Source organism: Aulostomus chinensis, chromosome 10, assembly GCF_037954235.1.
Source record: "Aulostomus chinensis isolate RoL2024-O1b breed Wild chromosome 10, RoL_Achi_v1.0, whole genome shotgun sequence".
Classification (NCBI taxonomy): Eukaryota; Metazoa; Chordata; class Actinopteri; order Syngnathiformes; family Aulostomidae; genus Aulostomus; species Aulostomus chinensis.
In genome coordinates, this window is record NC_141329.1 from 10,101,613 (window position 1) to 10,173,701 (window position 72,089).

The 72,089-nt window shown below is 43.4% G+C and overlaps 1 protein-coding gene across 3 annotated transcripts; it reads right to left on the bottom strand.

The window, feature by feature from the left end:
- Positions 1-4,248: 4,248 nt before the first annotated feature.
- On the bottom strand, positions 4,249-57,319 carry epha4l (eph receptor A4, like). Of its 3 annotated transcripts, none has more exons than XM_086215980.1 (18): positions 57,060-57,317; positions 55,421-55,488; positions 52,280-52,943; positions 34,579-34,734; positions 28,036-28,371; positions 22,312-22,436; positions 22,063-22,222; positions 20,520-20,631; positions 17,971-18,026; positions 17,470-17,583; positions 16,692-16,877; positions 13,543-13,604; positions 12,474-12,683; positions 12,201-12,350; positions 11,654-11,850; positions 9,638-9,796; positions 7,642-8,837; positions 4,369-6,203 (listed from the first exon to the last, which is right to left on the bottom strand). In XM_086215980.1, the coding sequence occupies exons 1-17, from the start codon at positions 57,154-57,156 to the stop codon at positions 8,723-8,725; spliced, it is 2,967 nt and encodes a 988-aa protein (XP_086072106.1). In that variant the 5' UTR covers positions 57,157-57,317; the 3' UTR covers positions 4,369-6,203; positions 7,642-8,722. The 3 variants fall into 3 exon arrangements, with proteins under 3 accessions (XP_086072104.1, XP_086072106.1, XP_086072105.1); XM_086215979.1 differs by having other exon boundaries at positions 4,374-6,203; positions 17,971-18,029; positions 57,060-57,316; XM_086215978.1 differs by having other exon boundaries at positions 4,249-6,203; positions 12,201-12,683; positions 17,971-18,029; positions 57,060-57,319.
- Between the last annotated feature and the right edge of the window lie 14,770 nt (positions 57,320-72,089).

Here is a 72,089-nt window from a genome sequence, read left to right on the forward strand (position 1 = left end):
GAGACTTGAAGACCAGCAAGAGTGGTTTGCTCTGCAGCTTAGCATGTTTGTGTGTGTATTCGTATGTATGTGTGTGTGTGTGTGTGGGAAGGTCAAAGGTCAGCCTATCAGGTGGGGCCAGCAATGTGCCCAGTAGATCTGGATAAGGCGCAATTGAGTGGTCAAGTAGGTGACCTCCCTTCGCCTTCGTTTGGGAACAGGCCACCCGCCGGCTCCCTTTGACCTGGAGGTGAGATTAGTCTGGTGGGGCTGATAAAGCTCCGCGCTCTCCCAACAGACCAACAATCACCAAGGATTATTCTCCTGGAGAGAGAGCTGCTTTCCCACACAAAAGCAGGTGGAGAGACGTGCAAAGACCACTTACTCTAAGGCTCCTCTCGTTGGCGGTTTGGTGTTTGTAGCCTCTAGCAAAAATATACCAATATAGGTTTTTTTTTAGCAGCCTTGACTGACAAACAATAGGTTTCCACTGAGAAGCAGCTGGGATGGTCGTTGAGTGGTCGTCTTATTCAGCTAGACACGTAGTTTGGCTTTACAGAGAATGTGTCTTTCAGTTTTGTCCTCCTAACCTTTAGACAGATGTTCCGGGCCATGAAATATTTGGAAACAGCCATGTTTTATGAGGTGCTGAGAAGAGAGTTCATAAACAGAGGAAGAATGTCCGCCTCTTCAGCCAGATCTTCCCCCTACATCCCTTTACCACCTCTCCATGGCCCTCAGCACTAACGTCTATGTAGAAGTGCTCTGGTTCGGGGATGTGCTCTTGAGTGCAGACACAGGTACATATATATTTCAGTCATTAACCAGATCACCATTCTAGGATCTGCTGCCATTTGCATGAAAAATTCGCCAAAGACGACGTCTGTTCCGCCTGTGGAAGTTGTCATCCACTAATCTCTGACAGAATTTTTTTTTTTCTATTGCTCATTTTCATTACTCAAAGGACAAAAAAAGAGAATGCTTTTTTGGGTTGCAACCATGAGAGGAAGTTTGTGCTGGTTGTTGCGATTGTGTCTTCCTCTGATTTAAACTGCATTTGACAACTAAACTGCGAACTGAGAGATCCCCCCCCCCCAAAAAAAGCTAAATGAAGACACATTCTTCCTTCTTTGTTTAGAAAAAAAAACAGGGTGTTCTGTCCTTCCTGCCTAACACTATGCTGTCCATCAAAAAGTCATCAGAAGAAAAACCTGGCAGACCAGATTCAAGGTCAACATGCTAAATAGCACACCAGCTATTTCCCCACTAAAGTTTGCAGCTCATCCTGTTTTCCTCCTCAGACTTTCTCTTCTCTGTCAGATATTTCTACACGCATCATAACAACACCCTGTTATCGTACATCACCTCAACAAGAACAACACCAACCGTCACCTGGAGAGTAAAGAAAACTCTGGACTCAACCTTTGTTGAAGCATCTGCAGATTAACTTTGAAACGTTTGGATTATAGATCATTAAACTGTGTGGATTTAAGGACGCACTTAAGAACAACAACACAAAGGACAAGAATAATCAGTGTCAGTGTAAGGGGTGGCGCCCCCATTGTCACTGGCTTAAAGGACGGGACGGGTTTAAGCTTTCAGGAAATTGAATTATGAAACAAAGTGAGTGAATGAAAAGGGCTGGAGTGACTGTTTGGATCATATAAAACCAGTCTGAAGGTTGCTGAAGGGCTGGCACTTCACCTAAAGGTTCACTAATTAGATTGGTTGACAAAAGTATTGAGGCCTGTGTGTGTGTGTGTGTGTGTGTGTGTGTGTGTGTGTGTGTGTGTGTGTGTGTGTGTGTGTGTGTGTGTGTGTGTGTGTGTGTGTGTGTGTTTGTTTGTTTGTTTGTGAGGGAAGGAGGGTGGGGGGTTGCGGGGCTGACTTCCACTTTACAAATTGCATCAGTAATTTAGAAGAAAAGCTAAGGTTTAGGAAATTAGCTGTTACTCCAAAAGTGAAGTCAATTTGTGTGTGTGTGTGTGTGTGTGTGTGTGTGTGTGTGTGTGTGTGTGTGTGTGTGTGTGTGTTGAAACTCTGATGTACTCAGTGCGTTGATGAGATCCATCTCACATGCGGTCAAAAACCCCATCATCATAAGACACACCTCTGTCAGATGATGTTGCGTCTCTTGAAACCCTGAAGAAGACAGGTATGTTCAAACACCAGTAAAGGACCTGAACAATTTTTAATTTTTTAAATTTTTGAACAATAAAGTCCAATTAGATGCGGGTGGATGGGGCTGCGAGGGTGTGTTAGCTCAGATTCTACAGGTCCGCCACATTCAGTGATTATTCAGGTTTGAGTCTCCCTCAGGAGAAGCGTGAAGGCGTAAGGCTGCTCTTCGTCCTGCTGCTCTTCAGCCTTCCTCTTGAAAAAAAAAAAATCTCTGAGCAAAGCGTTAAAGCACTACAATACTTGAGGAAAAACTGCCCTTTATAGTGAGTCAACCTGGATACTGTTCTACTAATGTTCATCCAGCATATTCAAGTATTCACTTGGGATATAAGCAGTCACACGTCTTCTACCAAATTGAGGGAATATGATCACAGTCATCATGTCATTTTGGTTTGTCAGTTGTAGACCTCTGTCACTGATCACAAGTCCGTTGAAAAGTACTTTTGGTCTGATTTAAGAAATCTTGCTTTGAGTTAGAGGCTTGTCAAACAAAAGTGAGTGAGATGGAGTGAGCATAGATACACAGACAGAAACCATGATTAGATGAGGGAATGCATTTATGGTGGTAATATGTTTAAAGTACTTGGATTATGCTGTCAGTATTTTCGCATATTCAGACACTAATTTAACTGTCTCCTCTGTTACTCTTCAACCTGAGTCTCAATATGTCAGTCTCCTGTGCAGAAGTAAGTGTGTGTAAGTACTTCCCTTCCCATTTGGGTCAGTTGTCACATTTTCTAAATTATATTTTAGGTTGCTAAAGCACTACAGAAGACAAATTAAAATAAAGGATTTGCATTGGGCATGGGGAATTAGATGATCCTTGGAGTTCAAAGTCTTGTCTTAGTTGTATATTCATTCAGCTTGGAATTGTGCTCAGAGAAAGTGCAAAAATGAAATAAAACAAATATAGCCGTTGTCATTTAATAGCTCAGTTGAATCTACCATTGTTGGAATTGGAATTAAACAAAGAAATACACCCAATACCAAGTAGCATTTTGTTAGTGTACTTGCAACTTAACAAGCACATCAGTATAGACACTCACCTAACACTGCTGGAGGCTGAAAGAAAATGCGTATAAATCCTTGACTGAACACTTCTCCGTAGTGCATAACAGGCTCATTCATTTTAGTGGTGACCCTGAATGTCTCCTCTGGAAGTAAGACATGGGTTGCGCACTACTTCAACATGAATATAACGATGCACTGCAGTACCAGGCTTGTGTAAGTCACACTAGAAATATTTCTTTGTTGACGAATAATACCGACGAGTTGGTCTTTTTTCTCCACTACCTGATGGACTTCCTCTGTGAATGATCATAGGAGAGAATGAAGATGGTTTTCTTGTCTGCAGCTGAAGCACAGAGTGGCTTTACTGACTGAGGTGTTGGATTTGGTTCCTCCCAGGCAGCCTTCCAGACAAATGATGGCCACTTTCTGACTTGGCTTCCTCTTGTTAGCTAAGTCTGTAAGACCGACAGCACCAACTGTCCCCGTCTGGGTTTTTTGGTCTGACTTTCCCATCTTCTGTTGCTTGAATTCTGAACGGCCGTTCCTCATGTCTTTATGTCCTCACGTGTCTCCCGTGAAACCGTTTTCACTGTCAGCAGTTGTGATCCATGGTTAAAGCAATAAAGCTCTTGTGATTTCAGGTGTGCTATGTGCTCAAGTATGATTTTATTTTTCTTATTAGTTGTCAAAAATAAAATAAAAACCAAACATGATTGTTGAAAACCAAGTTCAGCCTTGCTAATCTTCCACCTCCTTCCTCTCCAAGTTTGCCAAAAATCTTTGAAGAAGGAACACTTTCCCTTTGAGAGCGATAAACATCTCCCATGGATGACTTCAGAGCTTTAAAGCGTGCCTGTCTTGTGTTCTCAGCAAACGTGTAAAACACCATTTGGCTTGACGTCCGTCTGGTTTCTAAAACTGTCCTCCACCCCCGCCTGTGTCCTTATCAAAGACTCTGCACAATCAGTGGTTTATCGCTGCTGGAAATGAGTGCAGGAAGCAGATGTTATTCTGATTAAACGCACAGAGAGGCACACACACCCACACAAACACACCGCCATGTGAGCGGTGCAGCTCCAAGGCCTTAGAGGAGTTGAGGGCCAAGTCCTCCAGTCCGGATTCATAATACCTGCTGAACATGTGCTGCAGAGGGGACACACTGCCAACACACTGGCCATTTTTCATTCTTCTGGCTTGTGTTTAGGTTAAAGCGAGTGACAGTGAAAAATATGGAGCGCAAATCGGGTCAAGAATCTTCTGCTTTGGCCTGTTTCCGCTTTTACACAACCCCTCAATTATATGATGCATGATAGCACGGCAATCAGCTCTCCTCAACTCATGTAATTGCTACAATAGCTGATGAAAATGCAGTGTGTGTGTGTTTGTGAGAATGAGAGGCAGGAAGAACATCATTTGGTTTCTACTTTGATAAGAATGCACTTTGGCACCCCTTTATTTTCTTCACTTTAGGCTATTATTTTACAAACTAGATATAAAAGGACATAAATAAATGACATAAGTTACATGTACCTATAGCTCCTTGACAAAAAAAAAACAAATAAACAAACAAAACAAAACAAAATAAAAAGAGCCCCCTTCAAACAAAAAGTAATGAACATTTCAAACAAAAAAAACAAAAAAAGATTGAGAGAATGTTAGACCTACATGGCTAGATCATATGGCATTGGAAGGCATACAATGACAAACAATTTAACTCGTGTTAACTTTTTTTGTTTGTTTTTGTCTTTTTCAAATTGTCCCAACATTTAAGTAAAGGAAAAAAGTATTTTACAGTACATTCTGGTTTCCTTCCTCGACATGTCTTGCATATTTCCAAACAGGTCCTTTTTTTTTTTTTTTTTTTTTTTAAACGGTTGATAAAACCCAAAAGTAACAACGCTGCCAAAAGGAACGAGCAGTCGAGCTGTATTAAGGACGGAGGTGTTTCTGTGAAGTGTCACTTAGAAGTTTCAAACATTCACGTAAAGAGATAAAGGAAAGAATCTTGTCCAAACTTGTAGCTGTAGGATGTGCTGTGAGATCAAAATAACAAATAATCCAACTGTTTTCCCTTGTTAAGCCTCACTCTGAGCCTTTGTTTTGTACAGGTGCGTCATTTTACACTGCCCCCCCCCCCCCCCCCTTACGTATCCAGAGAAACAGTTCCCATATCTTCTCCTTGACTTGTCGTAAACTCGGAGAGTCCAAACTCCAGTTTCTCTGTAAATCTACAGGTGAGAGACTTTCAGTCACGCTCCTTGTGTGTCCGTTTGCAAACCAACGTCACTGCTGAAGCAGAAGTGGGTTGCAACTCCATGAAAACTGCAAAGTAAATGATGTTGCAGAGTAGAGTTCACGCAACAGGACACACCTCACGTAGTTTTTCGATGACACCAAAGAAAAAAGAACTAAAAAACGAAAACAGAACTCCAGGGTTTTTCTCTTTTATATTTATAAAAAAAAACAAAACAAAAAAACAATACAACTCTATAATCTCCTCTTCCACAGTGGCATGAAAATGGACAAAATTACTGATAGTACTTCAAAGACATCGCACACACACTCTCACACGCTTGTGCACTCACGCTCTCATTCATCCGCTTGTTACTTTACATGCAAACAACAACAACAACAACAAAAAAAACACAAAATAAAAATGAAACATCCAACAAAAAGAAACAAAACAAAAAAAAAAGAAAACCCATTATCCACTGGAGCAGGGCTTCTCGATTATATTACATTCTTCTTATTGTCTCTTTTTTATGCTGTTAATCATTCATAGTTTTTTTTTCCCAGCACGTCGCTGGAGGGCCACAAGCACATGGTGGCTACTTTGTCAAGTTGACATGTTGTGACGGTGGATGTCTTGGATGCTTGGGGATGGATTTGTCATCTCAGTGTCAGGGGAGACTCTCGACTAGAGGAGGGGGAGCAGGAGGAGGAAGACGAGGAGGAGGAGGAGGAGGAGGAGGAGAAGGAGTCCTGGAGGTAGCGAATGAGGCCAGGATCCTGTTTATGATGGACGGCAGCAGCTGGAGACAAAGAGAGAGAGAGAGAGAAAAGAGGCTGCATCAGTCACGGTGGTTTTCAATATAAATAATCTCTGCTCGGCCCCCGGTGCTGACCAGCAATATTCTTCTGCAGCTCTGTGGAACATTCGACTCATTCAACGCCAAAACCAGAGTATCCAGGGACGGCGGGCCGCCCTGTAGCCAGAAAGTATGGATTTTGTGGCATCTATGTATTTACTTGTGTGCACCACATGCTGTTGCGTGTACACAATATAAACAGAACTTACAATAGATGTTTCATCAACATTTGTATTCTAGCCATTGAGTTACACTGAAATTCAACAGCTGAAATGTGCATAAAATGTGAATTCTACACTTAATAGCTCTTGTTTCAAGCAGCTTTGATTTTGTTATTTTTATTGCTTCTAATATTCAGTCTACCCACGTTGATATAGAAGATCCAACAAATGATGAAATACAACGTTAAAGTAGAGCTGGGCCAACAACAATAGTTTCACCATTTCCTAATATCTGTATTTGACGCTATACTATTTTTGGTTTCTGGAATGTTCTCGTTATAGAGCAGTTTTATTTATCTCTTGACTAATTTCAAAGTTTTTAAACATTTATATGATAAATCAGTGAAGAAAATAATAATTGGTTCCAACTCAACAACATAACCAACTAACCCCACACACACACACACACACACACAAAAAACCTCCATGCAAAGCTCCATTGAAAATTACACTTTTAGTGTCACGGAGGCTGAATTAGACTGCAGTGGTTCCGGCTGGTTGACACTAATACACTGGCAACAGGGACTTATAAAATAAATCCAATAAATCATTGCTGTCACGTAAATTTAATTAATTACGTCAGTGAACAGCAGCGGTACGAACTTGCCTAGTAAGATAAATCCAAGCCTGCAATCAACTTGCGGTTGTGTGTTCATTTTTTGTGTATAAATTACAGCCTAAAAAAAAAAAAAAAGGAAATCTTGGCACAAAACACGAGGCTGAATTTGTAGCATTTGATATAACAACAACAACAACAACAACAACAACAACAAAAACAGCAACAAAAACAAAACGGCCTTCCAGGGACCATGATGACATGCTGCGCGTTCCCAGTTCCTGGGCGTTTTGTTCGACTGGGATCAGCAGCTGATTAATTCTTCTCAAGCCTTCCAGACTGATCACGAACCAATAGCTATTGATCGGCTCTGGCTGCCTGAGAAAGCGCAACCTGCTTGTTAATTAACACCGTTTCTGGGACTTAAGGGTCAGGGCTGGAATCGCTTTTGGCGGGTAGACCTTCTGGGTATTAGAAGCACAGTGCAATTACAAGGGGACTTAGAATTTAATGCTTTTATTTGTCTTGTTTTTAAAGTGCCTTTTCTTTTCTTTTTTTTTGCTGTGAGAAACCTGGAAAGAAAACAGATGCCATCAGTTCTCACCTCAGTGTGTGTTTTGAGTCCATCCTCTGTGTATCTTCTTATTTGTTTTGGGGGATGGTGTTGATTTATTCCCCATCCATATTGCCGTTGTTGCATACATTTCTCCAAATAAATCCAACCCAAAAAAAAGTCTTTCGAATTGCTTTACAGAATTTATAGCGCCAATTTAACGGGGTCCAAATAGCTGTCCATCAAAACTGGTGAGGAGGAGTTGGGAGGTCCTGCTGTGGGAGGGGGTACCCGACTTCCACTCTGATGGGGTTATGAATAGAAGAATCCAAAGTGTGTGTTTTTCAGAGGTGTTGGAGGGCATTTTGGGGAAGACGGGGGAGTTGGAAGGCTCCTCTGGAAGATCAAAAACATTCTCAGCAACATCCTGAGGGCGACACAATACAGCATTCTAGGAGAGAAACGAGGCCAGAGCAGAGCAAAAGAACAACTAGAAGCCCTCCCTGCGCCGCCGTCTCCCCACCGAGTCCAACGCCCAACCTCTGACGGTCGAGATCCTCCATGTTATCTGTGAGACAGCAAACAGGTCCAGCTGAGAGAGAACAAGTGAGGCCAGGGAAGCCTGCAAGTCCCACACAAACAATTCATGTACAATAAACACTGTCACAGGAAATCAAAAAAAGATCTGCTCTGCGGATTATTCCAGAAGTTCCAGAAGCAAACACTCTGCCCAGAGGAGGAAGAAAGGTACGTTTCCCCCTTGACTCGCTATTTCCTCCAAACCATTAAAGGCACTCCAGATTGGCCTCTCGGAAGCACTTTTCCAGCCGTTCCATCATCTATCCATAAATGCTGCAGACAGGAGTGTCCTCTCCAAAAACAATGAAAAAGGGCAAGATAAAGGTCTGAATTTTAAAAAGTGCCATGTCCACCACTTTTTTCTTCATCATCTTCTTTTCTTTTAAATCCAATTTAAAGTGCATGGATGAGGTAAACTATTTCTTCATAGTTTATGTGTCTCTTTTTTTGTAATATTTCATCTTTTTTTTTTAAATGTATTATTACGTTTTTATGTTTTTCGTAAGAAATGAAGTTGCTTTGCTCCTTTTTTCCTTCTTCTTTGTTGTAAATTTCAGACGGGAACCATTCTGCCTTGCAACTGTTGCATTTGGGAGAGCATTCCCTGGACACTGGTCAGGATCTTGTTCTGGTGCGCTGCAGAGGAGATGCCTATGCGAGCCATGTCCCTTAAAAAAAAAAAACAAAGAATCAGACATTTACATTTAAACATGACCGTTTCTTCACCAATCGATTCAAGGAATAGTTTGACATTTTGGGTAATTTTTAAATGCATAATCCTCCAGAGAATTAGTTGAGGATGTGAAAACTATTAGGACAGCTAACTTAACATGAGCAGCTTAGCTTGGTTAGCTTTGTCTTGTAGTCTGCTGAAAATCTCCCACAACCTGTTAACTCTACTTTTTTGTTTTTTGTTTGTTTGTTTGTTTGTTTTCTGTTCAAGATTAAATATACGAAGTATTTTGTGTTAATTAATATATTTATTTTGGCAAGCTATGACCTGCTGTCTTTAATATTTATCTTACGCTAATACCATCATAAGCTCTAAATCTAGAGTATATTTAAAAATGAAATTGGTATCCAACCTAAGTTCCATTAAAATTGTTAAGCTATTGTGCATCGTACCTTCATTTGAATTAACTTATTACAATTCATGTATCACATATTATCATATTATTCTACATGACACTTTATGAGAAGTGAAATTGTGTATGCAGTTTGTCAAAACTGGAAAAAAAGAGCTTAACTTTTAATATTTCAGTTAAATATTTTACTGAATTATTTATTTATTTCCAGGAATCATTTTCTGTACCATACTTTATTTTATTCTATCTACAGTACAATGACTTGTCTGTCTGCTTTCACTGACATTTACATAAATGAAAAGAAGAAAAAGTTTCTGCTGTGTTGGCTAGCTTGCATCTTGTCCTCTCTCCTCTCTCACACGCTTGTTCTCCTTCAAACTCACTCTTGTGTCATGTGGACCACAGCCTCTGGAGTGGTGTAGCCGGCAGCTGTGAAGTTGTCGCCGTATCTCTCCATGCCTATGGCCTGCAGCCAGTCCTCCACTGTGCCCACGGCTGAGGACGCCTCAGGGCTACCTGGCTCCAGTAGGGTGGTGTTGGGCCTGGTGGGTGGAGGACAGATTTGAATAAGAGGAATTTGGGTTTTTGTCAGCTACAGACTTTTTCAACTATCAGTTAGGTTTGTTGACGTTTGAGGCTCCAGCATGCAAGCTTTAACCAAACCATGATGTGTGCAACTGTCTTTGCAAATTGAAAATAAAAGTTACTGCGTGATAAAGTGCTTCTGACTTGAAAGGCAATGATCCGCTGTGTTACACTGTCTGGAGCACCACTGATTCATGACCACTACAGCAATGACAGCATTATGGGAAAGAGAGTTTCCTTGTCGCGATGCTCTTTTACGGGAGTATGACACATATGGTGCACCTCCTGTGATGACACAGAGCTCCCCACAAACCACACGCTGATGAACTGCAGGTCTGTGAGGTATAGTTCTGGTTTGTGTCCCTGTGTTCTAGGTCCCACCTGAAACCATGCCAAGTCAAACACTGTTCCTCCTGGGTGTGACCGACATAGTTGATCCTTTATTTTTTTCTTTATAGAAAACTCACACACATACTTTGTTGACCGCATGGTGGAGTTCCTCCTCAAATTCAGTTAATCATCAGCAGAATTACCTCCCTCTCCTTTTACTCTCTTTCCGTCAGCCATGAAACATTTACATGAGGGCCAGGCGAGTCTGAGTCTGAGCAATCTGCTTTACTGACTCTCTCACTTTCACACAATCTATCATTCTCTTTTAAAAAAAAGAATGTTCATTTGAACTCTGAGAGCAGGATGTCAGACTCTTTAATAAGTCATCTTTTGTCAGAAGGAGGAAAAGTACATGCATCGCCACACTTTCCCCTACGCTTGTGTACCTGTAAAAGCTACATTTATAGGATCCAGTCCTGCTAATTACTCCGCAAAGGCTTCCCGTTTTGTGTGTGTGTGTGCTTACACACTCATTAAACTCCTACAGACTCCCACTGGCCTGAGTTGAGTCTGTAAACACATGTAGGTCATTCCTGACACGTTTAGCTGCTCAAGAGTAATGGTGTCTGCGCTGGAGGGTCGTGTTTGTTTTTAACTTGGCGTTACATCGTAATTCTCCCTCCTGTGTTAAAGCGGCAACATTCCTGACTGTACAGCACCAATAAAGCTCGTTTGCAGAGAAATCCATTATGGAGGCTGTTTGTGCTGAAAAGAGCCACACTTTGCTGGTAGATAATGTTTAATGGTTAATGTAAATACCAGAGAGGGAATAGAAGGATTGGTGTGTGTGTGTGTGTGTGTGTGTGTGTGTGTGTGTGTGTTGTGTTTAAGAGGTATAATATGACATGTGAGATACAATTTTTTGCACAGACTCGACTCGGCTGAGCAGGCTAACAGACACAGCAGATGAGTTGATGCACGCTTGCTTAAGACAACATATTTGTGGACTGTCAGTCTGACCTATTGGGAAATATATTGCTCCGTTCTGTTATTTTGACTTAGTTTAAAATTTACTAAAATAACACAGAACCACAAATAAAGGAAGAGTTCAGCCAAACTGCCCAAACAAATCAGGACATCATATAACATAATCTCTGGTATCCTGCCACTGTCAACAGTTTTCTCCGAAAGTAGCTGATTTAAAAACTGCTGACATTCGTCTCCATGATTCAGTGATTAGAGAAACACAGTGGGACATTGTATCTAGACAGCATCACTCTACGAATGTGTTTAATGTCATGTTTCAACACTCCAAACTTGACAAATGAAGTTCCTTTCACCTCCATTGTAATGAGCTGGAGACAGAGACAGAAAAAAACCAGAGCGAACACAAACAAAAGCGTCTGTACAGCAAAATTTAAGATGGAACCTAAGAGGAAGTAAAATCATAACACCTTGATTCTGTCTTTGTGTTCTTCTCTCACCTGACAGCAGTGTCTCCCCCAGTCCTCTTCAGAGTGTTGGGGTTACGGATCAGCTTATCCAGCATGTTGACTATCTGTCCAAACTTTGGCCGGTCGGCTCTCTCTCTCTGCCAGCAGTCCAGCATGAGCTGATGGAGCGCCACTGGGCAATCCATGGGCGGTGGCAGCCGATAGCCTTCATCAATAGCTTTGATCACCTACAAAGCAGATGGATGCTGTCGTCACCGTGTTTTCTATTTCGTCCGTAGACAGCTGGACTATGGTACTAACTGTTCGATTACAGCAAAGAAAAAAAAATTCCCTATAATTTTAAACCCGACTCATCATCCTTCTTGTAGAACTTCCACAATAAATTCAATTCTTTGTCATTCGTGTGTGGTCATGTGTCATGAAAAGGGACAATATTGCTGGGTATTTGATCATAACCATGTTAAATGAGGAAATATTTTCTAAAAAAGGGAAATAGGTAAATATTTATGAGTTTCAGCATTTTAACCAAACTCCCGTCGCATATTACTCATGATGATCTGGAAATCTTGTGACTTACATCTTGGTTACTCATGTCCCAATATGGTCGTTCTCCATATGACATCACCTCCCACATGACGATTCCATAGCTCCACACGTCACTGGCCGAGGTGAACTTCCTGTAAGCGATGGCCTCGGGGGCCGTCCAGCGGATGGGGATCTTCCCTCCCTGTAATTGAAGGATGGACTGATTAATAAAAGATGACAAAGCAGACAAGCAAGGTGACACACACACACACACACACACACACAAAATTGAAACGCACGCACACACAGTCGGACACACACTCACCCTAGTGGTGTAAGCAGCCTCGGGGTCGTCCTCCAACACACGTGACATGCCAAAGTCAGACACTTTGCACACAAGGTTGCTATTGACCAGAATGTTGCGAGCCGCGAGGTCACGGTGGACGTAGCTCATGTCTGACAGGTACTTCATGCCTGACGCGATGCCGCGCAAGATGCCGACCAGCTGGATCACCGTGAAGCGACCGTCGTTCTTCTGCAAGAAGAAAAGAAGGTAAAATGTTCTTCATGAAAACTTACTGGCATCTTAATTGAAAAATATTGTTCGATCATACACAAGTGGTCTCAACCCTCTAATGCAGCACTCCGAATACATTTATACTAGATTTTGTTTGTTAAATACTGAGATATTTATCTGTTGATTATTTTGTTACATACAGTACATTTTTATGTGTCCTTCCAGTCACTGATTCATTTGAACCTGCTCATTAATGTATCAGAAGCTAATGAACACATGTTACGGGGGATTCCAAATATGCTCAACACCCTTAGAACCTTTCTATGACGTATAGAGCATTTGAAGGGTATGTGACGCACCACAGGACATGACAATCTAGATATATGTAGTCTATTTTTGATTCACATTTTTCTGTTACGCATTTAAAGTTTTTATCGATGTGACTATGCTTACATGACATAAAGCACTTGCATATTTACAGATGGGTTCATAAATGTTCCAAACTTCTTACAAACTTTTTTATGGATGCATCATGAAAGCAGTCATGACTGTTCACCAAAACCTCACTAAACACTACCAACAGTCCTGTTAAATTTATCCTGCTCACCTTGACTATTTCCAGGATAAAGCTGCTAATCATAATCTAAAGCCTAAAGTTTAGTGAACCTTGTCAACTCAGAGGTGAAACCTGTGTTCAACTCTTGTCGGAGGAATGCTAAGTCGATCAAGGGGAGGATAAAGATTAGGGCGAATGTTTGCGAACAAACGCTTGTAATTTTGGTGGATGACATTACAGAGATAAGATGGGATCAGCACGCTACGGTCGTATCGCACATATACGTGTGCACATGTGCGGCAAACGAAACGCATGACTGACCCTCAGGAATGCATCCAGCGATCCGTTTTCCATGTACTCTGTGATAATCATCACTGGCTTACCTAGAGAGAGAAAGAAAGAGTGAGAGAATGAAAGGCAGATGATTATGGAGGTAAACGATGCACATGACAGCTCAGCACAGCGGGGGAACGGGGGGGGGGGTTGTTCTCAAGGGAACATATGTATGTGTGTAGTATGAGTGTGTGTTAGCCCATCTATCTCTGTCCCGCAGTGATTTAATTAGCTCAGTGTAACGGTTGCCCTGACGTCCCCTTCTTTCCTTGCACATGCGGAGGCATCTCCTCTAAAATAAAACCACAGAAAACACACACACACACATACACACACCATCTTGTATTTATGCAAATATGAACTGACTGGAGACGCATTATCCAAAGTCTCATCACAGTCACCACCCCAAGTCCCTCTGACTCTCTATTTATGTCACTCACTGTCCCTTTGCCCTCTTTCTCCTCTGCCAACTTTTGACGTGTCTGTCACTCTCCTGCTAGTTCCTCTCTATTGCTTTCTTTTTTCCTCTTCCTCACTCACACTTTCTGTCCCTCCCTTCCCAGCCACTCCTCTCTGGCCTTTGTCACCCCATCCCTCTGTCATCCTCGCTCCCTCTCTCTTGGGGTAGCGTCTGTGTCTTTATCTGAGTTGGGGCAGGCGGCAGGGAGGGTGGACATTCCCTGGTGGGTCTCTGTCTTTGTGTCCCCCAGGATTGGAGGGGGAGGTAGCGGCCATGAGGAGAGGAAGAAAAAAAGGGAGGAGAGGGAAGGGAGGGTGGCTTGTTTTTATCCCAGAACGCCAGTAAGCTGATGCCTAACCAGCCATGGCAACAACACATGCCGAACAGAGCTGCCACAAATTCCTCTGAGGATGCTGCTGTTCTTTGCGTTCCATTTCAAGTGGCACAGTTAAGGTGGACTTAAAAGCTTATGGTGTCGAGGAGAAGTGCTGAGTTAAGCTCGCCGACTTGAGTGGAGCTTGTGTGAAACCTCTCCTGTGCTCCTGCAGAATGCCTCAAGTAGCAGAGAGCCAAGCAGTTGGCAGCTGGGGTCTAGAAGGTGAAGTTCCACTCCGCAGCAGGCTGCTCGGCATGCCAAAAGGCCGTCAGTCACCGCCTTGCCCGCCGTGTGATTGGCACCCCATTAATCACGGGGCACTACGGCAATGTCCCCAAAAAGAGGAAGTGGAGTTAAAGTTGGGAGAGAGAGGGGGCCTTCTTTGTCAGCCATCTTTGTTCTCTTTGTTGCGAGCCTCTGCCCCAGGGCCACCGATGATTGACAGCTCCCCAATCAAGTCTGAAGACCGTCTGACCTGTGACCTTAAACTCTCGCCTTCCCAGCCCCACCCTCTTCCTCCTAGCTTATTTGCATGCTAATTCCTTGTTTACTGAATGCGCCATGCCGCCTTTGGCAATGAACTCTGGGTATATGGCCCTGCCAGTGGGCCGATTATCACCCGCCAACAAAACAGGGGATGGAGAAAAACGCAACAGGGGGACAATATTGGAGGATCATTGGGCGAATGCTCCTCTGAGACCTAGAAAAGTTTTATACTTTGATGCTCGTGGTTTTTCTTTTTTTTTTAAATCAGCTGTTCAACATCTGAGGTCAAATGAAAACTTAATTTAGAAACTGGATTCAAGATGGTGGACTTTGGAATTATTTTATAATTGATGAGCCTAAATTTTCTCTGTTGGACATGCCAGCAAACTTGTGCCACATTGAGAATTCCTTTTAGCACGATTGTAACAGAGACGGGAGTGCAATTCGAATAATGGATTTTTAATAGATTCCGCTGACACACTCAAGTGTGAAGGACTAATTTGCCCAAACCTTGTGTCAAGCTCTTAGAAGTAAGAGTGGAAGGAGGTGGAGTGGGAGTTATCAGATGCCCTTCTTGCTTTGGCTCACCAGCTTTTCATGTCGGCTACTGTCACCACCATGCAGCTCGTCTGCTTCTCCTTCATCTCTCCCTCTGTCTCGCTCTGTCTTTTTCAGCCTCTGGTTCAGTAGCTCTGCTTTCTCTCCCTGCTGTTGTTCTCTGTCTTTCCTCCAATCCATCAGCTCCTAACCGCCTCCCTGTCGCTCCTTCTCTCCGCATCTCTATTTTCACCTTCCTTCACTGCCGATGTCTTCCCCCTTCCTCCTGTCCATCTGTCTGCCTTTTCTTCGTCTTTCTCGCCATGTGTCTCTCGAGGTTTGTGAGGTCACTCCCCGTGGTGAGAGGTGTTGTAGGTGATAAGCAATTTTGCCTGTGTTGCTGTTCACTTTCTGCTCTGGCTAGGATAAGTGTGTGAATGTGTTTTGTGTACGTGTGTGTGTATGTGTGTGTGTGTGCCAAAGTGAGAGACAGCGTTATCTAGCACAGATAGGGCCAGGCTGTTGTGTCACGACACATTAAGGCACTTCATCCATCTAACCTGAGACGAGGCAGACCGTCAGCTATGGTAACACTCACGCACACTTGCATGTAATCAAAGGCACACAGACATGTGCTGACAAGACATTCACACATGCACACACACACTTCTATCCTGACAAACAGCATTGGGGTTGGGGGGGGGGGATATAAGAGGTTGCGAGAAACAGAGACACAGAGAGGAGTGGGTGCCAAGGGCAGAAGGAGGGGGATTTAGCTGGTGTTTTGTGGCCATGCAGCAGCAGATAGAGGAGGTATAGGGTATCACTCCCTAACCCCAAACACATTTATAGCTGACATCATGATTAATGAGCCTAGCGCCGCACTACAGGGTCTGTTCCTGGACCCATTAGACCCACCCCCCAACTGCCCACCTTGCACTTACTCCCCACCGATGCTGGACCCTTTCCATCTGGACAGAGCCCAATTGGGGATACCCAGACACCGACATCCATATAAGTGTTCAAATAACTTAAGGTGCTGTTGGTACTGAGGTATCAAACACACACCTTTGCTATGAGCTAAGCTAGTAAAGGTTAGTTTGTCCACACCCTCACCCTTCTCTGAAGTCACCCAGAATTAAAACTAAATTTTATGCAAACGCAATCATGTGATTGTCAGTTTAGATTAATCACACTTTTCTCCAACTATGTAATTTCAGTCAAATTCTGTTCAATCCTGCATTTATTTCCATGACAATGAAAGAAAATTAGACCTACATTTAGTGACCACGCCCTCCAGGTGAATGATGTTCGGGTGATCAAACTGGCCCATGATGCTGGCCTCTGATAGAAAATCCCTCCTCTGCTTGTCAGTGTAACCGGCCTTCAGTGTCTTGATAGCCACGCAGATCTCTCTCTTGCCTGGCATCTTCAAACGGCCACTGCAGACCTCACCAAACTCCCCTGAAAAACACACACACACACACACACACACACACACACACACACACACACACACACACACACACACACACACACACACAAGGTTAGGTTTCAAACTGATACACAAGCACTATGATTCTACACTGCACAGACTATAAATCAAATCGAGCAGGTGAGAGGTTTTGTGTGTGTTTGTGTGTGTGTGTGTGTGTCGGTTAGAAGGGGTCTGCTTTAAACATTGATCAGGGTCTCTAATCCCTCACTCGGCCCTCCCCCTCACTCGCTGGAGCAGAAATAGAGGGGAAATGGATATTGATTCTTTCTCTTTATTATTTTGTCATTGGATGACTTTTCTCTAACCATGCAGACGGTACAGACAACATATTTAGCCTCTGTTGTTCTTTTTTCTTACTTGTTGACCTCTGTAGAAGCGCACCAAATGTTAGAGTCTGAGAAAATGATGTTTATTTATCCTCAAGGAGAGTATATAAATGCATCAACAGCAACACAAAAAGAAGGAAACGTAATTGCATGAAGCAAGCAATCATTCTCTAATTGCAACGAACAACAATCATGGTAACTGATAAATAGAAAACAAAATGTTGTCCCTCACCAATGCCAATGACCTTCTCGATCTTGATACAGGATGCGTCGATCTCTTTGGCAAACTCCCGGACAGCTTGGTTTGGGTCCTCGTAGGTAAAGGGGTCGACGTATATCCTTACTCCTGAGTTTGGAAAGAAAGGAAGTAAAAAAAGAGAGAAGGAAAAGAGTGAAAAATGAAGGTTAATTCATTCTGGCATTTACTCTCCATCTGTTCTTTATTTCCATCGTGCTGCAGGCTACACTGCCTTCCTCTTCCTCCCCCTCATCCTTTCTTCTTTCCATACTTCTGTTCACACTCACTATTGCTTTTCATGTCTCCATGACTTAGTCCGATGAAGACGGAGCTCATTAACTTGAAATGTTTGTGAGGCAACAATAACTGATGGCTTGATAATGAGGTGATTGGGGATCCAAGTGTTTTTACTTCAAAATGGGTTGCAAAGCACATGAGCACACCTGACAGCGCTAATCTTTTTCAATTAAAGCGTGTGTAGGTGTTGTGCGTTACCTTGATGTAAGTGCTTCTCTTCGTCAGCGTCCTGCTTGGCCTTGCTGTACTTACTCCTTCTAGGGGCAAAAAAAGCAGGACGGTCAGTTGGGGGTCATGCAAAATGTACAGTTTCAAATGTCAGGCAGTATGTTTAAAAAGCATTCGCATCCCCCATAAAAGAAAAAAGAAACAGATTCGTCCTCTAACAAAGAATCTTGCAACACACTTGTACATCCCTTAAATCCTGTGAGGAGGCTGCACAATTATAGATCACCAATGATATATATATTTTCTTTAATTATTCACTCGAGGGTGTTTTTTGGGGGTTTTGCCTCCTCATTTTCTATGGCCATTTTTCTAAAGACTTAAATGGATGAACGAATCTGTTCATTCTCTAGGAGATAAGTTTGATACCACGCTGTCATTTAAGTATGTACCTGAGCTGGTTAGCTTTGCGTAAAATGGGCTTGTTAGAAGATCAGAAATGTTCCGAAGCATAATTACTGTTAATTTAGGCGATCTTGATCAGCTCAGGTGGTTATGATGTCAAACAAAACTTCTTAATTTAGTTTTGTGAATTTACATTAATTATTTTGGTTAGGTTTTGTATAGCTAATGTAATGTTACTTTTACTACCAATTTGCTGTCTACTGATTGAACAGCAGATTTCTCTGGGGGGCGGCCATGTTGCCTGTTTGCTGATATTGTATGAATGCTCTTTACTGGGAAATGGGACCTTTCCAAAACATCCACAACGCTTCACACATAAAAAATATAAATAAATAAAGTTAATCTCAAACTCAGCTATAAGTACATTTGAACAGAAAATGGAATTTAAAAAGCTTACTGGAGTGAATTTCTAAAAGTAGAGTGCTATTTTTTTTTTCAAATTCGTCCCATTTGAGCAATGTTTTATTACTTTTATTTGCGGAAATTATTTTCCAATTAAAAAGCCCTAATACTTCAATTTCACAGCATTTCACGAGGCAGTATTTTAATTTTAACTTTGCATATTCATATCTTACACTCAAAACACATTAATGCGTCAGCATTAATATTCCAAAGTCTGAAAGGGGTCATTTTACATGCTAGAGTACAATCATTTTCCTGCTAGTTTCGTATTTAAAGAGTGTTATTACCACTTCTAATCAAAGAAAAATATATTTCTATCACAAGCCAACTATGTGTACAACAAGAACTTCTGATGGAGGAGCCATGCGGGTATAAAAAGCTGGAAACCAATCCCATGGAAGATGCTCTTAAATCCCTCAAGCAGCCTGACACCTGTGCTCATATTGATGCGTTAGGTCAGAAGTGGAAGTGACCAGCTGTGTGAGACATTGTCCTCGTCTATGGTTGTGTAATGATGGTAAACAGCTACATGATTACAGTCCCTCCCCACAATCACAGGATGGCCACAGCAGCACAATGACAGCAGCCGTCACATGCATATAAAAAAGGCAAAGACAACCACCTGCTTGGCTGAGGAGACAGGCAATCACATGGAAAGCGAGGACACAAAAACTCACACACACACACACACACACACACACACGCAATCAACAGCCCCTTTCAGTCCCAATCATTCTCAACACCAATACACACATGCAAACAATGATTTGGTTTCCCTATGAAGAGGCACACACACACACACACACACACGTAGGCATGAGCGGCTAAACACATGCCACTAACAGGAGAGCACGCACACACACACACACACACACACACACACACACACACACACACTTGCTGTAATCAACACACTAACTATTAACACTTCCCTTCCCCCAAGACCCCCACACACATGACACATGAAAACAATACTATTTTTTCTGCATATGCATGAACACACACACACACACACACACACACACACACACACACACACACACACACACACACACACACACACAGTGTGGTTAACACCCCTGAGGTGAGGCAGCCCCATCTGCATGTAATCCCATCTGTGTGATGGTGCTTTGTCCTGCTCGCTGGTTAACACCCTGAGATTGGGTCACTGCACATCCACCTGATGCCTCTCTTTCTCTCTCTCTCTATATATTCTATCTCCTACTTTTCATTGCCCGCTTATCTCATTGTCCACACTCCCATCCTTCTTTTTCTCTTTTTTCACCCTCTCTCTTTCATTCTTCTCCCAGCAGTCAGCAAGGCACAGCAGGGGAAAATAACTAGCGGCCCAGATTAGAGCTGCTAGCTGAGACGAGTGGGGACGGATGCAGAGGACAGGGAGCGAGGGGTCACTGATTGCATCTCTTCAGCTGTCGGAGCTGTCAATCACATCTCCGGTGTGGCGAGTCATCACTCATTCTATGTCAGTGCTAGCTGTATTGCTCGGTGTGTGTGTGTGTGTGTGTGTGTGTGTGTGTGTGTGTGTGTGTGTGTGTGTGTGTGTGTGTGTGAGTGAGTGCGTGTGTTTTTCCGGTGACGTCCATCTCCTTGACAGCTACTCTTCCAGGTGCTAAGCAAGACATCCCTCATCTCAAAGGGAAGAGGAAGCGACAGAAAGCAGAGAAGACAGAGGTAGGAGGAGGGATGAAGCCCACCTTCGGCTTATGACGAACGCACTGATGAGAATGAGGAGGAGGACCACGCTGCCCACTACGGACACCAGTAACACCGTAGAGTTGGCCCCGTCTCCGATAATTGGTGCTGGCACTGAGAGAGAAGAGCAAAAATGAGAAGAGGAGAAAAAGAGTGATATCACAGCAAAAAAAAAACCTAGCATATGTATATTTTGTGCTTATCAGACCTCCGTTTCACACCATCCACATCTCTGTTCGCCTCACACAGAACTCAGAGCTCTTGCTCCCTATCCCCCTGTTTTTTGATTACCCCATAAAGACTCCTGCTCGCTTCATCGAAAGACAACCACAGCTCATTAGGATGTGTGCTTGACCATGTCATTATCATGCGTCGCGGCCCCCATCTGCATTACAATGGGGACACCTGGTCATCTCTGCTACCGTTTACGTCATATTTTGGCATACAGTTTCCCTATTTTGTTGACCTTTAGGAGGCTCTAAGAAAAATTGTTTTAATATTCAAAGTCGGAAACGTTCCATGGGACTTAACAGGTAGATATGGTAATATGTGGCATTTAATAATAGTACACTGGAAATTTGGGGACAATTTATACCAACTACATTTTGTATTTGTCATACAAAGATATAAATATAATTATTTTGTATTGTCATAAGCAGATATACACAGATTTTAGCTGTGTAGAATATAGATGAAAAATCAAAAATAAAACCAGCAAGCAGCAGAAACTGTAAAAACACCTTTTGCTTTAGTATCGACTTCAACTATTTGCTCACAAACTGAAATATCATTGATCAAACGTATTGAGCCTGGCGTTATCATCAATAATGACTTGACCGAATGTAAATCTTGAGGTCAGATATTTGGCTTCAAAACCGCTGCAGTAGCTTGAAATGAGTTAATTCCCACATATTCATGGCAAAGTTCCTGAAATTTACCGGATATCTGTCACCCATTTGCAACCCAACCAAAAATTGTCTTATTCCTCTCTGTCTGACACTATCAGATAGATTTTTTTATCAGATTTTCTCGAGATCCTTTGTTTTTCTGTGGTTGCTCCATCATATCGACTGGAACATTTCTAAATATAATTATACACACATTTCACGGAATCTCAACTATATCTGTTATTTTATCTCCACTAAAATTCCGTGAAACGTCTGATCTTAAGTCCACGAATGTAAGCGCTTGTTATCTTTGGGTTTTGGACTGCAGTTGAAACACTGAACAAGCTTTTGTCTTTACTACAATCACATTTACTGCTGCGTAGCAAAACACGTAACAAAAATTAAGAACAGAAATGTTATCTTTCTTCAAAAAAAAGATCAACAGTTAGAATCCACTTGAGACTCGAATAAAGGAATTTCCTACGGTTGCTAGTTACTTGCTGTAGCACCACTTATCTCTTAAATGGCAGGTACTTTTGATAAAGGACATAGAAGAGATGAACTCTTAAAAGATGCTCTCATAGCAGGATTTTGCAGGAATGGACATGATTGAGTTGAATTTGTCATCAGTGAGCGGAAGAGATGAGGCTCGACTCACCAGAGTTAGTCATGAACTCAAAGGGTCCGCTGAATTCCCCATAGCCGGCTGCTGTGCGTGCACGCACATGAAACACATAGGAGGTTATAGGGGTGAGACCTTTGATGTCTGCGTTCCTGGATGAGGTCTTTATGATTCTGTAGCTTCTTTCATTCTGGTCCTGCAAGAAAAGACCAGAGTCAGAGAAACAGAGGGAAAAACAATTGACTTTGTAATGAGAACAGTATTAAGATGTATGAAACCCCTCACCTTTTCATAGTACTTGACCTCATACTCCAGGATGACCCCGTTGGCTCTGTCTGGAGGCTGCCAGGCTAGTGAGATGGTGTGTCGTGTGATGTCCTTAGCCTGGATGGATGTGACTGGAGACGGAGCTGAAAAGAGAAAACAAGTCAAGCCTGGTGCTGTTTTTAGCCTTTAAGACAACAAGTCTGTTTTGTGTTGCTCCACCAAATCCCCCCTTTGCTCCCACTGAGAAAGTCAAACAGCGGCCCAGGCAGCAAGCCATCCCCTTCCATTTGTGTTTGAACTTGGCCTCCATTCAAACTCTCAGGCAGTATAGAACTGTATACAGCTGAATTGCCAAAAACGAGTGTACTATACTCTCTCTGAACTAATATAGGTATCTATAAAACAGACCCAATTTCCCCTCAGCTGATGCTAGCGTGTCACTTTTTTCTACAAGCTAGCATAAAAATCTCTAACTTCATTTTCCGCATATTTGCAGGTCACCCTACATCGCTTCACACTCCGCCTCGGAATGCTCCGAACAAGCTCAACGCCTTCACCTTTTTCTTTTTTTGTCTTCAAGAGAGCAAATCAATTGGTTTTCATTAAAGCGCCCATGAGCGATCTTATCACAGGCCCTTTCTGCTGCAGCTGATAATGAGGCCATATTTCAAGCAACAGTGTTATCTGCGTTCAGCCGTCTTTAACATGTGAAGGTTAAAGCACAGATAATGGCTTCCTCTCGTCCCCTCCCTCCGGTGTGTCACTGCTGCACAAATCAAGCCACTATCTTCAGGGAGTATGCCAACACTAAAATTGGGTCATACACACTCTCAGCACTACAAAGAGAAATCAGGAGCGTTATAGATCTGAGTTACAAAAATTACATGAATGAACATCCAACCCGGAGACATTCATCTTCCAGCACAGTTGCAGTGTGAGGTCGCCCCTCACATCAGAACCACTACAAAGCAACACAAGAACAGTTCCACTATCGGCCCGGTAACATTTCATTATGGCTCCTCCTCTTCAAGAGTCGATCTTTGACCTCTGCTCCTTAGTGACACCGTAACCGTCTTGCTTCAAGAACATCTGCCTTTTAAAAAATTACAGTGAGATGATTAATGAGGGGTTCACAGTCCACCAATTATGATTGGATTATCTATGACATTATATACATTCTCTTCTCTTTGACTGAGGGCTCCAGGGAGCCTGGCATTCAGGCAAACGCTAACAAAACCCTGCTTTTAACTGTGGATTGAGTTCAAACAGGCCAGGAATCTAAGCACCAGCCATGGATTGAGTTTCAGCCGGCTGAAGAAGCAGCAGGAGGGGGCGGCAGTGGGTGTGGGACCGGGGGGGGGGGTTGAGATGAAGATGGAGAGGGATGGGATTGCAGACATCTCTTGGTAAATGGATTAACCCAAGGTTGTGTCATCCTGTTGGCCTAATGTGTTGCATCTCTGTTAAACAATTAGATGGCGGCCATTTGTATCGCTCTATCAATCTTAGCCAGCAGCCAGAGCCAATTTGAAGGCCCCCAAGGGGCTGAGCGAGGACGCTCCAGCAAAGAAAGAAAAACCCCCAGAGGGGTCAGAGACCCTCATTCCTCCCAGGTAATCCACACATCCATCTTCCCTCCAAAGATGACAGATATGGCAATCTAATTGTGCTCTACTCCTCTTGTTGCATTTTTATTTTCCCCTTAGCTAATGTGAGGACGAAGATGAGTGATTTCTTGAGTGGTCCCTACATGAGACATGAACATTACAAATATCACGGCAAAATTGTATGACTTGTTAAAGATGGATTAGTCAGAGCAAGGAATAACTAAACAACAGCATGTGTACAGTAACCTGATCAGTTACATCCAGAACAGAGAAAATCTTAGATTGCGATTTGTGAAGGCCAGACGAGACTAGCTAGCACCTCTGGATGAATTCAAATATGTGGGGCAATAATGTAATTTCTCACTGGCTCCTGAACGTGTGGGCTAAACACGCTGGTGGAATAATAAGTGTTAGAAGCAATGAATATTCAGATCTCATTTCAGAAGTGTATGCTTCAAAAAAGAAAAATCTCTTCACAGCCTGTGACCCTGGTAAACAAACACAAAACACACACATACTCTCTCTCTCTCACACACACACACACACACACACACTCTCTCTCTCTCACATGCACATACATAACTTGCTACACACAAGACCTCATTACACAACCAGATAGAAATTGACACAGAGAGGCACACACCTACTGCCATTATCTCACACATACAGCAAAAAAGACACCACCTACGCATGCAATATAATGAGTACAAACCTGACAGAGACATGGAGACCTCTGGTTGGGTTTGAAAAATCACCCTCCGGGGAGAATAGTACAGCTTTTGTGAAGTTCTGTCTACGTAGTTTGTGGGGCGAGTGAGTTTGTCTTTGCAAGCATGTTCATCACTTGGAGCAGCTGCAGAAACAGTTGTGCAAATATGCAGTTGATTACGGTTGGACATTAAAAGAGACGGAGGACAGGGTGCACATGTGGTCACCAGATTGGAGTTTTTTGTTTTTTTTTCTGCCACCAAGGAGGAAAAAAAGCTGGGCAGGGAGCTGTATTTCAGGGTGTCAAGAAAATGTCTACTGCCTACATGCTCTTTCCCCGCAGCCTATAAATTCTGCTTCCATCTCCCCAAACACATTTCCACATGTATGTCTGTCCAGTTATCCGAAGAGATGTAAAATCAAACACATGTGCACTGAAAGACATGCCCACACACACACTCCTTAATGCACTAATTCATTTTTAGTCACCTAAGCCTGCCAAGTATTTAGTATTGAGACATAAACACCTCTCACTCTTTGACTTTCTCCTTCCCTTTTTCTCACTCTCTCTCACACACACACACACACACGCACACGCACACGCTTGATCCCATAAAGGGGAAAAACATCAATTTACAGCCAGGGGTCAGTTCAAAGCTCGGACATCCCCCTGCTCTCCCCTCCCTCTCCTCATGCAGCATGGGTGAAAGGGTTACACCCCGGCTGATTTATGACATTGGGATTGTTCATGGCGAGACATGGAATCTAACCTCTTTGCAAGCGTGCGCACGCACACACACACACACACACACACACACACACACACACACACACACACAAGAAAATGCATGCCTGGTCACAGATGCGTGCACATGCAATGAAAAGTCTCATGTCTTAATTTTTGCTCTTTCGTCCGTTTTTCTCACATGCAAAAGTACATAGGCCCTCTTCGCCTCCAAACCTGTGCACCACACCTCTTCCTCTATGGCTGAAATTTGAACTTTTATGGGAAGGCAGCGGTGGTGGGGGTCTCTTTTCCACAGCACGTATAAATCCTAATAAATCTATCATAATAAATGCGTAATCCACTGTGTCTGGATGAGGGGAGGCCGTACGCAGAGAGGGACAGCCACAGATGACTGGTGGCTTTACCGGGGGCTGAAACCAGAGATTCCAAAGCCCCTACTGAGCATTAGCAGGAAGAAATCCAATCAGTCTGGAGCTATTCTCTTTAACACGCACACACACACATTAGAGGAGACATGAACCATACGGCGACACATTGTTTGAAAGATTGTCTCTATAACACTTTTAGCCTAGCATGCAGTCAGTCCTGCACATGTGCATTCACACAGACACACATACACACACACTCTAATGGAGCTTCCAGCTGCATAATCTGGTGGAACAGTTGTGAAACATGCACCAGTGATGGGCCAAAGGCAACATCATCTATATCTTACAACTTAGAGTCAGCAGATTAGCCTCCAGCAACCTCAGGGGTGGCATCGCTGTGTGCGCGCGTGTGTATGTGTGTTACCGTGTCTTTGTACGAATCCTCGTGTGAGAGGAGTTTTTGCACAGCCGTGCTTCAATGTGACCATCCTGTCATGCTATCGGGAGCCCTCAGCCTGGGCTCCAGGGTGTGCTCCATTACAGCTCCCACACATGCCTGTCTGGCAGCACTCGCAGCACTCCCACAGGCAGCACATCCATTCATCTCTATCTTCCTGACCCCAGCTGATAAATCAAACCACTGTGTCCTCAAATTGCCAGTCCAGGCCCCCATTCAAGATATTCACCTTACCCAGGGATGGAAATTAGTAATAAAATGACACAAAAAGGCACTTAGCTTGCCACCCAAGAGCAGTGCAGTAAAGAAGGCCAAGGTAATGATCGGCTATAAGCGAGCAGAGCAAGGGGGGAGGAAGAGAAAAGGCCAGGGTTGTAAAATCCATTTGCACAACAAGCGGTTACAAAATGGCTAAATGACAAAACAACGGGGGGCTTTGAACGCACCCCTCAGGCTTGCAGGGCTCTTCTCCAGCTCTGAAGGAGAGGCTGCATTCATGGGCGTATTTGAGTGTAATAATTACACGGATACACACAATCCAGCAGCATTTGTAATGAAGCCTCTGCGGATCGATACAACTCATCTAATTCATTAGCTGGAGACCTAAATATAGCATGCTGCCACTAGCTTCATCCTGGGCTCCTCATGCTTAATTATGCAAAACTCAAGTGAAATATTGCAGAAAATTATTTTCCACAGCAGAGAATCCATCATCCTCTGTAGCATTCATCAAACCTTTGCCAAAATCATTCACAGCTTTAATAAACATGTTTTGACATGCAAGTTGCCTCCCCCGAAAAAGGTACCACCAGCGTGCAGTGAAATGAAGCTGTCAGCATCAAACATAGACTGGCATCGTACACAAGCTTCTGATGGTATCACACACTCTTTCACTGCAGGAGTTGCATAATTGTCATGGAAATGTTGTCAATCAATCTCAACCTTTAAGCCATCATGGGTAAGGAGTCCTCAGTGTGCTCAGGTGAAAGGAAGTTATGGACATTTTAAATTTACAATAGCAAAGCTTACTGCTAAGGAAAATCATACGGAATAAAAGCTGTCCTAGGTAATATTTCTCTAGGTAACAGGAAATAACTATTGAGAAAAATACACTCCAAGTGTTAAAGTATTGATAGTAATGTTAATATCCCTCTGAGGACATTGCTGCTGCATACTGTCCAAAGAAAACTGAAAATGATATATTACAGCAATATTTCACTCAAGAAGTGTATTTTTCCCTTTAAAGTCGCTACTAACAAAAAGGTGTCTGGAACTCTGAGACTTTATTCCTCCTGTTTTAATTCTGTGTGATTCCCTCACGCGGAAAGAGCCAGCCACGTACATTTGGTGACTGATGGCTTTTGACACTAAAACTCCTGCTGTGTGTTCAGTAAATTACAAACACTTTGATTTGAGTTAAAAGTAAAGCACTTGTATATGTATGTATGTGTGTGTGTGTGTGTGTGTGTGTGTGTATATATATATAATTCCCTTACGCTTGTCCATAAAGACAGTGATTTGCAATGTGTCATTGAATCCATCTGAATGGTCAATATGGTTGAAGAGTACATTGGCGTGTCAATAAAGTGGGCCAATCAGTGTTTCCCACCTCCACTGTGACGGACATAACATGTATTTATTGTTGGATTGATCAATATATCACCAGCTGCTCATGTAAAACCTGTCGATTGCACGCTTTGACTGCTCAGTGAACCCCAGTGAGATCAGAGATGTATCGCTCAGCACTGGCATGGTATCTTGCCTGGCGACGAGTTCTTTTAATACAACTGTTGCAACTGAACCCTTCATGCTCGTTCACTACTTCACACTATCTCACTCCTCTGATCATCTTACCCGCCTGGTTGGTGGTGACGGTCACTGACACTGCCTGTTCCGGCCCGGGGCTCTGGGATGAAACACCATTCACTGCCCACACCTCAAAGGTGTAGTTGGTGTGAGCCTGCAGCTCGTTGATGGACACCCTGTTCCCCTTCAGACTCAGCTGTTGAGGGCTGAAGTGGATGCCGTTCCCGCACGCTTGACAGCGCCGGCCATCGGGTCCGCAGCGTTTACACACCACGTTGTACGTCAGATCCTGGCGTCCTCCTGAGCTCCTGGGCGGGCTCCACTCCAGGTTTACAGAGGTCTCATTCACATTGGATATAAGGTGGAGAGGCGCTGTCGGAGGGCCTACAGAGAAGAGAGGAAGAGCTGGTTAGAATAAACCATGTAGAGCCAAATACTAAGCAGGTACCATGATATATTAATATTATATTTATGTATGGTTGTTGGATTCTCTAAATTGACCGTAGGTATGAATGTGAGTGTGAATGGTTGTTCGTCTCTGTATGTTGGCCCTGCGATGGACTGGCGACCTGCCCGTGGATGCTGGGATAGGCTCCAGCCCCCCCGCCACCCTGACTAGTAAGGAATAAGCGGAAGATGACGATGGATGACGATGTATGGTTGAAGAGCAAAGAAGTAAAGGGGGCTGTTTCTGTATGACAGGTTATTAACATGAGAAACTTATGAGTGGCTAATAATTCGATGAACAATATTAGCTGCATTTGGTGAACACTTCAAGCACCTCTAATGGTCCGCTAATAGATTCTTTGCCTATAAGTTTTAATTGACTCAGTCGTCCCTTTATCAAGGCTTCTTGAATTCCCTTTTAATGTCCTGTTTAGTAAAGCAATGGAGGATCAGGTTTCACGTCCGTTAATTCAGCACATTTACTGAAATCCAACCAGATTTCTTAACCATTCACATGTTAGATCAGCTGGAGGTGGCAGAGCGCCCACGCCTGCTGCTAACAGTGGGGCTTTATGGAACCAACTCAATAGCTTCAGACAAGTTTGCTTTGGACCCTGTTATTACGTTCCTGCTTTGATCCGAAGCCTACACGCTGGCGTTTCTTATGAAAGACATGTGACACAAACTCCCCCTGCTCATCAATCCCAATTTACATGTCAGCTCCAGTGTAATTAATGTGTTTTTTTGTGTTGCCTTCAAACATAAGATTCGGTAATTGACTTAAGTCTTGCTCTTTCTCTCTTACTCTCCCTCCCACTCTCTCTCTCTCTCACTCTCTCTCTCTCTATATATCTCTCTTGCCCTCTCTCTGTCTAATGAAGCGCACGCGAGCCGGCTGGGGGAGATCGATGCAGGGTGAAATATGAAATCTAGTCAGTCCACAGACAAATCATTTCACAACGGAAATTAATTATCAGTGTTATTTTTGGAGGAGCAGAGTGGCAATGAATGATTTCACAGAGAGCAGTGAAGGAGAGTGTGTGTGGGTGTGTGTGCACACGGAAGAGTGTGTGCGTTTGCGCCCCAGAGAGGGAATAAGTGAGCTTTTGTGCTGCTTTAAAGGAGACGTGGCAGTCCAAGAATCTCCTTCCAAAAAGTGTATTTTTTACTCACAAATAGATGTCTTGAGTTGTTTTCCCCCTCCTGCATCACTTCTTTGTGACTCCACGATGCAGAATGAGCCAGCTAAGTTTATTTAGCATAAAGCTAATGGTGATTCACCACTGACAATAAACACGAAGTCAAACAAGTTGGTGCATTTAGTTTAGCCAGCTTGCAAGTGCTCAGCCATGGTAGCTGGGAGTGTTTGTTTTTAGCTCAAATTGAAGTATTTGTGGATGACTGAGCGTATAGCTACGATAACCAGGATGTGGATCAACCAGATGATGTGTTTGAATGAAGGGATTTTTTTTGCTGTGGCTTTGTTTCTGTAATTGTTGTTAGCTGTCAGTTACGATTAGCTTCTAGGTAAATATACGTAGTTGGCTCCTTCTGCATGCTGGAGACACGAAGAAATGATGCAGGAAGAACAATATTGTCTTTGTGAGTACTTAAAAGCCAAAATACACTTTTTGAGAGACTCATGACTTGAACTGTGTTGGATGCTTCTTGTTGTCAGGCAGATGACGGTGACACAGAAGATACGAGAGGAAGAAGTGAAGAACCAGGTTGTCTAAATCCACTTTATTAGTACGGGAGGAATGAAGGGTGGGAAGAAGGGGTCAGAAATGGAAAGTTGCACTAAACAGTGAGATGAGGGCAGTACACTGTGTTAATATTAGTATCACTATCACCATCTTCCTCTCGCAGCCCGCCATGAAAAACTATTAATAAATTCTCATTAAAAATGATGATAAAGCACTGACATCCCCCGCTTTCCCCTTTATATTTTTCCTCCTCCCCCACTTTTCCTCTCTCCCTCTTTCTCTGGAACAAGTTACAGATGGAATTTCTAAATTAAGGTGCCTACACATATGTGCCATTGTAGTTGTGAATGTATTGCAGGTTCAATGAACCTCTACTCATTTTCTATACTATGATGGTATGAGACGCCATAAAGCTAATCTGAGGCTGTAATCTGGACTTCAGTCATGAGGCAAAGAGCACAAAGGTCCTCTTAATGTTTCCAGAGTGTGTCTAAGAATGTGTGTGTTCTTGGTTTTCTCTACTTGTCCTTACAAGTATAATAACATCCCATCTGTTACCTCTCACTTAAAGACAGGCAGAAGAAACCAGGTCAGGTTATGCCAAGAGGATTATTGTGTTTGTTTGTTGCGATGACGAGGGCTGCAACGGCGCCATATATCTTCACGACTATATAGTCTTTAACACATTACACAGTGTGTCAGTATGCGTCACACACACACACACACAAACGCAGTACCTTCGGCTATACCTGTCGCTCTCCCAGAATGCACCACTGGGAGCAAGGGAGCGTGGGAGAGCTGTCGGCTGTGACTGACACCTGGTAATTAATCCTGAGAGAGTGAACGGCGGAGGGGGGGGGGGGGCGCTAACACTACTTTCATACGTTAGCTGAACACTGCTTTAAAACCCTTAGAGATGCAATCCAGAGGGAGACTTTCAAAAGTTGTTCCTGAATAAAGTTTTAGCTAAAAGATTTTTCCTTCCCTCCTCCTCCTCCTCTCCTTTCTATTCATTTATGGGCTGGCAATTTGCTCCGAGCGTTATTTCTTTCTCTCCCATCATTTCTTCACTTCCATCTCTCTTGCTTTCATCTGTCTTTCTTGTTTTTGCTCCACTCCCATTCTTCAACATCTGCCCCCACCCTTTCCTATTCTTACACCTTCTCTCCTCCTTCATCCCTCGTTCTTCCTGTCTCTTTCTATCAGTAACTCGTCGCTGAGTGTTGAGCAGGGCTGAGGTGGAGAGCAGGCTAAATTGGCCGGAGCACCGACCCTGCTATTACCATCCGGCTGGGATTTATTCAATGCCCCCCTCGAGTCCTCCTCACTCTGCCTTCATCCCACCCGCCCTCTTCCTCAATAGCAAAACAACCACTAAGAAACTGGGAAAAATCTGAGAAACACATCAAGGGCCAAGAGAAACCCCAAAATGAAGAACACCCCCTCCTTATAACCTGCACACAGCAGAGCAGCCAGCTCTCTCGGTTGTCTGTCCCTGGTCCTCATTACCATCCAGTTGTTTTTGTGTGTGTGTGTTTTTACACAGACACACACACACACACACACACACACACACACACACATACGGCTACTGCTGACTATTTTATCCAGCATGTGTTTTGAATAGGAACGGACTGAGCTGCAGATTACATTTATGAGACGTTTTCTACCTGTGGAAAGAGTAATTCGACGACTAATTCATCAGAGCAATCTTGGCAGTGATCACAGGGATGATTCAAAGCACAGTAACTGAAACACATCAGCAAATGTAAGTGAGCCAGATGTAACAGCAGGAGAAGAGCTGTAACAATTAACTATAAAAAGTTGTTAACAAGCATTGTTACAGCTGACTAAATCTACTTTTTATGCTGCCAGGCTCCGCGGGCACTTCATCTCTTGCTTCTAATCTAAACAGAGAGTATTCCAAGGAAATGTGGCACACATTATACGATCAAACAAGCAAAAAGCAGACCAAGAACAGAGACACAGGATAAATGTGCTGACTGATAGAAGACAGGAGGAGGACCGAGTCTGCAAACAGCCACTCAATGATGGCATTACACAACAGCCAGCTGTAATCATCAACTTGAGTCAGTAGACCCAGTGACCTTCAGTAAGATAGGAAATGACTTTGCTGTGACTGGTTTTCACAGAAAGAGAGAGGGAGAGAGACGGTGACAAATATGTGGAAGCGGAGGGATGGATGAGTGACAGCTGTAATTACAGAGCTCGAACATCTCAGTGAGAAAAAAAACACGAGGAAGGAAAACAGCAGACAACGGATGGGGTGAGGGTTCAAAGATCAACTGGTGATCGGCTGACGAGGCGGGGCACAGGTCGGTGAGAGAGTCTCGCTAACATCAAGTTCCAAACGGCGGCGTTAGGAACGTGGTGGGGATCGCAATGCGGGATCCTTTCAAAGCAGCCGAGTAATGAGCTTTGACAGCTGTTGCTCTCAGCAGCCGCAGTGAAATGCTGCACTGGATAACGGGACAATGGGGACGAAGTCGGCTCAGTCCCACTGGCAACTATATATATATATATATATGTGTGTGTGTGTAAATAAACAGGAACACAAGAGTGACTTCACAATAGTGCTGATGCTGTTATTATTTAAAAAATGTTTTTGTTCATTATCAGCTGCAATATAATAAATATTTATACTTTTGAGAGATTCATGATCAGCAGCTCATTTGCTTTTTTTCCCCCATAGATTTTTATCTCTATAAATTCCACTGCATGAAACATTTACTAAGCTGAAGCCGGAAGAGGGTAGTGTCCTCAAAACAACTTGATTAAAACTGAATTCTTGTTTTGAATTAGCAGAAATATATAAAGTGAAAATATGATTCATGCTTGAAAAAGATTCAAGAAGAGGATAAAGCCTTGGGTTGCTGTTGATCACTGTGACAGTGCTCCACTTTACAGTGATTTCAATTATTTCAAGTTCATTTGTTACATACATTTATTAAGTGCAATTCACAGTCCATGCGATGAGAGCTATTTTGCTCTCTCTCTCTTTGAGCTGACTCAAATTAATATTTTACACAAGATAATTAATATCAGCATCAAATAAAACCAGTCATAGCATCTAAAACAATAGCCTACTTTTTATTTTTCGTGGAGTGATGTTCGTGCAGTAAAAATATATGTTATACTCATATTCCAAAACTTAAACTTGAAATATTCTAGCGCCATGATTATTCAATTAATCATTAGACAAAGAAGAAAAAGCATCGAATCACATTACATTTGATGAATCTGTCATTTTACCTCAAACACTAAATCATCATTGCTGCGTTTATGTTTTTGGACATTTTTTTTTTCCATGACTTCCTTGGCCAGAAGACTGATCAAAGCTTTTCTATGTCCAAACAAACTCTTGGTGTGAGTGTAAAAGATCAATGAGGGGTCAAGTAGATTAGAATATGACACTATAATACGTGACAGTAGAGCAGTATTTATGATCTTTATAGATACTGTATACCACGGGGAATAATTAGAGGCCGTTGTGTTCTGTTACAGTTCTGACAGTTAAGTGTGAGGCCGGGGGCTTCGGCTGCTCGTCCGATTCAATAAACTGTTTCGCTGAGTGATGAATCCACAGGAACTTGACAGATCATTCAGGCCAAGCGTCGAGCCAACTATGAGCTAAGCGGCTCAACAGATGTTTTGCTTGTTAAAATTGCTTTAAGAAACACACATGCACAGTCACACACACACACACACACACACACAAACACACACACTCACTCAAACATAAACGTCGGCTGCATGAAAGCATGATTGCTGGTATTTCCTGGGAAATGAGTGTCTGAATTTTTTTTTGGTGTCTTGTGGGTTTTGCTTTTGTGTACATTTCTACCAGTATGAACTCCCAGTGCCATGACTCAGAGAGATTTGGAAAAAGGAAGAGGTGTCATTAGGCAGCGGGCTTGTTAACAATATTTGTTATCACAGCCAGTGTGAGTCAGGAGGGAGTAATCGACCAGTCAGATTCACCAGCGTTTCCACTCATATAGCCAGATGGCGAAAAGTGAAGCCACTTCTCCTGTTGATTTTATATCTTTGTTTGTCTTCCTGCATTGCTCTCTGCTGTTCTGCAGCCTCTCTGTGGAAGACTGAAACTTGGATGCAGTGGTTTATACCCTAATTAGTTCTCTGTCACAGTGACTGATCACTAAGTACTGTCTGGAATCAAAAGACACCTATTAAAACACCACACGCTTGCTTTGTGTGGTGGGTAATTCAACCTAGCATTGCCTGGCTCAAAGAGAGAGAGAGAGAAACAATCCATGACCGTGTTGAAGCTATCACTTTGTTTTTCAGTCACAGCAGTCATATATTTATACAAGTCAACGTAAACGCCAACCTGTCAAGGCTTATTGCTAATAAACTCTTACTCTGTGCTGTATGTGTTCCACACTGGTGTACTTACGCGTGCAGGGCATGGATGCCGGGTCAGTTTCAGAGCGGAAGTATCCCTTGTCGCAGGCACAGGAGGTGGAACCCTCCCTGACAGAGTAGCTGTGTAGCGGACACTTGGAACAGGCACCATCGGTGGCCAGAGCACGGTAGTAACCAATTTTACAGGCTGAAAGAGAACAAGCAGAGAGTGTTTGGTGGGATCACAAGGTGTAAATATCATGAATTCTGTGATGAGATGGACTCAAGATGTTAGCAACAAAAAGTCAGAGAAGAAGCAAACAATGGTTCCTTTAATGGCACAGCCAATTGTGACACTTCTCCAGACTTGAATTCATGTTGCTCATTTTTACTTTATAGAAGGCAGCGACCTTATTTTTTTGTGGAAACAGATTCAATTAAACTTTCTGATGATTTGTGTCAAGAGTTGCCAATTAATTCATATATATTTAATTATTTGTTGCAAATTATTAGGAGTGTGCAATAGCATCATTATTGGCCCAGTTCTCACCCCAAATAACTGGAGCAGATATCAGAAATATGTATAATTGCAATCCAATCCATTCCATTAACCCAGCAGCCCACCTTCAGGGCACATCATAGATCGATGGCCCACAGTTTGGTGATCACTACTTAAGAGACCAACCTTCAGATCAATAAAGCTAACTGTCAATCTGTATCAATCTCTAAATATCAGTTGTGGCTGTATTTCAGTGACAGGAATGATGAAGAGGCTGTCTACACTCCATCTTTAGCAATAAGGAGACTTTATGGTGTCGTTACATGTGACAGTTTTCCAGTGGTAGAGAAGAAAATTTTGAGATCATTTTCCACTTGATTAGTGATGAGTTCTTGAAATACGTCTCCTGACACACCTGAACACATCATCAGAGATGCGTCCTGGGGATATGCTAATGATCTTTCCCATTTCCCCACAATTAGCGACAAGAAAACAATATGTTGCCCAGAGGCTTCTGCGTCTCCTCCCAGTCCTCTTTGCCTTCATTTTCCAACTTCACTTCTTTCTCCCCTTTTCTCACAAACCTGTGTTTCATTATTAAAAACAACAGAAAAGGAGTAAAGGGAGCTATTTCCTCCGACCAAAAGAAAAGATCAAATAACTACCTCTTGTCTTACTCACAAATTTAAAGCTATGCTTTGTTGGCAAGACTTGGAGCCACAATGAAACCAGAGCCGCTGGCATTTCGAACCATTTAACAAACAAATGCCACCAGACTTGGCACACCAGGAGCTCTGTCACTCTCCAAAACCTGTTTTCACTTTGCTTGCGTAACACACACACACACACACACACACACACACACACACACACACACACACACACACACACCTCAGCCTGAAACAGTAACCTAAGTGACACTTTTCCTACTTTTGGCGACAGTGCTCGCCTTTCTCTTAAGTGACAGTTTGATTGGAGGGCTCGTCTTTCAAGGAGTTTCTCCCTCGTCTTTCCGTTTCTATAATGGCCAGGGAAGCCGATTGGGGTTATATTTCAGCCCGTGAGCGCTGAACCAGAAGAGGAGGACAAAAGAACAATTCTGTGAGAGGTGCAGCGCAGACAGACGTGACACCGATTGGACTAAATAACCTATCAATCAATATGGGAGCCGTGGGTTTGGCAGTGGGCGGAGGAAGGTACTGAAGAAGGCTGGTGGTTGGTTGAAGGTGCAACATGTGTGACAGTCAGTCTGTCTTGTTATGATGTAAAAAGCCTCACTTGAGGAAGATGGGTAAATTCATACCCAATATAAATCAGATAATTGCACACTCATAGTCTGTAGGAGTAAAGTGATCCCTGAACTCTCCAACACACACAGCCTTATTGGTCCCACGAGCACACACACGCACACACACACACACACACACACACACACACACACACACACCAAAAGTAAAAGGCCTTCATGTCAACGCCACAGTTATAAATACATCAGGGATACCTACAAAAGAACAGTCCCATAAACTAACTCCCACATGTGCTCACCACACTAGAAATCAAATCAGTGCTGATCCGCACACACACCGCAGCGAGGAGGAAGTCCTTCCTCCAACAAAAACACATTTTTTACCAATCATCTGACATGCTCGCACATACAAACAGCAGAGGAAATCCACAAAACCCATAAAATACCGGGAAATCCCTCTCTTGGAGGCATAATAAAGTCCGGTTCTTTCCCCCGCAGCTTCTCCTCCCAGCAGCTGGATTAGCGTAGCATGGTGAGCTGGGCTAGCGGCTACCTGCTGAGCCATTCTTTACCCGTTCGCACTCAGTCAATCAGGGCTAAATCCCTGCCGCTCTACTCGCTAGCGCTAAGCTAAGGGCCTCTTTGATTGTAGCCAGCAGGGATGCATGAAGCTTCCAATTCTTTTCTTCATAGTTGAAAAAAAAAGAGGAGAGATTAGCCAGGAGGTGGTTTGTGTTATCTCTCTATCTCAGGCTCGTCACAGACAGGACGCTTGGATTTTAGGGGTATTGTTCTAAGGGGTTGTGACCGCTTCAGGTGACAAAACACAAGGCTGCTTATAGGGTTTGTACATGTGCGCTGACCAGAAAAGTGCCTTGAGTTGAGGGCAGGGTCAGCCAGCTGTTTTGAGAAGATGTCCCCTCGCTAAAAGCTGGAGGGAGAGTTAATTGAGTCCCATGCTCTACAGCCTTCGGGCCTGAGCCTCTTTAAAGAGACACACTTTAGAGAGCTGGCCATCTCAAGGAATGACCCCAGAGTACCTCTAGAGATTATTTGCACAATTTTGCCATCTGACAAACTCGGACATCTTCATCTGTGTTTTCAGCATTTCAGAAATTGTTTAAAAATGTGATGTCAACATATGAGAACTTGTTTATTGCAGCAACTGCCCTGCAGAAAGGAAGAGTGCAGGGAACAGAGACGTCGATGAAAAGCTGGGGAATTTGCTTCCTATTAGGAGAAGGACCGTGTGTGTGAGTGTGAGTGTGAGTGTGAGTGCGTGTGTGGAAGGAGACCGCAGTAGTGGGTGGTCCAAGAGTCCGTGGCTTTAGAGAGGAATCTCCCTTAAGACCTGCTAGATTTATTACTGTCCGGGCTAGCTCTGGCAAACCCACACACAGCCGCAAATACAGACGCTCATCAACACACGTGTTGTTAGTTTTTATGGGATCTGAGCTGAGAAACCCTCATCATATCCTGTCATAACCCCATTTTTTCAGACCGTCTTTTTTTCTTCTTTTTTTAACTGTCTCCTTTTTCACCCAGTCGCTCTGTAACAGTCACAATATTATTCCTTCACTATCTATCTCTCTGTCTCCTACTCTCCTAGGCTTCTGCTCAGCAGGCCTCCTTTCAGACAGAGAGGGGTTTGTCAGGTGCCAAATCCCTGAGCTGAGAGATCAAAGGCAGACAAAAGACTGGTGACTTACTGTTCTATTCTGAAAAGGCAAAAAAATGGAATCCTTCATAGAGCGGGACGTCACATTCTCCGTCCCCTTTTCTCCCCCAGCAGCTCTTTCACTCATTCAATCCTCTTTCCTGGCTTTTTTTCTCCCTTTTGTCAGTCTTTTCCCCGCCCCATCCACATCCCTGTTGTCTCTGTGCTCAAACACGTTTGGAGGAAAAGCGGCGATGAGGGTGGAGGCAGAGTTAATGAGTAGTTTTGTCCATGAGGTGCAGATTCTGCTTGCTGAATTGGTTGCACTGCATGAGGGGAGGAGAAAAGCGGACTTCTGTTCCGAGACAAAACCATGGACATCGGCAAAAACACAGGTCCACACAAAAGCTAATGATACAATGATAGCTACCCACACACGAGTCAACTAAAACCCTGCATCAGCCTACACACCAGGCTTTGATCAGCCACAGATGCGTCCTCCACAGCTGCCAAATAAAACCACATCTACCTACAAATCCACCCACTGCAGCCCACCTTGAGTGACCTGCATGCAAAGCCTGATAGCGAGTTATTCTGGAGCCTACACAACAAAGTATCCACCAGAGACTAGAGAGAAAACTTAGCCAGGAATATAACACCCAGCACACGGCACACAATAACAAAGCCTGCCCAGGCACAACAATTGCCTCTCTTATAATCAAAAAAAGAGAATTAAGTTCAAACTTCAGTGTTTTCCCTCCTTTCATGGCTGCGCTTTATCTTCTTTAGGTGATGAAAACCTGGTCACTCTTTAAAGTCATAACAGACAGCGAGCGCTCTTCAGAAGAGCAGTCAGAGGCGTCCTTACAAAGCCACTCTTTCAAAAAACGGAGCGATCAGCTTTCAGGACCTGAGGGCAAGGAGAGTCTCTCCTTCTCTTGAGGAGCCAGCGCTCTCTATTCAACCTGCTTTTCTGCCATATCCCCCTGCCTTTGTGTCTCTTCTATCTCTTTTTCTCCCCATGGAGAAGAGGTCCGCCGCTCAGGTGAGATCCTGCTAGAAAGGATTACTGTTCCTAGAGAGCTTTGTTTACCAGCTAGCTGCAGTTTCTGCTGGGTTCAGAAACATATAAGAGGATGTATGTGGTCTATTCCCACATGGACAGATAACAGACAACTCTCCACCTGAGCCACTGGTATATTAGTAGAGATAACTAGCCTCTGACTGCTAGCATCTGCCACGAGAACAGCAGGAGAGTGGAGCAAGTTAACTCATTAATTCCATCACCAGGAGTTATTAATTACCTCCGGCCGTGACAGCGACATCCAGCCACACGGCCAGCGAAACCCATCACTGTGATGGATGAGGGACACACGGCCACCGAAACTGATAACCATGATTGATGACATACACTCAACGCATTTCTTGACCTTGACCTGTTAGGGGAAAGGTCCCATGTTGGCAGTCCCATCCTTTAGGATGCAGAAACCAAACGAGTCAGGAAACAAAGTCTGGTTTGACATTTCGACTTGTTTTAATGAAGGCTAAGAACAAAAGGCAGCGAGGTTAATGATGTCAGACCAACACCGTTGCTATAATGGCGGCCAGTGCCAAGGGGTGCCAGAGTCTGTCAAATGCCAAATGATTTATAACTGTATTTTCAGCAGCGACGATCCATCAAGAGAGCCAGACAAGACGCTGCCCTAATTAAAATGTCTGCGCCAAGCATTTACGCACACAAACTAAAAGAAAAAAGAAGATGAACAAATAGAGATTAAATGAGAGCAAGGAGAATTTATTTGAGCCAACATTTGTTTCCTTAATTTTGCCACAATGTCCTAATATGCAGCATTTTGTTTATTCACAACAATTTTCTTGACAGCTTTAAGCTCTAGAACACATTTCAGAATCTTCAGCAGGTTTTCTGCTGACACACAATCTAATCTTGCTTCAACAAAGAGCCACTTTGGTCCAGAGTGCACTCTGGTACCACCTATATTGTTAACATTTGAATTGCATAACTGAAAATTTTGAAATATTGTTCTGAAGACTTCCTGTGCACCAAGGTCTCCACGTTCTTATTGACACGTAGGCCTTAACTTCCTCCCTAATTCCTCAAGCTCGGCCGTAAGAAGAAGAAATATTAGTACAATGGTTATATCACAAAAAAAATCTTGAGTATTCCACCCAGCACCAACAGAAAGGGTGAAACCTCTTTAAAAATTGAGACAAGGGGCACTAAAGGTGAATGTGAGGATAAGAAACAGAGAAAGTACATTGAGAGGAGAAATCAGGAAGCACCGATGAGAGAACGGGGAGGGCAGAAACAGATCCATCTTTGTTTAGTGAAAGAGTTTGACTTTGCCACAGCGGGTGGGGGCAACTCATATTCCACTTTTGCACTCATGCCAGATCTGCAAGAATGGTACCACCTAAAGCCTGACATGGTGCGCTACCCACACAGGACCTTTAGTGACCTGTGACACACACAGCAGGTGGGTAATGTATTATAATTCAACCCAAAGATCCCCACACAAACACAACTGCACGTTATCAGGTGTCCTCATAAATCCCTTCAAAGAGTCTTAACAGATGCACTTGGCCATAGCATGCATGAAAACACACACACACACACACACACACACACACACACGAGTAAACTTTAGGTGTGCGTGAGACTGGAGCACAGCAGGGATGACAGGAGGTAAACAACCTTGTCAAGACAGTGTCTTGGTCCAATTTCCTCCAAACCTCCAGGCACTCAGGTTTAATAGTCCACAAACACGTGTGTGTGTGTGTGTGTGTGTGTGTGTGTGTGTGTGTGTGTGTGTGTGTGTGTGGCATGCTTTCCTGACACTGTTTACATCGAAAAGAGCTGCATTTCAATTCAATTATGAAAAAAAAAAGAGGCAGAGAGGTGGGAGGTGGACAACTATGCTAATGTTGTTGTGCGTGGGGACACTCTCTTGGAAACAGCCGTTAAACAATATGGACAGTTCCTCTATTCTCCTTGCACCCAGTCAAGGAGAATGGGGCAGGAAAAGGGAGGATGTGTGAGGAGAACAAACACACACTAAGAATAGGTGACGGGAAGAGGAGGCGATAGGAAGCTAGTCTCAATGGGGCCTCATATCCAATTCTGTAAACCAATGTAGACCACGTGTCGCGCTGAAGCACAAATAAGCACAAGTTACTGCAACTCCCCAACACACACACACACACACACACACACACACACACACACACACACACACACACACACACACAAATACAAACACACTCACATACACAGTAAAAGACATAAAATGTCATCCTCATGAATCAGCTGCATTTTAGCTTCACATGAGTCATATTCAACTCATCAAATATTAACGATGGTGTCCTCACACTTATATTTATCCAGTAAACCACACATGAAGCTAAACGAAAGGCAGAAAAATGTATTTTGAATCAGATTAGCGGTACAATTCACTTTATTTTAATGTCTTTTAATACGCAGGTTCTTTTCTTCTTTCATAAATAATTTGCTAGCATTAAAATACACATCCATCCATCAGATTCAGTTCACAGGTTTGATAATACATAATACAAAATTTAGAGATGTACATTTTGGGTGACAATGGGGGAAGGGGCAAAAAACATCAACAAAAGGGAAAAAAAAAGAATATATATACAGTATATTTGTGTGTGTGTCGGTCCCTCCACTCAGTCCCTCCACCTCTCTCGTGATTGGCTGTAAGATGGAACTGGAAATCGGGATAAGTCATTTCCACCTAACTGACTCAAGAGTCTACATCAGTCATGGCTGTAAGATTGTAGCACTATTTCATAATTATCTAAACAGCATGAAAATGTCTTTTTGTTTCAATCATTTAAAGCACCTTTAAGTTCAGCTTCATTGCTAATGTCAGGTAAAGATTAAGATGTTATAATTGATATCTGTTGATTGTTATGAGTATTACTTTACTATACTATACAATTCTACTATGTACCTATCATGAAGTCAGTTGATCAAATATGATACTGTCTTTGGGAATTCACCACAAAAATACATGCAATAAACTAAAATGTTTATCAAAGTGAGTGTGATATCCTTCTTCCCTGCAGTAGACCCGAAAAAACGTACCTTCCGCTGTGTACAGTATTTCAAACCAGAGCGCACACACGCGCACACACACACACTCATCTGTCAACATTTAGGCATACTCAAACACACACGGCAAACTTTAATTAGTCAGTTGTCTGTGGTCTCAGGGGCAAGTTTAAGGTGTCAGTTTGAGGTGGCTCGCTGGGTTATGAGGCGGGGTAGGAGAGGGTCGACTTAAGAGTGAAGAGGAAGGTATTTTTAGGTTGTTTGTTTAGGTAATCTACTTGTAGCTCCCAGACGACAGTCTGTCTGGGGCCTCGAAACACCTTCTATTGTGCATGTGCGTGTGTGCGTGAGGGTGTGTGCAAACCATTGTGAGTGTCTATACTACTTGCAGTTATATTCACTGTTGGTGGTTCGTGTGTGTGCGTGTGTGTGAGTGAGTGTGTGAGTGTGTGTGTGTGTGTGTGTGTGTGTGTGCGTGCGTGCGTGTGTGTGTGTGTGTGCGTGCGCGCGCAAATAAGTGTGTGTGCGTCATTGTACATAAAATCTGTCCTGGGTCACTAGCTCTTCAAGAGTTCATGTCAGCCCAGTGACGGTCTGCTGTTCTCCACTGTGGCTGTCACTGCTTTAACCTTTGACCTCTACTGATGTCACTCAGGCCTCACTCACTTGTACACACTTTCCCCCTCACTCTCTCTCTCAACTCGCTCTCTTTTGAAAGGTCGAGGTCATTGCTGTTGTAGAAGTGATACCCCATCTGACTTGAGATGGTGGCAGCTCCTGTTTGCAAGGTAGGGCTGTGTGTGTGTGTGTGTTTGTGTGCACCTGTGTATGTCTGTATATGTGTGTGTCTGTATACATTACAAAGTTTGCAGCCTGTGTGTGTGTTTCCCCAAACTCTTGAGTTTATGTGTTGCCCTGCCTAACCTCGGGCTAGTTGGACCTGTCCCTGTGGTGTGTGCATGAATGTGTGTGTGTGTGTGTGTGTGTGTGTGTGTGAGAGAGAGAGAGAGAGAGAGAGAGAGAGAGGGAGGTTAATGGCTGCTGCTTAGACAGGGTTACTCTGCTAATGTGTTACATTTTAGCTTTTAGCTTTGATGTGAGGACAGACACGCAGGGACAGCGATGATGGGAAGGATTCAAGCTTTGAACTAATACCACCGGCGGAGGCCCAGAGTCGAGTTTCCGGGTTATGTTTTGTATTTTTTGGCGCCTTACATTACCTCTCTCATCTTGCCTTTCCTGTTATCTCGCTTTATCTTTATGGGCTCTTTCACCACTCAGAGGGATGCTTCAAAATTGGCAGCTAAAGCACTGATCCCAAGCAGAGCTGCCAAAAATATGTACACGACTCATTGTATCTCTTTTCTCACTTACGATATTGCATCTATATACTCATAATACAAAAGACCAATATATTGCACCCACATAGTTCATCATCTAAACTCACCCAAAGTGGTAAAACAGTCAAGTCGTAGCACGGTTTAGTTTGATTTGTCAGTGTTATGAGACATCTTTACTTCAGCTGCAATACAAAAAGATGTTTGTTTTCACAAAAATGTCCCTGAAATGTTGGCAAACGTACAGAATCTGGTGCCAACAGTTGTCCCTAGCACAATTTCTTCAGAGGAAAGTAGTTCCAGGAAAAACTGATCAAAGTGAGGTGAACTTGCAGCGCTACACAGGTCGTGGTATTGACGGTAACATCACCTACGGCTGCTCAGGGTCGTAACACAACCACACTAGGCTTGTTCAAAGTGTGATCAGCGTCTGTAACCATCACCCCCCCCCCCCCCCCCCCACTTCACCTTTCACATCTCAAGCCATTTATCAGGCTCACTAGACAGGAGTCTATTCATCTTTCCCTACACACACTCCCTCCATCACACACATTTACACTCTACTTGGGTATGTTTCCTCTGTTACATTTCAGTCACTTCTCTTTCTCTCTATTTTCTCTCCTCCTGTTTCTTCACACTTGTCCGTGGTGTGAGACTGCAAGAGATTTTTTTTCTTCCTCCTCCCCTTGCAGCAGCGTTTGACAGCTCACGGCAGATCAGGGGGGGATCAAGGTTTCTAATCCCAGAGACATGTCCTTGCATGGACACACCTCTGCCTTTAGCCAGAGATCTGCAGCTTTGGATCTCTGGTGCTGCGAGATCTCTACATCACCAAATTACATTTCAGTTCTCCTGCAGAGAAGATACGCCTCAAGGTGTGTTTGTAATGTCAGTGTGGATACACATGTATGTAAGAAGACAGCTACTGGATTTTTGCATTTTCAGCCAGAGATTTTGACATGCAGCAGTAAATTCAATTCCAGTATAGGTTTGCTTTTAAAGTCATTGACTCTGTTGCAAAGATGAGATCCTGACTACGCTCATGTTTGCATTTCTAGATGCTAAATGTCAAACAGCCAGCAGCTAGCAGAACGGTTAGCCCGTCTCCCTAAAATTAGAAGAAACCTTATATTTTGTTGAAACATTATCTCGTTTATTTATCAATTCAAATTGTGTGGTTTTAAAGCCAGACTATTTCTTGATGGGCTTACTAGTTTCCTTCAGATCCATGTTTTGACTTTTTTTTTTTTGAATCAAAATGCAACTTGTGAGTCGTAGTTAACTTCTCTCCCCCTATGAATCGTTTCTACCCAGGGAAAAAAAAAAAAACAGGACTGTTGATTCAACCAAAGCCTTTTAAATGAGGGATGTCATGCTTCACTGTCCATATAACACCAAATGGAGATGGGATGGGGGAAACGCACAAGATATCACCAGCACTGAATCGACATCTGTGTAAAAGGGACATCTGGAACAGTGTCTGTCGGAAAACACAGAGAAACCGTGTAAAATTACAAGCAGCATAAGCTATCATGCAAGCGTTGGTTCTGTGTACAAAAGCAAAGCAATATTGTGGAATCCCAGTGACCATAGTGAGTTTCATGTATCCTTGGTGTCAACTATTTCTGGATAAAATGACTATAACTTTTTTTTAAACAACAAAACTCATTTGGACTCAACTTACTTCTCAGTTTTTTTTTGAGTGACCACACAACAACCTGGATGCATGCATCCATATTTATCTTCATGAATACAAAAAACACATTCCAGGGAGAATGAGTTCCATTTCCTCCAGTGCAGTGATTGGAGCAGGCTCATTAAAATGGACATCGAGTGTCTCCGAGCCCATCAGATTACAGAGCAGCTCTTTATTGTTGGGGTTTTTTGTCATAACCCCAAACTGATTGCCACAGAGCAGCCTTTGATTTGGCCACTGAACTCTGTGCCCCAAAGAAAGGGGATGATGGCGAAGGAGAAGAAAAGACCACCTACTATCTACTGGGTATGATGGAGGGAGCTTAAGATAAGAATCAGCAGGGGAAAGACAGAGCGAGAGATAAAACATTTTCAAGGTGTTTGCAATCACCCTGCTATTGTTAGACACTGAAGGCGAGTTGGCTGTCCATCTGAGGAGCTGCTGTGCTGCTTTGTCGCCACACTCAGATCCCACAACGCGATTGGAGCATTAATAGAAGTTTATGATACAAGAAGGAGATACGCCTGCCGCAACAGATGCTCAGAATAAACACAGGACAGATAATGGCTCACACACTCTCTCTCTCTTGTCTGTCTACGCACCCTCATCGCTTGCCATCGGTAACACATTGACCCAGATCAAAGGAATTTACGTGAAATGGTGAACCGATGGATGAAGTGTAGAAAAAGCATGGTTGCCAGACTGGAACTAAATCTCTTTCCACTTCACTTCCCCTGGTGTTTTTTGTTCTCTCCCTACCTCCCTCCCAGCCTCCTCATCTCCTCACTCTTCTTGGCGAGAAAGGTCTCTCTTTGAGTACAAAGAAGGTGGCAGAGGCCCTCTTTCTCTTTCATAACCTCTCTCTCTCTGAAACAGTCCACTTGATGGCCGTCCACTTCTCCTTCTCTCTGTCTGTCTTTCTCTGTCTATACATCCATCCGTCTCTCTTAACAAACACCCCTTCTACTCCTCGACTGTCAGCTGAGGGAGGAAACAGGGTTTGGAGAATGTGAAATAAAGAGAAAGAGAGGGGCAAGGGAGCAAGAGGGAGAGTGTGCAGGAGTGCAGAAGGAAATGGAGGGAGAAGAGGGGAAACAGCCAGAGGAATGGGGGAATGGTGGGGAAGGATAGAGGGAGGAGGGGTGAAAGGGCTGCAGGGTTGTGTTGGTAGAGCTGGGGTATTGATTCAGGGCCTTTTGACATGCTAATTTGCTTGCTGACTGCTTTAATCGCTCCCTCTTCCCATCATGAGCTTCAAAGAGAAGATGCTTTTCAGAGGAGAGGAGAGGAGCAGAGAGTGAGGGGGAGAGGAGAGAAGAGGAGAGGAGACAAGAGGAGAGTAAGGTGGAGAGGAGAGGAGAGGAGAGGAGAGGAGAGGAGAGGAGAGGAGAGGAGAGCAGATGACTACATTAGTGCCTGTGCAAGAACTTCCATCTTACATCATATAAAACTGTCCTACTTCCATATTATGCGCTTACAGTAGACGACTGAGTTTGCACATTTAACTTATTTGCATAAAAATCCAGTTGTAACAAATGGTGTACTTGACTCACAAGAAATTATACAAGCAGAATGAACTTACCATGTTTTTTGTATGGATATGAACACCAGATTGTATCTTTAATTTAGACTTTTTTTTACTTGTTTTTCTTCAGTTTGTTTGTTTATTTTATCACCTGAGAGTTTCACCGTTCTCACTAACTTGATGAATATATTTTTTTTTTACTTTTTCATAGGTTAGCATGCAGAACTGTGCACTGGAATTTTTTGTGTTTACTTACTTTATAATTAGAATAAGAAATTTCCCAAATTAAAAGCTGTATGTGATGTGGAGCTTGATTTGAATTTAAATTTGTTAAGTCTTCTATTCAGTATGCAATCATTTCAACCGTAAATGACACCTGTTGCTATTCCTTTCAGGGCCCGCTCATGCTGGGCGATCTGTACCATGCCCAAACTTATTTGTCCCACAAATTCCTTTTGGTTTAGGTAGCGTGATTTGCCTCCTACTGTGTCTGGGCACCGTATGGACACTTTCCTGGCTTTGGCTGGGTTTGAAGAAGTGGGCTTCAGCATGGTACATTTGCACGAGCGTGAGCACTGACAAAGAATGTGGCCATGACGTCATCAATGCGACTGTTCCACTTAAACAAAAATGATGAGAATGGAATCAAAGCCACAAATTTGGATTCAACGAGGGCCACGTCTCCAAAACAACACATAATAAGCCACAACTTCCGTAAATTGATGAACTGTTCATTATAATGAGGTCATGTTGCTTCAAAATAAAAAGTTAGACAGTGATATGTGAACAGCTCAGTGATTGGGGGAGCCTGGTAGGTGTGTGTGTGTGTGTGTGGGGGGGGGGGGCAATCGGGCTTTAGAATCGAAAAGACAAAGGGGGCCAAGTGTGAATGTGTCCTCAGAAGCAAAGCAAACCATGCGGCCAAGAATACTTTATTCCTTCTCAGCTAAATGCTAAAAAGGACGCACCCTTGTCAGATATGTTTTATATTTCATCCTAACGTACCATTTAGTCTCACTTCAACTATCAAAACTATATTTTCCACAAGACAGCCAAAGATTTTCCCACTTCTTTCAGCTGGTTGTCAGTTTTCTGGCCCTACTTTAAAACCAGAGTCCTTGAAATGAGGCAGAAGAGCAGATATTTGTCCAGAAAATTCCCTAAAAATGGCAAAGAAAAAACCCAATTGGAGATTGATGATATAAACACAGAAACACACAAATGTGTAGCTGGCGCTGGGGGAGCACTATCCTTGGTCATGCTTGGTAACTGGCGGCTTCCTGCCCCAAACGGGGGGCACCATAAGGAGAAAGGGAAAGGGTGATGAGTGTCAAGAAGTGTGATGGGAACAAATGCTGAGGCCGGACAGCAGCTCATGCAGGAAAAACATTTCAGCACCTCAGCTAATGATGGCTGAATTACCACCACCTCCAGCCGCACACCCAACACCCCCCCCCCCCCCTCCTTTGACAAGTCAGGGAAAAGATTAGTGTGAGTGTTGGAAGTTTAAACTTTTTTTTGTCTGTTGTTTTGTTTGAGGAGTGAAACAAGAATTTTGACAATGCTTTGAACAATTATTTCAGTAGGAAGGGGAGGAGGTGGTGGATTGCTCATGAGACATTTTGTCCTCCCTTTTCTGTATCAGTTGTTCTTTCCTGCTCCCTGTTAGTAATAGATTCCTTGTTTCTATTCAGCAGCACAAAATGAGCCTCTCTGGTGGCAGGCAGTGTGATGAGTACATTGTGCTGGGCTCTCTGCTCTCCCTGAGTGTGTGTGTGTGTGTGTGTGTGTGTGTGTGTGTGTGTGTGTGTGTGTGTGTGTGTGTGTGTGTGTGTGTGCGCGTGTGTGTGCTAACATAAACTCAAGCTTATGTGTGCATCTGCAGTATATATTTGTCCGTGTGTCTGTGTGATATGCCATATTAAACGTGTGTATCTGCATTTTTGTGTTTGAGCCGTTTACATGCATGCCAGTGCATTTTGGTGAGCGTGGTTCACTTCCTTTATCACATCTGGATTTCTATTGTTCAGGTTTGTTTGCACATTCGTGTGTTTTCAGGAATAATGGCAGGTGATGATGTTCCAGACTACCTCCCGCCAATCTGTGAAGGTAATCTTATTATTCAGCCTGATGCTGCCACCAGAGACCAGCTGATGAACACAAAACACCCGGACAACCAGGGCAGTCAGAAGAGGGGAGAAAAAGTAAATCGCGTCAAAAAGATGGGTGAGACAATAAGAGCTGAACATACATATAGATGAGAAAAATGTAATAAAAGCTGTTCAAGTAGCAGGAGATTTGAGGAGGGAAGAAAGGACACAAGTCAATAAGACAACGAGAAAATGCAAATTTGTGTGCATGAGGAAAGGAAAGAGGTAGAGGGGGAGCGCAGGGGACTAAGTCTGTGTATTTAAAGCCATCGGGGACCGGCGGGCTAAATAGAATTATGTGGTGAATTTAGAATGATGCTCCCAAGCGCATATTTAACATTGTCAACAGAGAGAGAGAGAGAGAGAGAGAGAGAGAGAGAGAGAGAGAGACAGACAGAGACTCATACACACACGATAGAGCAAAGGGGGGAACGTCATCACTAAAACCTCTTAACTGGTGTGTCAGGTGAGAAATGTCTCCGTCACACGCTGACATCAGAGTCTGAGCTGTTAGCACACACTCATGTGCAAACATGTTGTGAAGGAAACCCTGCAATGCAGCATTTACCTAAAAAAACAAAGATTGATCTGTGTGTCATACAAAGACAGCAGGCTGTGGAAAACAATAGCATAAAATGTTCAAATTTTAATCTTAATCTGATTTAAAGGAAAAATTGATTTTAAAAAAATGTAAATAAAGGCAAAAAAAATGTTAAAATCCTACATGTTTGAGCCTCTGTGTGTGTGTGTGTGTGTGTGTGTGTGTGTGTGTGTGTGTGTGTTGATTGGTGATGAAATGTGTGTGTGTGGGGGGATGCAGTTAACAACTCAACCATGAGCTCAAGGCTTCAAAAGCGTCTGTCACCTTCACGCCTCCGTCATGTTATATTCTCAACAAACATAAACGCCATCACTTGGATACATGCACACACAAATGTCTGCTGATTTTCCTGAAAACACACATCACTGCAGCCAAATTGCTGCCAGAGCACTTTGTCTTTTTCCTCTCCCTCGCTGATGAAACAAACTGTGATTAGCCTTCCCTCGTAATGACATGTATAAGTCCTAACTAATCCCCTCCACACACCCAGCCCACCTCATCAACACCCCTCACCAGTAGGGACCCCCTCACCAGATGAGGAGCGAGAGGACACCCTGACCCCCCGCCCTTTCCAAACAGTGTGCATGGGGGAGGTAGTTAACAAGGAAAGGGATCCCAAATGCAAATATACAGAGTTTCTTCTTCTTCCATCAGGGGCCCCTTGGACCTCAGTGCCCTGGTTGCCCCTTACGCTTTAGCCCAGGGTCTACACCCTGACCACCCTTGGCCCTACTTCGCACAGACACACACACTCTCTGCAGCTGTCAAAACTCTGACATCTTAATCAATCCTGAATCCACAACCCTGTCAGACGCAGCACTAAGATGGATGCAGAAGGGGATGACCTTCGACCTCTGAAGGGGGGGGGATGCTACTCCTGGATACCAGGACCCCCCCCCCCCCCCCCCAACATCAGCAGCCTCATTCGGCTCCGCTGCTGCCCCAAACAATGTTGGAAGAGAGCCCATTCATCCTGGGCTGGGAACCAGGGGCCAAGGTGCCCTTGTAACCCCACACGAAGACAGAAAAAAGCACAGACCCACAAGTTTGAGAACACACTCCCACAGACATACAATTAGGCTTGTGTGCACCATAGAAAGCATTTTGACCACATCAAGCCACATAGTGTGAGACCGACACACTCTTACACACTTACTATCAGAAAAAAAAATGCTAACCAGCCCCGCAGCTCCTTATTTTGCAGGGTGAATTGGGGAATATTCACCAGCTCATCAGTGCACTTGAACACTGACAAAGGCCAAGACCTTTTAACCCTTCAGTCAGTGGTGCGGACCCACACTGACACATCGAGCAAGTGCATGCTATCGCTGCATTTGACTCTGTTAACTTAAAATACATTAAAGGCATTTTATCAATGGCATATATTAGCTTTCAGGGTAGTACTGCCAGCCTTACAAGACATAATTAGTTATATAACATCAAGGTTTCCACATTTATTGGCTTCTTGGAGGGCAACAGCTATTTATCTCAGCTGAAATTGAAGAGGAAAGATTAGTAGTTTATTTCAGCATTGCAGGCAGGGGAGTGTTATGATATACAGTTCTCATTCCAATTTGAAACAAGAGAGAGGTTATTATTGCAAATAGAGAGCCATTTCAGATTTACTTAAAGTCTGTAACTAACTACCATCTGGTCTCCTTTCCTCAACTCTCTTTCTCTCTCTCTCTCTCTTTCTCTCTCTCTCTCTCTCTCAGTTTCTTTGAAGCAAACCCTGGGGACAGAAACCTGGCCTTAACCATCTGAACTCCGTAACAGGGGAGATGGGCAACGGTCCAATAGAATTCTTATGACTCAAATGATACCCTTTTTCCCGTCAAACGCACACACAAGTAGACATACAGAGCCATCTGTGATCAATAGTTGCCTCGCCACACCCGAGCAAGACGCAGTAACCCTAAATCACCAGTCCTGTTTGTCATGCGATTAGTCGCCTGAGATAAAGGCTCCGTCATAAATTAGGAGAGGTGTAGTGGTCCATCTCCCTGTTAATCACCCATGCCGAGCCTCTGACCCCTCACTGCTGCGGCTCTCTGTGTACGTTGGTGGGTGGCGGCTGGGTGGGGGTCGCCAGTAAACTGAAGCAGAAGTGGCAACCCCTTGTCTCGCCAGCTGACAATGTTGCCTCAGCTTTGCATAATGCTGCACCCAAGCTACGTAGATGAGCACATGTAGTTGAAAACTGTTAAAATATTTGTCAGGAGCAAAAAAAACAACAACTTGGAACGACTTCCTTGGCTTGTTGTTCCATAAGTATTCTCAGGTCATTTTTAAATTCACCAACATGCTGAAAGTTCTATCATTCTCCCAGTTCAAAAAAATCTGGATGTAGGCACTCTACTCTGACCTTAAAACCTCATCAAACAACCCGGTGGAGGATCCCGGCAAACTAAGACTAAGACTATAATAATCGTTCACGGAGGGCTATTCCCCCCTGCCAAACAGCACTATTTCAACCCCATCTCACAGCTGTGTATTTTCACTCCTCTCCTATCTGCTTGGAATGATAAACTCTTTCTCTCCCCTTCCTTTCCTCTAAAGCTGTCTACCTCTGTTCGGGGTTCCATTGGGAATGACAGAAAGAGCATGTGGGGGAGAAAGACACAGCGGTAATGCAAACCAGTTGGAGCTCCCAGTATCACTAATTCTCATGGGATGCATCCCACTACACAACACCTCCCAGTGGGCCTGCTAATTACTTCATTTACTAGCATCATTGCCTCTATCACCCAACCAGACACTGGAGAGAATAAAGAAATGAGGTGAGCCGGGGGGGAGTCAGAGCTAGGTAAGTCGAGGGAGGGAGGAAAGGGAAGGACAAAGAAAGGAAGGGCACTGTACAGATGCACAAAGCCTGAAGGGAGGAATGATCAACATATGGAGAGAGAAGCAAAAAATGAGCAGCCCTAAAGACAAATGTCATTTGTTTACCTTGGCATTCTGCATTGCGCTCCTCATATCCAGGATTGCACAGGCAGTTCCCAATAGGCACCAGCCACTCTCCATCTGCTCCGCAGTACATCTTTGGAACCTCCTTCTCTTCAGAATTATCCACGCATGAACCGCGAACCTCCACTAGCGAGGATGTATCGGCTCCAGTGATGGTGTCAGGAAACTGTGCCAAGTTACGCACTGCTAAAGGGCATTTCTTGTAGAAGACCCTGACAGACACAAGTGCTATGCATGCACCAACATCCTGGAAGGCCAAATAGAAGCCCTTCCGTGTCAGTGCACCAACATCCCGCACTTCTGTGTTCAGCTTCATGATGCGATCGCCGATGTCCACCTGAGTGAAGCTTTCATCTGCTGCAATGGTATCTATCTTTCCGAATTGGTTCTCACGGATGTAGCGCTCTTTGTCATTATTGGACTCATAGTAGTAGAGATTGAAGGTTTCTTTACAGGTTCCCATGACCCCTGGGAGGCTGTTGCAGTCTCGAAGGGTGAACTTGATCTCGATGTAGACACGCTGGGCGCCACCACGAGGGATCCAGTCAGTGCGGAGCCAGTTGTTCTGGTTTGGCTCCATGACGTTACACACCTGGTACGTCCGGATGGGGATGTTCTTCTCATCCATGATGCTCACTTCCTCCCACTGGGTAAAGCACATGTCCAGAGAAATGTTAAACATTTGAGTTTCAATTAAACTTTTTTTTAATCTGCTTGAATCTATTAGATCATCCAAACAGTACAAAAGTTTGAAAACAGTGTCGCAGTACTTTAAAATGTCACGAGAAATATCACAAGGTGTTACACAGAACTGTGAGCCAAGACTGAAGGATACTTTGGAAAAGCACATGAACGGAAGATGAGTCAATATTTGAGTCTCAGCAGAGCAATTAATTGACGGCTAAACTTAATGCATATTTTATGAATGGCAACTAATAGACTTGTTAGGTCCTAATATAGAACCATAAAGATATTAATATTCATGGATTCTCCTCAACTGTGAGAGGGGATATGTGTAATTATGCCTCAGTAATGCCTGCAGTTCAATGACTTGGGAAAGGGTTTACAAAATTGTATTCTATTTCTCTCTCTCTCTCTCTCTCTCTCTCTCACACACACACACACACACACACACACACACACACACACACACACACACACAGGTCTGGACGGCACAAGGAGGGGAAAAAAACTGGATTATGTGGCTACAGAAACAGTGCATTAATACTAATGATCTAATGTGTGCCTGCTTTACATCTGCGTACTTGATAGGGAGTCGGAGGCCGAGACGCTCATGGTCGTGCTGTTGTTAGTATGAACTCATCGAAGGTGGTGGGGGTGGGGGACGCCGACATGGGGTACATGGATTACGTTATCCACTGCGGCCTGGCTTATTTTTGCTGTGAGGGAATGTTTGTTTTAGTTATGATAAAATTCCCTTCTCGACAGAGCACCGCTGAGCAAATTCAAGCATGTCTTGAGAGGTTCAAACGGTGTGTTCCATGGTGAGTTTTAAATAGAGTCTGAGTTGGGCTGTAAACAAGAGCAGACAGGCCTATCGGTGCCGTAGCTTCAACCACTTAGAAAACTCCACAAAAAAAAATAATAACGGGCAAGTGGAGGATATGGACTGTGCTGCTGCCGCCGGATTTGATTTGATGCCTTATCATGAGCAATCTTGTTTAAAGCCTTATTTCCCAGGAGGAGGGCGGGATAATGCTAAACATAGCTGCGGCTGTATGATTGGAGAAAATGTCTATCATTCCCTGCTGTTCCATTCCACTCTGCCTTCCTCCTTTTGCCCCGCTTTTGTTGTGGAAATCAAGCAGTGCCCAGATAAGGCCGCACCTTTCCCCTGATAGCAGGCAAGAGCCAGAATAAGGCCAATTGGTCATAATGAGAGGGTGAATGCAGGCTTGCTGGGGCTGCCAGGACCCTGTCAATCACTTGTTTGTGATAAAATGGCCGAGGGGAGGATCTGAGCACGGTGCCGGCCAAGTTCATCAGGAAAAGCTCACAGGCAGAGCCTGCAACAGCTGCACGATATGTTATTCTGTTCCCCTGGGTTCACATTCATTAGATAACATAATTGTTGCTAATTTGTATCAATTTTCATAAAACATTAAAGGGATCGCTTGGGCCCATCATCAAATTTTTACAAGATGGAGACGTGAAGGCCAATTGATTAATTTATAATTATATTAAAGGACGTAGCCACTGGTTATGAAAGATTTAAATAACATTGTTGGTCCTTTCTGTATGTGTGCAGCTCATCTTCCCCTATCTGCCTTATACCAGCTGTGGCCCTTATGGGTCCTGGCGTGGCCCTGACTTCCTTCCTATCAGGGCCACTGTAGATCTCCTATTAGACCAGGATCATGGGTTTGGTCAGCCCGCTTCCCTGTTGCTTTATAGCTGGATCCAGTAGTCCTGCGGCAAAAGCTGAACCCCACTGTACTTTCCCCCTTATTCATCCATTCCAGAGGACCCTCTTTCAGCTGCCAAGTTCCTCTCTCTCTCTCTCTCTCTCTCTCTCTCTCTCTCTCTCTCTCTCTCTCTCTCTCTCTACCTCTCTCTCCCTCCCTCTCTCCCTGTCTCTCCCTCAATGGTGGAAAGGGATATAAAGTTTCTCCACAAAGGCCGATTCAATCCAGCGTCTATTCAGGAAACCTGACGCCCGTTGCAGTATCTGCCCCTGCATCTGACCATTACAGAGTAGTTAGAAAGAAGGGGAGTGAAGAGAGAGGGGAGCCCAGTCAAGGGGGTGGGTGGGGGGTTTGTCTGTAGACTGGTGGTTCTCAAAGTGGATTGTGGGGACTCCATGGGGGCCTGAAAAATGTTCCAGAGGGTCTTCATGAGGCTATTTTGTTTAATTGTTTGGTATTTTAGTGTGTGATATGGGCCTTGATCTCACTGTGATCCCCATAGAGAAGTCAGCTGGACATCTCAATAAATCATAACAAGGTGTTTCCATTAAAGGGCTCATGGGGAAATCATCTTATCAGTTGTGTATTTATCTAGTGGTTAATTCCAGAGTTCCTGCCAATAAAGGATTATATCTCTGTTTTAGCTCAATAGGGGACCATGCCTTCTAACAAGGGGACACGTCTTTGCAGTACTTACCCCTCCTTCTGTCGGGTTGGCGACCCATCCTAGCTCTCCCTGTACAGCTCTGGAGTCCAATAACGTGACTGAAAAACAAAAAGAGGAGAAAAAGTGAGCATGCACTCTCTGTCCGGCTCTATAATATCAGCGCTGGCATGTATAATCCACTTAGCTCTCGCACACCAAGCAGGAAAACTAGCTGGTTTTTTTCCCCTCTCCCAAAGAAGCTTATTGAACTGTGAATGTGATTTATCAAATAGAAAAATACCCTTGTAATGAATGTCAGCGTAGGCAGAGAATAAAAGCTGGAGGCTAATACGTGTTAATATGATAGATGGTGAGTGTTTTGCTGTGCGCAATTCCCCGCTGAGCTTTACGCACGTCCTTTTGATTTTCCCTTATTCACAGATTTTCAATGTGACAAATGCATTACTCCGTGTGCCTTTAAAATAATGATTTTGTTTCAGTTTGCCCAGCATCAGTTTACAGCACGTTTGATTTGGTCACAATCAATTAGGAAAGCATCTCTTTACACCAAAGAACAAACGCATTTAAAAACGGCCAACTGAATCACGCTTTTCCTTTTGATTTGAGGAAAAGAAAGCATCAGAGCTGTGAGACGAATTAGAAATATGTCTACTGCTATGTGTATTTCTATCTACATTTAATTTGAATTTAGCTGATCAAACGACTCGAACTAAAATATTCTTCTTTAAGTTAAATGTGTACAATTAAGGGTTACAATATTTTAAGTTGGTTTCTATAAACGCATCGTTTTGAACTTGTGTCAAACTGCTTTGCTCTGAAACACTGTATCAGGAATATTAAAAAAAAAAAAAAGAAGTCTCCGCGCAACTGATGGGAGGTCTTTTATTTTGATTAAAATCATATCTCTCGTGTATCAGCTTCAACAGCGACCCGTTCTTTTTTCAAATATAGGCCTACATGTTTAAACTGCACACGCTGCTGCGCCTCGGCACCCCGAGTAGGCAGCGGGCAACTCCTGTCCCGAAGCCTTTGGAGTCCTGACACGCTCAATTTGAACATCTGCCTACTTTTCGGTGCTTGTGCATCTACAAAAGCACAATTTTTTTTTTTTTTTTTTTTTGCTGGGAATCATTATTTACATCTGTCATATATTAGTGATAACCATAGCGACCGATTTGTGAAGATTTCTGATCATAAATAAAAGAAGCTGCTTCTTTACTCATTCTGATGTCTCCCTGCTTCAGGAAAGCCATGTATTTGTGCTCTACGCTGTGCGCCTGATTAGAGTGAAGCATCGCAACATTAAATCTTTTTTTTCTTTTTTCTTTTTTTTTTGCAGGAGTGCGGCTTGACATTGACAAAACAGAGAGAGCTGCATGTATCCTACAAGTATGACTCTCAGGTTTTCTCCTCGGCAGCTGGTGCGATCCAAGCCTGAGCGCACAGCAAAACACCCGATGCCTGTTCGGACTTCTCATTCCACTTGAATTTGTGTGAAAGCCAGTTAAGACCCATTGCGTAAATTGAATTTCCAGTATTAAACTCTTTGGGCTCCAAATACCCGATATCGGGGGGCCACCAAGTACGGTTCCGCAGCGCAAACACACGCGGAGCGAAGATGAAGCCAGAAGTCCGCGGCAGGCGTGTTGATTTCCCCTAACAACCTTACCTTCATTCGGGGGGTATATCCGTGCCGGAGAAACAAATGTAGAAATCCCCAAAACAATAAAGGTGACCGTGAACACAATCCCTGCCATGAGTGCCATTTGTGTCGTTGCGCCGTTTTTCCTCTCCTCTTTTTCTTTCGTTTCTCTTTTTGCAGGTCCTGCTCTCTCTCACTCACTCCCTCTCTCTCTCCCTCTCTCTCCCCTTCCCAGTGGAATATGGGATCGAGGCGGACACTGGAAGAGAGACGCACAGTGCGCACCAGAGCCAGGAGGCGGGACTATAACTGTGCGCGCTCTGACGCGGACCCCGTCAATCCATATGGGAAACGTGCTGGACGGAGGGAATTGAGGGGGGAACAATCATTAACCACCCCGCCTGCGCACCCCCTAAACAATTCACTTTCTCATTTACCAGCAGAGAGAGATGGTGAGATAGGTGGAGAGTTTGTAAAGTCGCATATCTCAATATTTCCCACAAACGTTCAACTTAAAACTCGGTGACTCTCCAGTCAACGTTCTAAAATTAAACTTGTTCTCCTGAAACGTTTGCGTGTACTTTCACCCTCGTACTGTCATCCTGACAGAGGAATCCTGCTTCTTATTCCCGGTTTGTGCAGGAAAAGTCTGCTCCAAAAATGCAATGCATCACTCTGTGTCCTGTGTGCCTCTGCGCTGATCCTGCTTGTAGTCTGGCTCCAGTCAAGCGTGGCGCTGTTCGAGGTGAGGCGCATCAGTGCAAGGTCGCCACCTAGCGGAGATGTTGACGCCTGTTCCTGCTTCAAAATTGGATTTAAGAACAAGCATGAGCATGACCTCCTTATCACTACATGGTATTGCACTTTGTGAAATTGACAATGCCCATTTTGTGACCAAGCCTGGATTAGATTATTGTCACTTGCTATTATTTTAATGTTATCATGGCTGAATGGGTATTTATGATGAAATGTGCGCACACACACACACACACACACACACACACACACACACACACACACACACACACACAAACACACACAAACACACACACTCACAAGAATCTGGTGCTTTGAAAAAAAATGCTGCTCTGAAACTGATGGGGATGTGGTGTAACTTGTGGTGATTGTCTTCAAACAAAGGCTGCATTGTTCCTGTTTAAGAAAAGCCAGCTGTGTCCAGGTTTGGGGTTTTGGCCCGGGTGCTCTGGCTTGTTTATGTCCTCCTACACAGGTCGTGCATTGGTCCCAGGAGATGTGCCCATGGCAGCGGGAGTTAGGCAACCTTTCAATGATCTGTAGAGGTGTTTGTCACTATGTGGGCAGGTTAGGGAGTTATCCAACCTGCCATTTACTGAGCACAGTTACTACAGAAAAACAGTACCTAAATGTGAATCTGCATTGTGTGGCTCCTTCAGACTTCAGTCCATTCAGATATTTTTCTGTTCATGCTGTATTTGTGTGTGTGTGTGTGTGTGGGGGGGGGGGGGGGGGATTGTGCTACGGATGAGCTTAGACTTTCAGACATCACTGACTTGTACACGTGTCACAAACACAGTATTTTACCCCTGAATGCTTATCTTGCATTTAAATTACTCATAAATACATGTCTTGAGCTACTGAAGTTTTTTTTTTTTTTCAATTTCTACTTCTTTGTGAATCCAGAATGCAGCAAAAGTCTGCCACATATATTTAGTCTCAAGCTACAACCAGACCATCCAAAAACACTTAAAAACTCTTAAGCGCACCGGCTGATATTTCCATCTATCCATTTTCTATCACACTTATCCATTGAGGGTTGCATGGAGAGGTGGGGGGGGGACTGGAGTCTATATATCTCTATATATACATATATATATATATATACATATATATATATATATATTTTTTTTTTATTATTTCATGATCTTTATTTCTTTTTGAAAAATGACTGAGTGAAAATAACGATAAAATTTCCAGAACAAGTACAAGTGAGTTGGTTCAACTGCTGGTTTGGGGTTCACCTGAATCCAACGGTGAACTGAAAAAGTTACAGTTTATTTGTATTCGGTTGTTTGTTGTTGGTGGCCTATTAGCTTCTTGGTAAGTGTCTCCCTCTGCATTCTGGGGTCAAAATAAAGTGATGCATCAATGAAAAAGATGTATTTGTAAGCTCCAGACCCATGTTTGTGAGTAGTTGAAAGGAAAAATACAGTTTTTGGGTGAAGTACCACTTCATGAATGAAAATACTCTTCCGGAGAAATGGCTTGAGAATGACACAAAGGACTCTTTGTAATCTCTTTACGTTTCAAGATTACATCCAGACTGAGACACGTCTGCAGAATCCTGATCGGATCCCCCCCCCCCCCCCCCCCTCCAAAAAATGTGGTTTGCATCAGATTTGCAAAAATCAGATTTGTGGTTTTTGGCTGTTTAGGCTGTCTAAAAATCAATCTGGATGCAATCTGAATATGCCCAAACTCTTGATTTGAGCAGGCAGTCTGAACATGGCCCTAGACTGGAATGTGTGGTTTGCAGAAGACTGTAAAAGATTCACCTTGCTAGTGTGTCCTTGAGCTCCGGGGCTGTTTATACTTTCCATGAGTGGAAAACAAAATGTTATCGATTGAAAAAAAAAATAGTATTGTTATTTCTGTTTTGGGAAGGCAATGAGTGTCAGTCAGCAGGTGTCTGCATGCCTTTTTTGTCTTCATACAATGTATGAATGTGTCTTTGTGTGCAATTATTTCATGTGGCCATAAGCATTTGGCAAGTTCTTGAGTTCCAGAGCCTTTTTGTTAGCTGTCACACCAATCTCAGGCTTCCAAGACTTGGCTATGATGTATTTATTTCTGCCTGTACCAGGAAACATCAAATAGTTTTCTAACCCTATGGGTGATCTCACTGCAAATAGACCAGCCTTTGTCTCAAACGCTGACAGGCAGAGAGCAGATAGAAAGTAGGAGGATTAGATTTATACTTTATTTTTAGCTTTGTAAGAATTTGACTGATTTGGAAATTAAATGTGTGTGTGTGTGTGTGTGTGTGTGTATGTGTGTGTGTGTGTGTGTGTGTGTGTGTGTGTGTGTGTGTGTGTGTGTGTGTGTGTGTGTGTGTGTGCGTAGGGGGGTAGGATTACAAGGTCTCTTGGGATGCCATGCCAGGCCTATTTGGGGTTATGGTCTCTCCTGCGAAAGCATCTTGACCAGTGTAATGATTCAGAATAAGCATCTGGTGCTCCAAGAAAATTGGCCAATTTAGACCCAAACATTGATAGTCCAAAAGTACATTCTCAGATGAAAGCCACTTTCCTCTGCTCTCCCCTGGTTACAGACCTGGCAACCCTAAAAAGCCAGAGGGGGAGCAAGGGGTGCTTTTGATCTTTTCCAAGCCACTAATAGCAGCAAAGTTTCATGGACTGACAATGATGGAGGTCTGCCGATGCGTGGGCGGGGCCGTGGTGGTGGTCGGGATGGGGTGTGAGTGGGCAGAGTTGAGTCTCGTCTTCCTTTATTTGTGTCACAGTGTTTTTTGATTGATTACTCTCCCTTCGTTTCCTTTATCTACCTGTCAAACCGGCTGCTTTTTTCATGGGGGGAGGTTGAGGAGCACCCCCCCCCCCCTCACTCCACCAGCCTACTCAGCTTTCTCCAGATGGCATCTGCTGCCCACACATCTGCATTGTATGCCAATCACACACATACACACACTGAGTCCAAATCCTTTAACACACACGCATACATTAGCTCACTCAACTGTGTCATTTGCTGATATAGCAGTGCAAGTTCGGTCTTTTTCACTCAGGTGAAATGACTCCATAGCCTTTTCCATCCTAATTAGTAAAAAAAAAAAAAAAAAAAAAAAGGTTCTGCCAAACAGAAACCAAAGTAATTTTAAATATTCACCTTTTCAGCACCAATTTACCAAAATATCTTGTCTTTCTCCATGTTGAAAATGAGAATTAGTCACATTGTGAAGTAAATAAACGACCAGTTCTAAAGTGTCATGCATATTGATAACACAGCTACAGTACATCACTCTTAAAAGCAGTCTTACATACATATCAATCACCATTAGCGGTCATAGCAGTGTTAATCAAATCAGTGCTGCTGCTCAGCATCAGCATCAGCTAATCATGTCATCTGATTCTGTGGTTGTTGAGGAGGTGTGACGATACAACACAGAGGCAGCGCGGAGGCTGATGAAGCTAAACGACCACACAGCAAATAGTTGTGCACCATTAAAACCCCTTTTTTTTTGGTCAGGCTTATTTTAGACCAACAATCACAAGCTGTGGTTATGAATTGTGAATTACGATGCATACGGAGGTGGCGTACTGTCATTTAATTGCATAACCTTTAAAATCCAAATAAAGTAAATAACAGGTCATGCATCAGCGTGCTGATAGGTTAAGCGTCTGTGCTCAAATTATTGCTACTATACAAAGTAAACTAGTTGATGATGAGGCTGTTAGGTGTCAGTGCTAGTGATAGAAATTATAATGAAAACGAACTCCTGCCACATTATAATAGAAATTGGCATTACATGTCAGCCCCATGCAAACACTGCCAAAAGAAAGTCACGAGGGATCGTTGTATTTGAACCTAGGTCCCTACTTTATTTTAATTTGGCATAGTTTCCATCATGCTGTCACATATGGACCACCCCTATATAATGTAATATTACTGAAAGAGGACATGTTCAAGAATTATGGAATTATTAGGACTTTGGACTTGTGATTATTCAAAGCCAGCTGACATGAAAATGTGAGGGTTTCATAATGACTTTTATGTCTTAATTGTGAAACGATAAACCAGGCACTCACATGGGTACTGTTCACCTTCTATATGTAGAAATGTTGCTATAATCTTATATGTGCAACACATGTACAGAATTGCTATTGTGAACAAGTGAGATGTTAACAGTGTGTGTCGTTTCACATTACCACACTTCTACTGGAGCGCGACATGATGTCAGTACCAGTTTCTATGTACTGAGGCAAAAGTGAATGAGGCTTAACAGCCAAAAGCTGAACAAAACACATTACTGAAACCTTACCCAGTCATTCACATGGCAACACACACTTATTGTATACCAAGCAAAATCATCCAATCACCCTCCCCCATGTACAGTTTGGGCCTTTGTCTTAATTTAAGCCTTCACGTCCCTCCTGCTGGCCTATGACCCCCCCAGGCTACTTGCCCTACCCTCCGCCTTCGGATCCACAGCTTCATGCAGTGTTCCTCAGGCTGCATTCAGGAAGTCACTCCCCAGAGGTCAGAGCGAGTGGGAGTCACAGAGATCAAAGGAGCAGCAGCAGCAGCAGTCGCACTGAAGCAGAATGTCAAAGATGAGATAAAAACAACTGGACTGGAAATATTGCTCACGATGCACACACATGCCACATCGCATACACTTGTGATGGTGAAAGACATCCTCCCATTCGCCATCATTCTACAGTCACAACAACAAACTGATCATATTTAAACCCGGCATGATGATGATCCAGTTAAAAGTTTAGCTATGTTGACTTTATTATCTGCTCTATGTCCAAACATAAATGATGAAACAGATTGAAGGATTTGTAATAATAATTTTTTAATGTCATACACATTTCTCACCCGCAGCTGCTGGGATAGGCTCGAGCCCCCCCCCCGCGACCCTTAATAGGAACAAGCGGAAGACAATGGATGGATGGATGGTCATATACATTTTTTCCTCTATACCTTACCTCTCTATTCATGATTAAGACCACACCATCATTTCGAGAGAAGCTAGCTGCTAGCTGAACATCAGACCAACTGCTCTCCTTGTGTTGTATTCAGATTGAAAAAGATAAACTCAAATCTGACTCAGTTTTGTTGGCAATGTTGGCAGTCACGAGTAGTGCACTGAAATGCCAAGGCACTCGGATGTAAGCATGACAATCTGAGCAGATGGGGTGCAAATAAACACGCCCCAGAATGTCTTGTCAGCCTGTCTGTTCATGCATGGAACATTATTTACTATAGTATATGTACAGTAATAGTGCTTGCGGAAATTGCGAAACTATGATAAAAACAAATTAAGGTAACACTATAGTAATTTCTAGCCAAGACAGCATGCTAATGATTAAACTATAGTTTGCTTACAAACTTCTTTAAAGGTCTTCTCACAATGGGCGTTCTATATTGTGCCCCGGCAAATTTGTTACAATTGACATTCTTTCTGCTGTGCCATACCTGGGCGCCACAAGTGAACTTTGGCAGGAGAAGTTCTAAAATGTGTCCATTAGAATACTAAGATACTTCAACAACTTTATTTTCCCCCAATGGATCATTCCCTCTTTTGTCATTCACTAGCCACCAAATCAAGTAGAACCTACTGTTTGGGGTGCAAACTTGTCACCTTTCTGTACGATGTCTGTATGAACCTGACTCTAGTACAGCTCAGTGATGATGAAAGTGTCCAGACCAAGGTGAGCACTGGCTAAGTGGGGAAGGCTCACCCAGGTGGACCCTGACATATGCACAGGATGCTCACCAAAGCTTACAAAACTTCATATAGTGGCAGAAAGTTGGAATCACCCAAGTCCTTGAGAGGGGTTGGACTCTCTCCTTCGGTGGAGTTCCTCCAAGTGAGAGGCGGAGGGCCGGGGTGGGCTTTTTGATAGCCCCCGGACTCACTGCCTGTACGTTGGGGTTCACCCTGGTGGATGAAATGGTTGCTTCCCTGCACCTTCAGGTCAGGGAATGGGTCCTGACTGTTGTCGGTGCTTATGCTCCGAACAGCAGTTCCGAGTACCCACCCTTTTCGGAGTCCCTGGGAAGGGTGCTGCATGATGCCCCGACTGGGGACTCCACTGTCCTACTGGGGGACTTCAACGCTCATGTGGGCAATGACAGTGTGACCTGGTGGGGCGTGATTGGGAGAAACAGCAGGCCTCACCTGAATCTGAGTGGTGTGCAGTTATTGGACTTAGACTGTCTTCGAGTTGCAGTTTGCCCATAACTAACACTATGTTCAAACATAAGGATGTACGTGGCACCAGGACATCCTAGGTCGTAGGTCTATGATTGATATTATAGTCATATCATCTGACCTGTGGCTGTATGTTCTGGACACTTGAGTGAAGAGAGGAGCTGAGCTGTTAACTCCCCACCATCTGGTGGGAGCTGTCAGGCTGAAGTAGGAGGTCTATAGGGCATGGTTGGACTATGGGTCTCCAGAGGCAGCTAAATGGTACTGGCAGGCCAAGCGGTGTGCAGCCATGGCGGTCGCTGAGGCAAAAACTCAGGCGTAGGAGGAGTTCAGTGAGGCCATGGAGTATGACTATCGGTCGGTTCCGAAAAGGTTCTGGCAAACTGCCTATCACCTCAGGGGTGAAGGTGGCAACTTGCCCACACTGTTTACATTGGGGAGGGAAAGCTGATGACGTCAACTGGGGAGACAATTGGATGGTGGAAGGAATACTTTGAGGAACTCCTTAATCCCACCAACACGTATTCCACGGAGGAAACAGAGTTGGGGGAGTACGGGGGGGGGGGGGGCGGGGGTATGTTGTGGCAGTGAAACAACTCCATGGTGGCAGAGCTCTGGGAGTATATTAGATCTGCCCTGGGTATCTCAATGCTCTGGATGTTGTAGGGCTGTCTTGGTTGACACATCTCTGCAACATTGCATGGACATCGGGGGCAGTGCCGTTGGAGAGGCAGACCTGGTTGGTGGTCCCCATCTTTAAGAAAGGGTACCACAGGGTGTGTTCCAATTATCAAGGGATCACACTCCTCAGCCTCCCTGGAAAGGTCTACGCTAGGGTACTGGAAAGGAGGGTCAGGGCGATAGTTGAACCTCAGATCAAGTACCAATGTGGTTTTTGTCCTGGCTGTGGAACTGTGGATCAGCTCTTCACCCTCGCTAGGGTGCTGGAGGGGGCATTGGAGTTTTCCCAAGCAGTCCACATGTGCTTTGTGGATTTGGAGAAGGCTTATGACCGTGTTCCAAGGTGCACCCTGTGGGCGAGAAAGGTTCCAGCCCCCGGCAACCCTTAATAGGATAAGATAATAGAAAATGGATGGATGGATGAATTATCTGCACAGGAAATGGTCTGGAGGGAAGGTTAACTTCTTTGACAAGACTACCCCTGCTAGATATACACCAAAAAAGGAACTAGTGCCAAGTGCGTAGCACAGAGGCACAAACGTCACTGGGTAGGTGCATTTTTGAGTTTTTTTCGTCAGTGAGTTTCAAATAATTTCCTAGATTTTCAGAAATATCCCTCATCTTATCCCACCATGATCCTGATTGAAGACTTTAAAAGCTTCAGTTTTTCCTCTAAATGCACTGAAACATTCAGCTCTTGAGATATGAGTAAGATCAGAGATAAGTGAAATTGAAATGTCAGCAAAATAGCATCTGCTTTCCCATTGTTACTTTTACTTACAAGACAAAATGCTAAGGGTTTACAAAGAGACATTACATAAACAAGTTATACAAGCTGAAAAACCACTCTTAAAGAATAAAGCCATGTTAACTGTGAAGCCCTCCATGAGCCATCCTCCCCGCAGCTGCTCTTCCCGTGCTCCATGCAACGTCGCTGGCTCCTAACTGACCTATTCGTGCCCCTGCCACCTGGGTCTTTACCCCCTGATGGCAGCGTGTCAGTCAATAAGCATCACGGCAGGTCCAGCAGTCGAACCCAGCAGGCGTGAGCTCTCTCTGTGGTTGCAGGAAAAAAACAAGCAGCAAGAGACTCTTTCTGTCATTTCAGAATTACCTAAAGGTTTTCAGAGCGGACTGTTGTTGTGTCTACCCTTGTTTATCGCCCTTCATTTTCAAGTCCTGAGCTGTTGTTCCAGGAAATGCCACTGGTTTGAGAGTTGACAGCAGGTGGTGTGTTCTCACACTGAGAGTTTGTCTAAGGCCATGCCGGACCATGACTCTCCTGATCAAGACATACTCAGGTTACATGCTTTGCTTTGGCAGGGCTGGTTAAAAAAAAAAAAAAAAAAGATCGGAAAGAGCAGAAAAGTGCATTTTAATGAATCACCTATCTCCGACTCTGATGAGGTTTATGATTTAGAAGTGAGCCTTGTCTTGTTTTATGAGGTGTTAAGGTAGCAAACTTCAATCAAAGTCACAAATTACACATTGTAGTCCCCATGAATACCCACTTATCCCATCGCTTTGTTCAGGGCTGGGTAACGATCCAGCAAAATCTCATCTAACCGGCAGATTAAGCTGCTGCCATAAGATGCATTCAAATGTCTGCAGTGGCACAGTCTCTAAACGCTTAAAGCATCAACACGAGCTACAAATCAGTTACATATCCAGGCAGCTTTAGAATTTTTACATTAAAGATGATACGCTAAAAGACATTTGGCAGCTGCAAAGTGGAAGAAGCACTCCAGGGAAGATGATTTAAGGTGGCTTCAAGATATTTTGTGGCATAGCGTCAGGCACTTTGGAACACCTCCTAATCATCATATTTATACAGAGAAAGGAGGTTGAGCAGTGACAGTGACCGGTACATGTACGAATGTGTGTTTGTGCCTTCGCAAAAGACGGAACCACCATCTTTGGGTGTGTGAATGTACATTTATATTATTTATGTGGTCTTTTCCTCCATTTAAGATTTTACTCGTTGGTTCTCACACAAACAAATGTCACAGTAGCACCCAAACTGACACTTGGATGAACCAGAATCGCAAGTGTGATTTTGTGATGGCATCCCAATTGATGTCATCTCCCAACTTAGTGAGAATCAAGAGAAGGCACAGAAGGAAGTGGGAGTTTATAAGCGCACAATGAACATTTGGTCTCTCAGCTGTTACTCTCAGACTAAGAGCTACAAATGAAAGGTGCTATGTGATGATGCGCTGGTGACTTTACAAAACTACTGAGGACAAGTCAAACCAGTTAGTACTAGTAGAAGTTATCTGCTCTACTACTGATAAAACCGAACACATTTTCCAGTGGGTTCCAGTCACAGTGTTAAAAAAAGCTTCACTTCCATTTGTGGCATTGGAGGGACGGGCCTCATCCATAAAACAATTCAACTTTACTGCCAAACAGTGTCATAACAAGATTGAGAGGTGTCCAGATTCTGCTTTCCCCTGACTGGATGGATGAATACATCTGGTGACATAGAGTGATGCTAATAATGGAGAAAAACAACAAAAGGACACTGAAATGGGAGAATTGAACCATCTGTATCACAGCTTTATTTATCTTTACATTGGCATTTTGGAGTCATTATTAGTGGAGGCATTCAACCTCTCACTGCTTATTGTAGTTGATGTTTAAAATTTTACCTCATCTATTTGAAACAATTCCATAATTCTGAGTTTTTGTGTGATATTATCTATTTAATCTTTCTATTTTGACAGTTGTAATTTCTGCCTAGCAGCTGTGTTTGGATTTCATGCAGCATTTTGCATCAATTTATTCAGTGACAATTACCATAACAACTCAATAACTAGTGATTCTGATTGTTTTATGACTAGTATCTTAAACATTTTGTTAAAAAAAGAATAATAGCCTAAATTTACTGTTGATATTATTTAATCACGTATTATTCAGGGTAGTAATTGTATATAGTCACAGTAAATCAAACATATTCAGTGTAAAATGTTTGTCAGGTGTAATGTTGCATTTCTGGTGTTCACATGCTCTTATTCTCTAATTAATGCAAAGTCCTTTTTTTTTTTTTTTTTTGCATATTCATAGATTCATAGATTAGCCTACATTCATTGAGGATGCAAAACATACACAACTGCACGTCAATCTGAAAAAGACACAGTGCGTGAGTCTGTCATGTCATGTCCAGAGATGCCAAGATAAAATGTCTCACCCGGTCCATTTCCCGGGGGTGGGCTCTATCTGTACCAGGGCTGCTGATGGAAGGGGTGGGTGAGGTAGGGCTGAGCATGACAATCACTTAAAGGTGGGCTGGTTGCTATGGCGTCCCACAGCTACACTGTGACAGCAGCGAGAGCTTATTGAGTTGCACAGAGGAGGACAGAGCTGTCGAGCTGTCGAGAGTTCCACACATACACACACAACATAATTTAGCTTATCCTACCTGTATAGACCTTCTGTCAGCTACACCTGATTTTTCACCTTAAACTCAGCCTAATAAAAATTAATCTGAAGCAACCCTAAATTAGCCCGAACTTGTGAAATGGTGTTAAAATAATAATGAAAAAAAACATCTCAAACAAAGACAGAACAAAAACAACACACTCAACACGAAGCAGTCTCACAAACCGAGTTGCATGCAGACAAAAAGAACAAGCTCAGACAAAATATAGATTCAGAGAGAAACAGAGTCATCCAGAGCTGCCAACATTTGCCCACATACCTGCTAGAAACAAGCATTCAAACATACACTCATGAGGACGCAAGGGAGGAAGCAAATTCCAGTCACACCAACCGTCTAAAAACACAGCAGCACACTTGCAGCATCAGGCGATGTGTGCTGATAACAAACCGTGCTTGTCCGACACCAAATATCAAGTTGTGGGCTCTAGATTCTGCCTGCCATTTCCCACCGGACTCAAACCAACACGGACATTTCCCTAGACGTGTGCTGCAAATAAAACGAGAAGAAGAAGAGTTTTGTTCTGTCATGCATGCACACAAAAATTCCTTATAATCATATTCAGATACACTAACTTAAGCACACACAGGTAGCACCTCTGCATCAAAATAGCAATTACCCATCCTGCACTGTGAGATAGGAGCTGCTGGGCCCCGAAGCAGCTGCCTGTTATTACTTATGTAAATATCACATTGCAGTGTCTCTGTCCAAGGTCCATCTACATGGGCATGGAGGTAAGGTGTGTGTGTGTGTGTGTGCGCGCGCGCACACACGCACGCGCATTTAAAAGGAATATTTCAAGTCACTTCATTCTTGTGGAATTGGCAGGCAGCAGGCAATATATGATGAAGGAGATCCTAATGGAAGAGAGACCCATACACAGAGAATAGAAAAGAAATTAGTTAGTGTGTGGGGGGGGGGGGGGTGGTGACAAAAGAGCTTCATTCAGAATGATGAATGTTTAATTTCAATGTAGGAATTTACGACAAGCAACCGAAGACTCACACTAACATCAGATTTCCATCTATGTTCACACTTATTTAGCAAATGGATAAAAACAAATCAACAGAAGCTGGCTAATATTTGACAGGCTGTTGTTTGTCTCATCTCAGACAGGCAGACAATAAAGATAAACCACTATCATCCTTCCACCTCAGCCATGACCCCCTGACCTTTCACGTGTCCAGAATCTCCTCATGCTGCCTTAACAAAGAACCAAACAGGTTTTTTACTACAACATTTCATTCAGTGTTTTTAAGTCTGGTCCTACACAGACATAGAAATCCTTAGAACTGCCACAATATTTGTCAAATGAATTTGAAGAATTTGTTCTTTATTATTTTCATTGTTAGATTCAAACAATATTCCTATGCAGATACACAAGTGGCTTTGAACCAATGAAATGTTAAGTCAAGTCTTAATCAAGTCCTTTGTCAGCATGTTCCTGAAAATGGCTTCCTTTTGTTTCTCTGTGCCATTTTACAACACATTGTCTGTTATTTTTAATATATATGTATGTCCTTGCATGTTTTGTCACTGTATTCTAAATTTTATAAAATAAAATGTGTAACTATAAGCATATAAATATAAAATATTGTCCTGGCTTTGACAGTCTTGTTGCCTTTGTCTTCACTGCCAGTGGACCCTCGTTGATGTGCTCGGCTCCTGGTTTATTGATTCATCCAGATTAAAAATGCTTTTGGATTCTTTGTTCAACATAATTTAATAATAAAAATCTAGAATCAAGCTCAAGTTTTGTTTAGCAACTGCAATTGCTATTAATAGTGAAGTGTTTCCTGCGTCCATGTGATATGATGTCACTGTCTGACACGGCTCATCATCAAATACATACAGAGCTTGAAGCCATTAAAAATAGTTTGTAGATATGTAGAACTTTACATTTAATCAGCAGCAAAACTGTACAGAAAACATTTCGCATGAGAAAAGACGAACTTTGGTAAAGATGGCATAAGTTGTTTTTTTTTGTTTGTTTCACGAATCAACTTATCCTGGCTATCTGGCAGCATGCATCCATTTTAGCACCCTTGTCTGCTGCAGTTCTGCAGTCACTCTGGGTACAGCAGGGAGGAAACGCTGCAATAAGCCACTTCTACCATACCGAATGCACTTACTGCTAAAAGCAGGTGGGTTTCCATCCATCCCACCTCCATATGTACAAATATACCATTGGAGTGGAATCCCATGTGTCCCCCTCGCAACCTAAACTCTGCAATAACCCCCCCCCCCCCCCATCCTGCTCTCCAGTTCCTCTCAAAGGTTGCAGGTAAATGGGGTAATCTCTTGGCACATCGGCCTCTCTCTCTGGATGGATGAAACTCAAGCACCCCATCGTAGCATTTAGACCCCCATCCTGCCCACTCCCATCAGGGCCCAACTCTCTCTCTCGCTCTCTCACTCTCTCTCTCCTCCTATCTAATCACAGTCCATTAGCCGCCCCATTAAAATTCTTTTGTCCAATTTGGGAGGAATGCTACCCTCGTGGAAAAACAGAATGAAGCCACAATAGGACCTTTTCAAATCGCGCTCGACTTTTATTACTGAGAGTCACTGAAGAGTGCCACCCACCTTCAAGCAATGTTGTGTCTTCCATTTCCCTCCCTCTCTGCTCTCTGCGTGTGTGTGTGTTTGTGTGTGTGTGTGTGTGTGTGTGTGTGTGTGTGTGTGTGTGTGTGTGTGTGTGTACCTGTGTATATAGGAGAGCGAGAGGACAGGAGAGGAACTGTTGCTTGGTTCACACTGGACTGATAATATGTGATATTCATGACATTGGGGCGATTTTTAGAGAAGTCAATAAGAAATAAGTAGCACTATACCCAACTCAGGATTTTCAGAGTCAACTGGAATTTGGCTGTTCAATACCATAGCTGGGCAATGAACGAGATGATGTGGCAATGTGTCTGCAGATTCTATGTCTGGCTACTCACCATGCTAGCTGGGCCTTGTTAGCTGTCTGCAACCGGGCAGTAATTGCTGATGGTCCACCGCCGATAATAGCCTTACGTGGGTGAATCAAGTTGTGGTTCACCGCTGGCTTGAAATGTCTCTATAGTGGTGAAACATGAGATGCTGTCAAAGATGTGAGATGTGGCCGGCTAATGGCTTTCGCCAACAGCTGAGTGAGCGATCAGTGTTCACAGTCTACGGACACAAGAACAGCAACTCTGAAGGCAACTTGAGAAAGATTCGCACACGGAGATAGAGCTTGATTAGTGTCCATCGCCTGTTGGCTATGTTTTTGTTTCAACTTATCCAATTGTTTTCCTCCAATAGTTCCAGGAAGCAAAATGAACTAATCTCTGCGACTAAATTAGAAACAAAAGAAAGAACCATTGAAAAGAAACCAATATTACTGATGAGAACTGAATTATTTGTTCTCAAAGACTGAAACATGCAGATGATTTATTTTGGTATAAAAAAACAATCTATTGAATCAACAAGCACATTATTAGGCACCAGTTCTTTTAATCAGTCATTTTTTCCCTCTCATTGTCTCTTTTTTGTCATTAAGTCAAAATATTCTGTATAAACTGCACAGGTTGCATCCATAAAACATTCAGCCCCACCACCCTGCTGCCTACTTGTTTCTTAGCTATCTGACAACTATGTTCTTGAGATCCTACAACAGTTCCAGAGCCCCTGCACAGATTTGTTCACTAGAAATATGCAGAATGTGGTAAAACATCTCCTTGTGAGTGGTAAAGTCTCAGCTGTTGTTCATGGCTTATTTCCAGAATAACACAAAAAAAAAAGCTCAGAGGATTACTTTGGAGATGAGTATCGCCTGTTTGCATCTCCCATCTCCTTCTCTGACTCTGCGCTTTCCCTTTCACCCATACGTACAACAGGGAATTCAAATGCAAAGAAAAACACTCTGTTTGTCTCATCTTTCGATATGGAAACATAACTCTATAACCATGACTTGTAGCTGCTGAACTACACATCAGTACACTGTTGAATCAGTATCTTTAAGTTTTAAGTG

What these genes read in the sequence shown, in the direction of transcription:
- epha4l (XM_086215978.1), bottom strand. Translation starts at nt 57,156, where the DNA reads ATGGCACTCATGGCAGGGATTGTGTTCACGGTCACCTTTATTGTTTTG. An exon ending in AGAGAAGCACTTACATCAAG is followed by an intron (nt 17,584 to 17,970) that starts GTAACGCACAAC and finishes TTCCAAACTCAG; the next exon opens with GAGTAAGGATATACGTCGAC. An exon ending in GGGACATGAGTAACCAAGAT is followed by an intron (nt 11,851 to 12,200) that starts GTAAGTCACAAG and finishes TCTGCTTTGTAG; the next exon opens with GTGATCAAAGCTATTGATGA.